We start from the raw sequence: 72089 nt of genomic DNA, 5'->3' as shown, positions 1-72089 counted from the left end.
CTTAAGGGTAGCATATGCACTTGATATATCATGTTTCTGTTCCCTTTCATCAACATTTATATTATGAGCCTTAGTCATGCCCCGATCTATGTTTTGGATGCTCTCACATATGACATCCAAACAAGTAGCCATGCTTGGCCTCTTCCTCTTTTGCTTCCTTGCCATTGGTGTAGAAGGATTTGGTCTTAGAAATGTAGTAGAATTGTTTGATTGAAGGATCTCTTCATCAAAATTAGTAGTATTGAAGCCCCCATCCATAGGCATATTAAAGGCCCCGCCATCATCAAGATAAACAACCTCTTCAAATAGTTGCCCACCTTCTTTGGTCTTCATAGTTGTTGCTGCTAGATTTCCTTCAGCTATGTCGTTCCCAAAAATGATTGCTAACTCATTGAAGTAGAAGAACGACTGTCTCTTGTACACTAGCATTTTTGAAGCAACTTCTCTACATGATGGAAAAATTAAGGAATTAGATTTCTTTCATTACAATTGATTGAGAGATAATTTACTAACATTAAAATATTGTGTAGAAAACACTACCTTCAGCAACTCGTCCCATACACTATCCTTGACATCGACATATTGAGTCATCTCATTCCAAGCAAAACCACTTATGTTTCATAGCTCTTTCATAATTCTAAAACCTTGTTTCCACGTCTTTAACTTTTTTTTAAAGTTTTCGTTTCCAAGATTCATATGCATATCTTCATTGAATGTCTTTTGTATTGTTATCCAAGCTTCTTTTTTAAAGCCCCCATCACCTTTTTTTTCTAACCAAATATGCTCAAACAACAAATCAAGAAATTTCTGTTCCATCTCTCTTGCCCACACCACTTTAGAATTTTTAGCGGAAGTAACAACTGTGGTCACATGTGCATCCTCATCCATTCTTGTTAAAATATTGGTGAATGACATTTTAAGCTATCAATGGGTAGCTGTAGAACTTCCAAAAATCAATCAGCACCTAACATAACTCTTTTACCAAAAATCACATCAAATATAATGGTTGACATAACAAAATAATTATATAATACTACTCTATGATATTTCAATAGTATAAAAGGGTATCTAGTAAAAATACAACCACCATGCTATGCTTGCAAGTTAGCTTAAACATAGCAAATTTACTATACAAGCTAATTACAACAACACCTCCAATAACAAAGAACAATAAGGAGACTTCCAATATAGTAGTTACACATTTCTCATTACAATTTTACATTTTCTATGGAATTACATTCATGTGGTCTTAAACAAAATAAAAATTGTATCCAACTTTAACATTGTCATCCCCAAACTAATGAGCTAGATGTAAATACCATGGAAACAAAGGCAACAACTATTTCAACAATGAGAATTAAGTATTAGACAAATTACAAAGCTAAGAAATCTAGAAAAAATAACTCTGGAGCCATAGATCAGAAGACAGAGGGGTCATAACAGACGAGTTTCAAGATTCCAATGTACATGTCATAACAAACTAGTTTATAATAGATTAGTTTCAAGATTCCAGTAAACATGTTATAACAGACTAGTTTCAAGATTCCAATAGCATTGAATGATACAAAACAATCATGAATAGGTTATGATCCATGACCAATATACTAAAAAGTGCAAATAAATGTAAATGTTTTGCAATACAACTAAGTTTGAGAGTTGTAGTCTTCCCACATCCTTGGGGCTATTTCATCTTGAAATTTCCTCCAGCCATCTCTATCTCATTGATTCATTCTATAAGTCTCAAGAATTGGCACATTTATCGAAGAACGATCATCGTCCTCTTCAATATCCACTTTAGATGGAAGACCATCCTCCATGGTAATGAAGTTGTGTAGTATGCCGCATGCCAAAACAATCTTTGTTTGGGTAAATATACTATAGGATGTCACATGCTTCAATATAGGAAAATGTTGCTTAAATATACCAAATGTTCACTCTATCACATTCCTAAGAGAGGAATGTTGATAGTTAAATAACTCTTGGGGAGTGTTGATCAGGTTTTCTCTACAAAAATCTTTTAGGTGGTAGCATGTACACCAATAAGGGGCAATAAATCCTGGTACATTTGGATACCCCACATCAACTAAATAGAATTTTCCTACACAAATGGAAATAAAGATATAGTCAAAATACAACATAAATTTTTTGAATTAATATAATGACAATATAATCATATCAAATATGAATTAAAATACTAGAAGGAACCACAAGTGGATCTGCTCTAGACAGAGCTAAAGCAAGCACCCGACTATATGTTGTAGACTCTTCCCAACCAGCAAGAATGTATTGAAACTTATAGTCAAATGAACAAAAACCCAAGACATTTTGTGACAAATCGCCTTTTCTATCACAATATTTTTCTTGAATGTCCACATTGATAGTAACTAGCATATGGGTTCCATCAATTGCACCAATACAATCCTATAACAAGCAACATTAATTTCTAATATAAATTAATACTCATAACTCTCTAGCAATGAAATACATGCCACTAGGATATTTACCTTGAAATACGGATCAAAACAATCCTTCCCAACTATTTCTAGAGTTGTAGTTGCAACAGGTGGTAAAAGATAATCTCTATGAAGCCGTGAGATAACCTTTAGGACCTTTTGGAAGTGTCAACTCACTATCTCTCCTATGTGACCAATGTTATGGCCAATCTTTAGATTCCTTAGATTGGGCCCAAGGGTGTGGAGGAACATCACTATTTGTTCTTCCAATGTTATATTTGTCATATCTTGTATGCTCCCTTTTTGCCTTAGAATATTGGCCAACCAAAAGAAGGCTACTCTACTCATTCATATTTGGTCATGGCAGTCTATATTATTGGAATGGATGATACACTTATAAAAAGGACATGGATCTCTTCTTCACTTACGCCTATGTCTTCTAGCCTATTATGAAGATGCTATTATGTATATTGCTAATTTGGTGAGCAAAACAATAAGTATTCACATGATCTTGATCTTCCTAACTATGGCTTCATGAACCTCAATATCACGAATAGGATCCATCAAATAACCTACAACCACATAATGGAGTTACTATTGGGGTCTTTTTTTACAATTTCCATGAATAGAATTTGATACTAACGAGTGATTACTAAAAACATGGAAACGAGTCATATTTACTGCCATTAAATATTACAAAAAATAATTGCAGCAAACTCACAAAGATGACACATAAAAAATAAACAATATTTTATAGAAGGAAATGACAATGTACCACTATAGCTTTATTTAGCTTTATTTCTATAATGTACTGCTGTATAGGAACTATGTTATTAGTCATGTTGGACTAGTAGAGAAACTATTAATGTATGTCTTGCACTATTTACTTTATTTTATTTTAACTTTAGGAAAGCGTGTTAGAAACTAATGATGTATAACTGGGGAATCAAAGGAGATTCTATTGTAGTTTGTTGGTGTGAGAAGTAGCTCCCTTTCTATAATGTACCACTATAAAAACATCTTTGTGTTGCATTTTCATGTAATCTCTTCCAATAATAGTCTTGGATTTTACTCTTACAAGCTCATTATATTATCAAAAATTTAAGCCATAATAATTCGCCTTCTCATCAACTATAAGAGTTATATATGTAATACCCCTCTTGGAGATCCTTGGAACAAGGATGCAACACAAGCAAAGATAATTTTTTTAAAAATAAGTATGAATGCACATGAGAACATCATACATGGGTGACATAGATCATAATGGAAGACTTAAGCACAATCCTGACAACCAAAAAATCTCCAGACGCCACTACCTGAACTAACACAAACACAAAAGGAAATGGAAATAAAAAATAAAAATAGCACAAAGAATCTAAGAACTAACTAAGCAAGGAAAATTAAGTCAACTCAATGGGTACTAGAATCACATAAAATTGATCCCCAAAAACCAGAGGACACATAGGTTCCTATAGAGGACACATAGGTTCCTATTTTTTGCACGAGGATGTGCAATACACCATGCAAGAACATGCCTTCTATGTGAGAATGTGCAATACACCATGCGAGAAGGTACTTGGCCAACCAACCAAATTGGTGTTGGGTTTCACTTGAGAAGATGCCAAAGGCCACATGAAGAAACCCAATAAGCCACACGAGATCTTGCATTCTTGTGTGAGAAAGTGCAATTTTGTGTGAGATCCCAAGACAACATGCCATAAAACAAAAAGGTAAAATGCTAAGGATGAAAATTCCTCTACAACGGGGAGTATTAGATCCACATTTTTTAGGCATAAACACTCAAGTACACTATTGACAGATAGAAGAAACATCTAACCATCTAACAACAGTGGAGGGAAACTACAAAAGGAAACATCGTAGTGTACTAAAGCAACATTGAAATTAATATCACAATGAGCAGTACAACCAAACAAAGTATGCAGTTCCTCCCAACCTTAATAGCATCATAAGACCATCATGGGCCCTAGCCATCCCTCGCACGTAACATCCCAAACTACCGATCAGATCGTTGGTACTATCATATAAGGACGTCACTACTAAAACATGCTACAACATAAGCATAAGGAAATCTAACATGCTAGAAGTAAAGCATAAGATAATCCTACAAATATGGATAAAATAATTTATAATATGCTAATCATCATAATAAGGAAATATGTTATCATCTAAATATGATATACAAGCATCCCAATGAAAGCATAAATCACAAGAAAACATACTCTAAGACCCAAAGTACTAAGTGCAAACATCCAACAATGGTCACACTAGGACAAAAAATTGTCTCAGTACACTAGTCCCTAGTAGTGGTATAGGTAGCTACACCTCCCAACCACGTGGAACCTGCAAGCCCACTCCTGCTATGCTAATGGAGATAATGATCCAACCAAAAACACACACAAAGAAAATGTCCATGGCTAACACACATGTCAGACAATATGATGACTGAAACCAAGACATAGAAAATGCATAAACTACAGGTCCTACTCAGACACTCAATGGGCTTACTAAGTATGGGATGAAATCATTGAGAGTCACTTGGCATCAACAAGCCCAAGCTCAGATTGTGTGTCCTCAAAATTAAATAGCTGCTCTCACATTGTGTCCTTGAACTTAATCGGGTGCTCATACATTTTATTATCTTAAGTTTTATTACCACCCAATGTTTTCTTTAATTATCACTTAAATAAAACTTCCTCTTCCAACTGGGAAACAGACATTAGGCTATGAGATAGAAGCCCCTCCATATGCTACCCTACCCTACCCATGCTCAAACAATGATGAGTGCCTATAGGCATGCAAATTGCCAACCCAACCCTAATGATCATAACTTCTAGAAGTACCATGGAAGATTAGGACTCACAAGTCACCCGATAGATGTATGTGCACATACTCATGTGTGGCACACCACCATCACGATGATCATATCACAAGGACTGGATGAGAACACAATACAAAAAATATCACTCAACCGAAAGTAGTCTCGAGAGGATGGATGAAGCACACATCCCAATGCAACATAAAAATGTAATAAAGGTTTGACCAACATCCAAATGGATGATCCAGGTCCACAACCAAACTCATGCCAAGAAAACCCAAGAAAATAGGGCGGTACACAAAATGAGGTAAAAGCCCCCAAAATTGAAAAACTTCAAAATTAAAACCCATTTGGTCCTTGGGTACAAAAACCCTAAAAATCTGATAATATTTGGGTTCAGACACCATATGCAAAAATGGCCAGCATAATTTCTCGAAACTCCAATCCCGTATCCCAAAAATAGGGAAAATAGAAAAATGGACGAGAACACTAGTTCTCAAAAAGCTAACAACAAAAGGGGCAGAAACCAAAAATAGCCTAGTCAAATAAATAACCTACTAAATCTGCTAGAAATCATGACAAAGCAAGGTCTACCCAAGTTGAATCTAATGAGACCGATCTCACAAGAATCCCACACTCACAGCTCCTAGAATGAACAAAAATCCAATCCTTTAGGAAGAGGATTTCAAAAAAGCTCTCCAATTTCCAAATTACAAAATTGAAAAGTGAAAATACAATTCCCTTTTTCGATACTTATTCACTTATCAAGTGAATACTCGATTAGGGCAATTAGCCAATTAGACTAGCTAGAATTTGAAATGACCCAAAAAAAAATAGGTTATTCCTCATAATAGGAATTCACCTAAGGCAAAGCTACCAAAAATTAAATTTGATAAGATTTAAAGCCCAAAAACTAAAAATCACAGAAAACCATTTAACACTTTCACGACAATGTGAATCTCTAAATGCACATACATGCTCACTAGTCTAATCACATAATGCAGATGAGTTTGGATTTAATAATCACCAAAAGGTTTAATTTAAATAATGAAATAAGGATATGTTGACCATACAGGGATGACATTGGTGTTAGTGTAGTTTGTTTATTTTTCCTATTTTGCTAGGTTTTTCCTACACTTTTAATAATCTCGCTTAGGTTAATAAAGCATGTCTTATTAGGTGAATGGTTGTGAGGTGTCACCTTCCTACATGTGAGCATCCATTAGCTATCTTGGGAAGATAATTTGCTATCTTTAGTCTGACAGATGGTTGCTCCTCATTGGTTGGTGTTACCACCTCCTCCCTCTTCCTAGCCTATATAAGCATGCTACCTGGCTTGTATTTGTATCTCTTGTTTTTGCATCCTCTTAATGCTATTTTGCTTCTAGCATTTGCATTACTCTCTTGGAGACTAACTCTATGATGCTATTTTGATTTTGTATCATTTTTATTCATAGTTTAGATATTTACTCTTTGCACTAGTTTTCTGGGTTATTAATCTTATCAGATTCTAACATGGTATCAGAGCTTTTCTATGTGCAAGAGTAGATTTTAGTTTCCTTATTTGAGAGATTCGGGGGGGGGGGAGGCTAATAAACTTTATTGTAGTTTTCTGAAAAATGAAGTATGCTCTTCTCTTGCATCTTTGGATGATCCTGAGAATCAGAAAAGTTTTGACAAAAATGATTTTTCTCTGGGGTTTCAATCTCAAATCTGACAACCAACTTGTATATTTGGAATTTTCAATCAGTTTTGCAGGTTCCAGCATGCCATTGATGACTTAGAAAGCTGATCCAGCATTTGCATGTCATATTCTGGTTGCTTGGGTCATTTTTTGATTTTTGGAGCCATTTTTTACTGTTAAAGGCATCTGATTTACACTATAGCAACATCTTATGTACATCAGTAAGAAAAACGCTTTTTGAGTTTTGTTCGCAGCCTCGAAAAACCATCTGGGTATCTTTTAGATTTTGCATGCAAGCTGTATATTTTGCAGAATCGAGCATGAAAAGCTACAGCCATACCCCTCTCCATTGGTAATCGTAGATTTGAACACAGTTTTAAAATGTCTCGTTCTTGCTCATACGGACTTTGATTTTGATGATTCTTGTTATGAACTTGGCTATTTTTTTGTGCTCTATCCACTAGTGGAGTTTTTTTTTGATTTTTATGCATTAATTCTTCAGAAATTGCAGATTCTCGACCGTGACTGTGCACAGTTCTCGTTTTGAAAACTTTGGAGGATCATAACTTTCTCATACGACCTCGTATTAAGGCGATTCTTTTTTTGAAAGTGCATGATTTTTTGAGTAGATCGCAGTGGTGCTATTTTTTTCCTTGATTATTGTGCCCAAGTTTTACTTTTAGCATATGCTCTTCGTGAGGAGGCCCTATCAATTTTTCTTTCGTAACTTGAGCATACGAACGTATTGTTTTGATCTGAAAAATGCGTCGGAAAGCTGGTTCTGAGATGAAGATGATGGTATATGTTTTTTTGATTTTTGCTACAGTCTGGTTGCCTATTTTGGTAGTCAAAGCTAGATGTTCTATTTTGCCTTCCGAGAGCCATATCTCACTTATTCAGACTCTTTTTTGGGCTTGCCAGATATCATTAGAAAGCTGGTTCTATGAGTTATTCAGTTGCAAAGGTCTTTTATCTAGATTCTGCTCTAGGTTATTTCTCCTTCGAGTTTTGCACTTTCGCACTCTAGTGGATTACTTGGATTCTACAGGTCCTGGAATCTCTTCTTCTGTTCTTTTGGCTCACTCTTCTTTTTGACTTCTGGGCATTGTATGCTTCTATTCTATTACATTCCTTTTTTTGTAAACGCACTGAGATAAAGTGCCTACTTTTGCATATCTGAGATCTTGTACACCTTGTGTTTGTTTGTACTCGCACTCTGTTATAAAGTTCCATGGGGGGTCATGATTTTTTGTCATTTTGTGCTCATACACCTTTGTCAAGTGAATTTTTCTTCCACGACATTAGCCCATGCAGTGTGTTGGTGACACCGCCCTTTATCCTATGCTTGTACTTCTATTGCACTTTTGGTGTTCTTGATTCTTCTTCTTGCATATGTTTTTGGCATTGCATTTCAGTGTTCCTGTCACCCCTCTCCTTGTTCAGCATTATGGGGGGGTTCACATGTTGGCTCTATTGCTTCTTTGGTTCGATTGAGTGATCTATTTATTCATTTTTTGTTCTTATGTACTAGGCGGATGCAATGGCTAGGCACCTATGCATTTCGGTGAGATGGTTCATCTATTATATAGACACTCATTCATTCCTACCTTTGGAGGTCACCTCTTTGATTGATTAGCTCTTCAGACTTTGTCTTCTCTACCTGGTCATGCACTATTTCAATGGGGGTTCCAACAGTTTCTTTTGACAGTGTTTGCAGCTTCATGCTTCGGAGATGCTTCATGCTCTTTTTTGTTCCTCTCTTTGGGACATTTCCTAGATTAGAGGCTTAGTTTCCTTCATCTAGTTCTTTTTCTTGTATTGGGTACCTGATCAGGCCATGTTGCCAGGACCCATTTCCCTACTTTCATAGCTTTGCTAGGTTAACATCCACCTAAGCTTCGCTTATGGTGGGGTGTTAGTGTAGTTTTTTATTTTTCCTATTTTGCTACATTTTTCCTACACTTTTAATAATCTCACTTAAGTTAATAAAGCATGTCTTATTAGGTGAATGGTTGTGAGGTGTCACCTTCCTACATGTGAGCATCCATTAGCTATCTTGGGAAGATAATTTGCTATCTTTAGTCTGATAGATGGTTGCTCCTCATTGGTTGGTGTTGCCACCTCCTTCCTCTTCCTAGCCTATATAAGCATGCTACTTGGCTTGTATTTGTATCTCTTGTTTTTGCATCCTCTTAATGCTATTTTGCTTCTAGCATTTGCATTACTCTCTTGGGGACTAACTCTATGATGCTATTTTGATTTTGTATCATTTGCACTCATAGTTTAGATATTTACTCTTTGCACTAGTTTTCTGGGTTATTAATCTTATCAGATTCTAACAATTGGTAAAATATGAATAGTTGAATCACTATCTCCATAGGCCACTACCAAGGATATAAATCCTGCACACTAAAACACATGATCAAGTGTAATTGCATATAATATCATAGTTGAAGCAATTAATGCATTAAATACCTAATTAATCCATGTACATCACTCATGTTCGCATAAAGTATAAAGAAAAAGAATGAAGTAAATAACCATAGCATAAAATCCATTTAATAACATAATCAAAAAATATGTCCAATAAACCATATAACTAGATATCATCATAGATGGGTAAGTGCACCGATTTGTGGTGCCAAAAAGGTTACACCCTTTTTTTTAAAAATATTTTTCAATAGCACGTACACACTTTTAAAAAAGAAAAATGTTATACATGGGCTACATACCCGCAACCCATTAATTTTAACTCTCTTTTTTAACCTCTCCTCAAAGTAGTGCATACACAAATTGGAGAAAATCAAACTTTTCACCACTCGTCTTGCCAATATGCCTCCTTGCTAGCAAAATTTGAGATCACGAGCATGCCATATGTGATCTAAATTTCATTTTGCATTGTTTGATATGTTTTTAATATTTTTTTGTATGTTTTTAATATTGTTTTATAGGGTTTTTACAATTTTTCTTTAGATTTGTTTACTTATTTAGATTTCAATTGATTTTTTATTAGAAAATGTCAATAATCAACCAGAAAATCCCCAAGAAGCTCAAAACCCTCAAGAAAATAAAAACCAAAACCCTCCCCACGAAGAACAACAAATTTCATAGCCTAAACCAATTGCAAGACCTTCGCCTGGCACACAAGAAAATATAATAAATGAAATAGAATGAGGCAAAATTGAATTAGAAGGATTCATTGATCAGTTGAAAGAATCTGGACAAACCAATCCAATGAGGGCTCAATTGGCATTGTCCCTCAAATTTATTAAGATCGAGATAGCTTCAATTAGTGGTCAGTTAGATGTTTGGAAAGTTAAGAGGGATGAACGAAAAAGATTTTATGAAAATAAATTGTCATATCAAGATGTTAAAAAAAAAGAAATACCAAAAGGTACAATATGTGCATTATTTAGAAAACCTAGTGAGAAAAATACTATTAGAGAGGGTACTAAATGGTTCCCCATCCATTGGTGCATACAAAATGCTATTAGAAATAATTTTTGGGATAGATTGTGGATGGTTTTTGATGCTTGCAACAATCATGAGGTCCCCATGTATTTTTTAAAGAAATTGTATTGTGAGTTTTTCCTTGGGGAGATCTCCAATTATTTTGATATATTAGACTCCCAAGGTAGAGGTGGGGGGTCATCATTTGAGAGGCCGGGAGCACATCATGACCCTAATGTAGTTAGGGCACTTGTGGTCAAGCCACAGGGTGAGCATATGACTATTCCTTCAGTTGTGAAGGAACATGTAGAGGCTAGCGCTCTAGGGACCATTAATGCTTTGATGCAGACCCTCATCCATTGCATGAGTCCATTACTTGAGTGCGAGCCTTCTGTGTAGCATGGTCACATGTGCACATCATGCAGATCCTTATGCACATTTGGCACTCATGCTGAAGATGGTGCAGATGATGGGCTCATCACTGATCAGTTCCTGAATGACACATTTGGCATTGACACACAGGTAAATTACAATTGTAATTTACTAATTTGATTACATTTCATATGTATAGTGAATGATTAATTAATTAGCATCTATTGACATTGTTCAAAATTAAGGGTCACAGTGTTGGCAGGCCTAGTAGTGATCCCCTGGCCCCATTTTTCGTCCTATCCATGAGTCCAGAGGTATGTATCAATTTAATCATTTAAATTAATAGATATATTTATTAAGTAATCATATTAAGGATTGAAAAAAAAAATTATGCATGTGCATCAGTTCTCTACAAGACTGTTGACATTTACTACAGACTCAGAGCATAGACGTCATACGAGCTACATAGAGGTACATTTGTTTCATGTTAATTTAATTCATTTGATTATATTTGTTTCATATTTCATGTTACATGTAATGTGTATTGTATGACATGTGACTCATGACATCAAACACTCCTCCTCATCTCCAGTAGTCCATCAATTGTGGAGTGGCCATAGCTATGGCTAGCTCACAACCATTGACTGAGGTATGAAATAATTTTCTTGGTTTTAGTTGTTGTTTATAATATTTAGTATCAAAATTTATAATTTTATTTATAAGTGATTATATTGATTGAATTATTTTAGGGTCTTGTTATAGCTGATCATCCATGAGCCTTTGAGGTGGACTTGCAAAGTGACTATTTGATGGCGGTAAGAAAATAACAACGAGCAGAGAATCTGATACAATAGGCATTGAATCTCTTGCACTGCCATACTATTATATGGTAGATATTTGGGTGGGAATAATCATCTAATAATAGGGAGCAGACCGCCATAGAATAATCTATTTGGGGGGAATTTATAGGATAGGCAAATCATTGAAGCCAACAAAGGGCAGGTAGGGAACCAGCAGGTTGAGGTGATTGATCCATTCAAGGTAGAGAATTTCTAGTACTGTGAGAAGATCCCTGAATGGGAAGATAGCTTGTTAATCCATGACCTAACATTTTCACGAGGGGAGAGGCCGGGCACATGAGGTAGTTATTTCTTGCTCAGACAGATCCCTCCCTCCCAACCATAGAATGAAAGAGATCCACTTCAGCTAGGTGATCGACCCCTAGTATTATATAGGTCGAGATGGTAGGTATAGGTGAAAAGGAGCATGGCCTATAGAATCAATAGGGCCTCTGATGTTAGAGCTCTTGGTTGTTAGCCCCCCTGGCCTTAACTTGTCAAATTCTTTCCCCACCAACCGAGCGATGGACGATACCCTGATACCTATTAAGGCCTTGATCACTACACTAATTAATTTTGTGTGTACATATATTTGGTTTCAATGTATAATAATTATTGATTCATATTTACTTTTTTTGTATCAGCTTGAGTTAGAGAAGAGCCTCAACAAGAGGATGAGCAAGCATGTCAGGAGGACCCCATCATCACCACCCTCTCCCTCCACACGATGACAAAAGACCTCAAGAGATTTGTTTCCTTCCCATGATGGGAAGGAGAAGAAATAGTTGATAGGCTTGTATATATATAGGCATCAGTGGACATATTAGATATACATTTGATGTATATATGACATTTTATATTTGGTGTATGAAATTTATTTGATGCATGACCTTATTCGACTTATGACATTATTGGTTAATATATGATATGTTTGTTTATGTACAACATTATTGGTTATCATAATATATTATGTGTTTGTTAATGTACATGACATTATTGGTTATCATTTTATATTATAGGTTTGTTCATGTATGACATTAAATTCAATACCTAATCAGTTCAAAACTTTGATAGAATATTGATTAACAATAAACTCTATCACTGTTTAAGCATAAGTTTATCATTTCCAATATGTCATCATCATATGATTTATGATCTTGTTCATGTTTAAAGTTTTCCTTCTCTATCATTTTTTTATCAAGTTTAATTCAATACCTAATCAGTTTGAATTTTTGATACAATATTGATCAGCAATAAACTTTATTAGTGTTAAAATAGCTATTTTATCCCCTTGCTTATGTTTGAACTTGGTGTGGGGCCTTGTGTTATGTCCTAGCTTAGGGGAGTGGGGTAGTAAGGTTTCATGGTTGGGTGGAAAGTCTTTTATCCATCGAGTATTTTTCCAGAGTTTTTCAAGAGCCTTGGATGATCTTTCTTCACACATTCCAATTTTGCATCTTTTTTTGTGTGTGACTAGATGTTGTAACATCATATTTTGTATAATGACTATGATATAATACTTATGTATCCATTTTGTATAGAGATCATGTTGGAGGAGAAAATTTTTAGAAGTATATGAAAACATGATATATAATGATTACTTGCTCCTCGTAATATGTATATGTACACATGCTTAATTGCAATAAAGAAGAATGGGTATATCAAGATGATTATCCTTGGTATGCTTATGTGATTTTTATGCTATCTAATTGTAATAATGGATTCAATTATTCATAACTAAATCTTGTTCATTTATTTATGATGGTTTTTACTTATGGGAACTTATGTATGCATTTCTAGTAGTGATGTTTGGGAACCTATAAGAACTTGGTTGTTGAGTTAATATAGAATATTCATATATTTAATCAATGAGATATATCAAAATATTTAATGTTAGAAGAATTGAAAATGAAATGTATGTGCTTCAATTTTGTGTTAAAAATATAATTAAATTTATTCCACTTTTACCCTTATTAGTTATGTGATCTCTTAGGTTCCCTACCAGGGGGATATAAGGATGAATTACTCTCTAGATTTCTTAGATTACTGGATGGATTTCTTGTAATATTGTGGTTATTGAAATTGAGACTTGTGATGCCTTTGACTCTTTAGGTGTAGATAGGCCACAAAACTTACAAGAAAGTTAAATTTACTACTAGTCTATTACACACACACACACACACACACACATATGAAATAATCATACTTCAAGAGTCAAAACAAAATTTCAATTCAAAATATAAATTATTACATATAGCCAAAAATTTATCATTTGCAATTTATGTCATTGTCATATTGATTTATGATCTTCATGTTCATGTTTAAAGTTTGCCTTCAATGTTATGCATCTAAAAATTTATCATAAATTATTACTACAAACATATAACAAATCTGAAACTGAAAACACTACATTACATTAATTCCAAGGTTTAGTTATAATGTAGAGCCAGAATAGGATTCTCAAGGATTCATTAATTCCATATGTTAGATTTGCCATCATAGAATACCAATTGTAATGGGCACTCACATGTAATTGTTTAGAGGCAATGTCATTGTGGCAAAGGATTATGCAAGGGAACAAGCCTCATGGTTTAGGTGTTTTGAGTCTTAGAAAAACATTTGGGAATGGTTAGAATTGAATTAGGAAGAAGGTTTGTCAAAATGACAAAAAATGCAAAAAATTGCAAAAGTTGACAACTTTTACAAAAAAATCACTCCCAATGGCTAAAACTACCATGGGGTGGTTCTACCCATTTGTAATGGCCTATAAAGGCTCTAGACACCTGAGGGGAGAGATAACATGAAGAAACATATGCACTTTCTCTTTGGAATCAATAAAATCTACTGTTTTAGGATGAGTTTTACTATTTTTTTGTATAGTATGACCTTACATGATTGGGAAGTGAATTTTTTTGTATTGGATAGCTAGACATACTAATTTGTGAAGCATTGGAATTGGTTTCTAGTTTCTAGCAATCAAGGAACTCAAGATCTTGAATTTTCTTGACCACTACCTAGGGAAACCGTCAAAATCAGGGTTTGGCCAAAGAAGTGACCCTAACTTGAGATCCCACCATTGGAATTTGTGCCAAATGGGTATGGAGAAAGTTAAGGTGATGTACTTTCATACTTCAAAAGTGCTAAAGTAGGAGGTTGCAGTAGATATTTTTAGGAGCAAGCCCTAGGTCTAATATCCCTCATGTATTAGACCAAATTTTATGCAAATTGATGAAGTAATGTGTTTAAAGGAAGTAGAGGACTTGGTGTGAAGGAAAAAATTATTTTTTTGGGTTAGAAGAACACTTTGAAGTTGGTGGTTTGATTCCATGAACCCATCTCTTGGCCATTTCCTTGTAGACCATGCCTAAAGTTACTAATTAGGCCTGAATGAATGGTTTGGGTTAAGTTATGCTAGAGTTGAGTGAAGCCTTAAGACTTTGGAGTCTCTTAATACTTGAAAAAGGGTGTCTAAAACTATACTTTTTTTGCCTAGTCCTTTGGAATTTTTTTGAGTTATTGCTAAAAAATTGAACTAAGAGGCTTAATTGCCTAATAGGTCAAATGCTGCATTATGTTTTGTGGGTTGTTAGCAATAGGTTAAATCAGTAATTTGCCTTGTTTTGGTCATTTTAAGATTTCCTCAAGCCATCATTGGTGTTAGAAAGGTTGGGAACACCATAAACCCACTTTGGCCAAGTTGGGGGGTAGTAGGTCATTGTTGAACCAAGTAGGAAGAAGTTGGATTCTTATCTTTTTTCGGAGAGTTGGGTTTGTAAATGTGTTGAAGAGTTTTAATATTAGAGTAGTATCCTTTTGTAATTGAATCATAACCCTTGCTTAACCCTTTGTGGAGTATGGAGGTTTGGGTGGTAGAAGGTTGTTTGATTTTTGCTTCCTCGTGCTTACTTTGCATCAGAACCGGTCTAGCACACAAGAAACAAAAGTAAAAATATCCCACATGCACACAAGAGAAGAAGTACATGTCTACAATGGTCAATATATCTACACTTCATAGTTCTTGTTTTTTCTATGAGAAGATTTGGTATTTGAATCTCTATTTTGCACCTCTTTTTTAATATCATTTTATTGCTTGACTGAATGGTCACCTCAAGAAGTTGGTTTTAATATGTTTTTGAATGATTAAATGAATGGTCACCCATTTTTTAATATCATTTTATCTCTATTTTTCACATTTTGAAGTTGGTTTAATAGGCTGATTACAAGAATAGGGCTGATTGTCCCGAGTAACACAATGATTTCTTTACAATTTTGATCTAATTTAATGGAAAGATCATCACTCCATGAATGATAAAAATATGATTCTCATGAAGTGATTGATCCTTGATATGTACAATATAATTTCTAACTTTTAATGTGCAGATGAAAGGTATTTGGTTGGTGATCACTAAGAAGAGTAGTGGAAGGGTTAATGGAAGTGGATAGTTGGGAGTAGCAGTGAGAGATCTTCTAGAAGATGGCATATTTTTTATGGTTTTAGGAGTCTAGTAACATCAAATTAATGGTTTATCCACCCTCAATTTATACTAGAAAGGTGTGGAAGGTAGTTTATTTAGAGGCCCTAGTTTTGTGGCTTGTTTACGAGCAATTTGGGGCTTTTGTACTTGGAAGCATCCAAGGCCCAAATTGGTAACATATTTGGAGTTTTTTCATAATATTTGGAGACTTTATAGAGTCTTGAGATCAGGGAGTAAAAATAAGTTTTAGTTCCTTTGTAAAGTGGCATCTTTGGGTGTTTAAAGACAGGGCTATTGTGTAGAACGACCATATTGGCCCAAAAAAACCACCCTTAAGTTTTATATATATTAAGTATCTTTGAAAAGGGTATCCAAATCTGGTTTTTATTTTCCAAGTCCTTTAGAAAGTGTTGAAGTTAAGGGTTAAAAACCGTTGCTACTATTATGATTTGAGGTTAAGGCCTAGAAAGACTAGTTTTTTGGTTTGAAGTATTGGGCTTTGTTGAGGGCCCTAAAACCTATTGGTTAACCTTATATTTGATGTTTTAAGACCATTAAATCACCTTGGAACATGGCATAGGTCTTGGTTAGCCATCTTAGGTGTTGAAGGTTTTGTAGGTCATTTACTTGCATTGGAATATTGTGAAAACTTGTGTATTCCTTAAGTTCTTGATGTTTGGGCCTTATCCCACCATTACCCTCTGCATCAGTGGGGGTGGTGGGGACTTAGGAAATGAATGTGCAATAGAAAGGATTAAAAGTAGAGAATGTGGTGGTGATAAAGAAAGCGGCAAGATAGTCCTAAGGTGATCGAAGAACTTCCTTGAAAAAGGAGGAAGAGGGCATTCCTACTTTAGTTTGTATGGCATGAAGGGGCCTTGGGATGAGAGAGGCTATTGGGACTTGTGAGGGACATCCTTTTTGATTCAACCTTCGATACAAAAAGTCAATTTTTGGCTTCTTCTTCTTCCTTTCTTTAATAGTTGTTTAAAGTTCTTTGTATTCCATTGTGTTTATTGCTTTGTGAGGTGCTTCTTGTTATTGTTCTTTCTGCTACTCTTATTTCTTTACCTTAACCTCTAAAGATTCTCCCATCTCTAGATTAAGTTGCTTCTTCTTTTCCTTCAAATATCTTTCACTCCTCTCAACTAATTTGTTCATTTTATCCTTTGTAGTCTAGAGTGCTTCAGTATTCCAATCCATTTTGGGTATTGGATTTTTACAATTTTGTTTTGACCATAGGCAAGCCCAAGAACTTTTCCATCATCTCACTTCATATGACATTTTTTCAATCCATTCGATCTTCATTTGATGAACATTGAGGTGTGAATAACTTCATTAGACTTCATATTCATTTGTGCAATTAGCTCATATATCTTCCATCCTTAGTTTGTGCTTATAGAAATTCCCTAACAACCCTTCTATGCACAACTTGGGGTTAAATGAGTCCCTTGCTTCAAATGCATATAGCGTCACTTAAGCATTTGTAACATGAAGAGTAAAACAAACATGTTGGAAAATATTGTCATTGATATTGAAGGGCAGAGTTATGAGGCAAGTTAAATATAGTAATTTGCATAATTATCTTTGCATGGGCAAAACCATGCATGGAAGGAATTATAATAAAAGCATGTTGGCCACCCATTGGCTTTTGGAAACCCCTCTTAATGTACCCCACCCAACTCCCCCCCACACCCAAAAAAAGAAAATGAAGAAACCTTAATTTGAGTGCCTTAATGGGAAAATGTAAAAAGTGAATAAAAATGCACTTGGCTGACCTCATTAAGGTGGCATGATTGTTAAGTGAAAGGGTACCAATGACTACAATATTTTATATGCATCATTATTATAAGTGGTTGTGCCATCAATAAGAAAGAATCAGTCTAGCACACAAGAAACAATTTAGTAAAACTATCCCACATGCACACAAGAGAAGAAAAAAATGAGAAATCTCTATTTTGCACCTCTTTTTTAATATCATTTAATTTCTTAACTGAATGGTCACCTCAAAATTATAGTATGGAATAATTTTAGAAAATTTGACATGGACATATTTAATGTGCACAATCTAAGAAACCTCTTTAAATGTATTTTTCATTGACTATTTTTAGGCATTTAGACCTGCTTAAACAAAACTACTAAGTTCCACTCATAATATTTGGTTTCATCAAGTGTTGACATTATTGCAAACAACATCCCAAAAATGTCAAAATATCAAAAGTCTTTTTGTTCTCTCAACTTATACATCGGCTGATCAACATTATCCTTAGAGAGAACTATATCTGTAATTGCCCCAGTATCATCAGATCGAGATCTGTTTTCCTTCTTACTTTTTGATGACTGTGATCCTCTGCAATCCTAGGCATAAGATGATTAACACACAATGGTACTTGAACAAAAAGCACTAATAAACATTGAGGATGTGAATTGATAATACCATTTTGTAGATGATTTTGGTGTCTCATCCTTTATCACTGGTGCTTCAACTTTATTAGCCCTCTTCTTTAGTGACCTGCAAATGAAGAATTAGTATGGTAAAAAATCTAAGATAAGATTAATCCACTAAAATTAGAGAATGAAAAAAATTGAATTTGGCTTGTCATTAAGAATTATCCATTTGTACAAATCCTTGCTTTCTGAGTTTTATGATTTTTGCCCTTGCTTGATGAGCATTGGAAATTTTCCCATTGTATCCTTGCTTTCGCTAGTTTGAAGTTTCTAGTTACATGCACACAATCATGACTGTACCTCACAAAGCATTCACATTCTAACAATTTTCATGTTCTTTCATTACATTTTGATCCAAACAACAAATTCTAAACTTTCACTTATTCAAATGACTAATTTAAAAATGGGTCCTATTAAAGAATCTAATATAAATTCAAATAATATATCTAGATCCTTAACAAATCAAAACATAAAATCTATGATCTAAACTTATCTCATCACTTACACATAATAACATTACCCACCTTGCCATGTGGACAGTGTTGGGGGAGAGGTTGGAACATTGTATTTGGATTCTAGAATTGATCACTCTCTCTCTCTCTCTCTCTCTCTCTCTCTCTCTCTCTCTCTCTTTCTAGAATTGATCACTCTCTCTCTCTCTCTCTCTCTCTCTCTCTCTCTCTCTCTCTCTCTCTCTCTCTCTCTCTCTCCCTATTAAATCTAATGAGCCAACTGGATCTACTCTACATTTTAATGTATCAAGTATTGCCTTGTAGTCTGACTCACAAAATTTTCAAAGAATCTTATTATGTGGTTTTCCACCATATTTTATGAAGTGGACATTTCATGCAATAACAAGGTTTGAATAGTGAAGAATCTTCCTCTTTGTTTGCCAATCCCTGAATAACCACAAGTTAGGGTTCTTCATAGAATATTGTCTAAGCCATGTGTCGATTACAACCACCATATTGACATGGTACTCTAAACCTTCACCATCTATAATCAAGTGATCCAATTTTTGTTTGTCTTGGATCAAGCAAAAAAAATAATAATCTATCCCTTCTTCATTGTCTTCAGGTGCAATAACAAAAAAAAATGGCCTACAATGACAAATGTACAAAATGCAGTCATTAATTCAAAAAATACTTAGGTAAAAATTATAAAGTTACATATTGAAATTAAAAGGATATAAAAATATATTTATTACTAGGTTGCACTAGATCTGACAAGTGGTCAAAGTCAATAGATGAATCCTTCTCTACCATTTCTAGTACTTGTGGGGGATGATAGGTATTAATTGGGTCCAAAACCCATATATCCCTTTTTTCCACCCATTCAGTTGACTCACAGTCATCCCAATTTTTCTCTACACATGATGGATAATAGCATGCCATTTTTCATGTGAGGATACTCCATGAACTTGCATCAGAGCTTCTAAAAGAGTGCAACTCACTAGATCCTATTAGTGTGCAACGATCCTGATATGGTGCAATGTTAGTATTACTTATCAACTAAAAAAATCTATGAACCATAAACTCACCTTCCTTACTTGGACCCATCATGCTCTCCCTTTCCATGAGTAGCCTCTGTGAGATTCCACATATATTGAATTCTACAAACCTATGCATCTTTCTTAACCAATAGAACATCTGTGCATTCTTGAATTAAGGTGCGCAATTGTATGGCCAAATAACATGCTGATGATATGTTATGCCCTTGTTATCCAAATCTCCATAAAATAGTTGAAAACAACCATGTACAAACTCTGTAGACTTTAATCAATCATTGCTGATATAAAAATGGTACTCCCTCAAAATCTTCCTATCATCCTCTGTACTTGTAGGTGAATACATGAATGTTATGTGAACAAATATGAAAACCTATTGAGAAGTATAATACTTTGCTCACACCTCATTTTATGGTTGTAGTATGTAGTTCTCTGCAAAATCTATAACTTGAACAATGGTATCAAGTGGAAATGTATCCTTGCACAATTTGAATTGCAAATCTAGCCATCGAGCTCTATGGATATGCCTTGCATAATTGTAAATAATATTTTCATGAAAAATCTTCACGAACTCATACATTGGAATCTTTTCAATGACTAAATCATATCTTTTTCCCTATTTCCCATCTTTTAGAGCATATGTCACTATCTTAAATTCTTCATAATCTACTATTTCATTTCTAATTGCATGTGTACTATCCATATGTTGACAAGTTGATAAAAGTTGCAAAGAACCACAAAATAAGCATGTACCATCCAAGCATGATGTCTTGTAAAATTGTTAGCCATCCCCTATTTCACATAAAATGTTGGATATGAATTCCCTTGAAGATCTTGGTGGCTCATTCATGTCACAATCCTACAAAACAAACTAAGAATGCAATGTAACATCCCGCTCAGGAACCCAAGAGAATTAAACCTAAGATGTTACAATGTTTATTGAACTATTTTTTTTTTTTTAAGTTTAAACAACATCAAGATAACATTAATGCGAAAGAAATAAGAACATACACAAAAAATACACATTTGCAATTACAGATATAGTTTCAATTCCTCAAAGGTTCCTTTATGTTGAGTCACATTTAATAATCTTAAATTAATTAGTTTAAGTTTCAAGTACAATGTCTCAAGATCATAAAAAAATAACAGATACATAGTCGCATAAGCAAATGCATAAGTATAAACAATACAATGAAAGTACATCCAATCAATAACATCCACTGCACATGTCACAGGGTATGTGAAAATAGATATTGTACAACAGAATACATGATAACATATATACTTCATCTGAAAAGAAGTCTCTGAGATAAGAAGTAAGAATGATAAAGGTACATCTTCTACAATGAACATCCAACAGCTGGCAATGTGAAGGGGAACCCAAATGGTAAGAAGGCACTACCTCCCGGCTGCGTGGTTACCTAGTCAGGCTTCCACTCCCATCGTGCAGGGAAGATAATGAACGATTAACAAACGGCTATCAAACATAAAACACTCCTAGGCATGGAATACCTACTAGCCAAAACTATCTCAAAGGTAACACATACTACTCAAGAAGATAAAATAATCCAAAGAAAGAACACTCAATCCAATACCGACACCACATAACCAAACATCATACACAAACCAAGTATAAACCAAATACCAAGATCATAAGATAAAGTCAATGAAAGATAATCACCTCAAGTCAAAAGCCACATGTCAAGAGTACATCATCCATGAATCATCAATCCTCCTTAATGAAAGTAATAACCACAATAAACATATCCAATAATAAATACACCACCGGAGGTACACAAAAACTACAGAGATCTACAGAGGAGACTCAGGCTACATACTAGGGAGTGTCATCACATGGCTTCTTGAGTTACCCTGGACTGATCTCTTAAGAGACTCCGGACCCTCAAGCGTTGAGTTACCCTGGACTGGTTACTATGAACCCCAGACCCTCAACATCACACATATGGAAAACTAGAAAGCCCTATCAAGAAGACGAGGCACTCATCTCATTCCCATCCTTAGTCTATACAAGCACTAAAGGCATGGGTAGATCAAATATCTCTAACTTATCTTTTTAGTGTGTTTTCCCCCCATAAATTTTAATTACTAGATTATCACTTATTACATAACTTGCATTAGGTTACCCTGGTACTGACCACTTTGGGTCCCAGACCCCTATGCAAGCCACTCCCAAGTCACGTACCTAGACAACCTCTAAGCACATAAAAACATAGTTGTGTCCCATACCACAACACCCATAAAGATCAAACTCGGTTCCTTAATAGGCAACCTGATAACAAGATGGTTCTCCCATCCAAGTACACATAATTTCTCCACAAGATAAACCTCATAAATATAATCTCCAATATAAATCACAAAACACATCATGACATCCAGCCACATAAAGGGTATTAAAGAAATCTGACAAAGCCTCTGGTGTACATCCTAGACTGGTCAAACTAGGTCAACTCCAAAATTCACAAGATAAATCCCCTTTCTTTTAAAATAACAATTACTAGTTCAGAAATTAATTAAATAATTACTAATAAAATTTATTAATTAATTAATATTTAACAAAACTATTTAGTAAAAATTATTAATAATTAATTAAAATAAACTATTTAAATTTCATTAACTATTAATTAAATTAACAATTATTAAAAAAAAACATTATTAACAATTTAAATTTAATACATATAATTTAATATAAATATTATTTATTATAATAAAACAAAATTAATAATAAAATCTAATAATAAACATTAAAAGAAACAATCTAATTTTAATGCGAATTGTTTTTAAAACAATCGCATGCCTTTTAAAAGGCTGCTGCCGGCAGCAGGCCTGCTGATGCAGGGTCTGCGGCAGCTCGCCTGCGTAGTACCTATGTCAGCAGGGACTACTGGTGGCTGTACGCCAGGGGGGAAGTTGGGGGAGGTCATGGCCCCCACTTCCCAATTTCATTTTATATATATTTTTTATTTTTAATAAATTTTTTAATTTATTTATTAATTTTAACAAAAAAACTTTTTCTCAATAATTTTATTTTAATAAATTTTATAAACATATAAAATTTATAAAACAAACTTTCTTTAATATATATACATACATACATACATACATACATACATACATACATACATACATATATATATAATTTTTTTTATTTATTTTTTTTTTATTTTTTTAAAAATTATTTTCAATGTTAATCTGATAGAGAAAATTCAAACAACTAATCGAATTTTCATTTCTTTTCTTTTTTAAAATATCATCAGCAAATAGAGTCTGGTAGAGAAGACACAACAAATCATTCGAATTTCTAATTTTAAATATTCTTTTCCTTCAAACCCTACATGATTTAATTAATTTCCTCAATGATTCTTCTGTATAAACAATGAGAAACTAATTTAAACCAATTAGATCTTGAAAATAATCGAAATGATAAATAGAATTTTAGGAGACTAATTATCAATCAGTCAGATCGGGAAAATAATCAAGATGACAAACGTAATTTCAATCACCCAATAATCATGAAGCAGACAGATATTTTCAATTGAAATTGCATTCACAGGATTTCAAAACCCTACCTCGTACTAATGCTAAACTTTGACAATAAGATGAAAATTCCTACACAAAATCCTTCAAGCCACGAGAAATTCCTTTCTTTCGCAAACCCTCTGAGTTGCTCTCCAAAACCTGTGTGTGTTCCCAAACTTGTCTCCCCAAAAATCTCCCTTGAAAAATGAACCCTCAAATTGATAAGGAGTTTTCTTCCTACAATCGGGGCACTAATTGTGCGTTTACCCAAGAGGTCTCTTGATCCATCTTGTTAACTCTAAAATCAACCTTTATTTATCTTATCTTTCATATTTTCATGCATGTTAAATGGATTATTAAATCCCTTTATTTAATTTCCACTCAACTTCTATTTTAATCAATTTATAACTTATAAATCTCATGCGCACTTAATGCGATTAAATATGTTTATTAATTTCACATGTTTAATCTTTTTAATTAATTTCTTTTATTTTCAACTCATGCATAATTCATGCGAACTATAATCTTTATGATAATTAAATATCTTTTCACTTTTAATTTCATTTTTAGAAACTTAATTGATAAAAATATTTATTAACTTAAATAACAATAATATTTAGCATTTATTTAAAAATGCACTCTTAATATATTATTATTAAATTAAATAAATATAATCACGTTCTAAATTTAAACTTTAACTTTTATCTCCAATATTTAATTCTCTCTCATTTAATTAATTCATTCATGCACAATTAATTTCCTTTTTAAATTAAAATATTCTTTTATTATTCCTTCACGCACTTTAAGTGAATTATTAAATTACTTTATTTAACTTTCCACTTTACTTTACTTTAAATTAATTTAATAACCTTTTAAAATCTCATGCACACTTTCTTAGAATATCTTTATTAAGTTCACATGTTTTTTATCTTTTAAATTAATCTCTTATATTTAAAACTCATCCATGCGAACTTAAATCTTTTCCATAAATTAATATCTTTTCCTTTTGAATATATTTTGAACGTTTTAATTTGATAAATATTTATTAACTTAAATAACAATAATATTTAGCATTTATTTAAAAATGAACTCTAAATATATATTATTATTAAATTAAATAAATATTATCATGTTCTAAATTTAATCTTAAAACTTTTATCTTCCAATTCAATTCTTTATATTTAATTAATTTCTCAATTAATTAAATATAATTAAATATTCATAATATCATAATAATTCTCTATTAAATTAAATTATTAATTTAATCTATTAATTAGACTTAATTAATAGAAAATACATCAAAGACTCACAAAACAACATACGCATAAAATACTCACGAGTTTAAAAAGGGTAGACAGTCTATTATGAGTCCTCCTTGCAAGACAAGTATTATAGGCTTATGGCTAGGATTGGACCTGATCATTATCTTCCCATTCTCACAATTTGAGTATTTGTAATAGGGCACGCTCATCCTGGCAATTCAGAGAAGTCGATGCCTGGTACCTGCATCCTGCATAAAAGACGAGCATGTACATGTATATAATATATCTAAACTAAACAGACAATGGCGGGGAGTGGTTCATCGTGTAGATCTCGACTAGCAGGTGACTACGACTCCCTCCCTTAACCACATCAAACAAGTCAGACAGAAAGATAAAATAACACGCGCACCATACACATCCAAGTATGGGGTAAGTATCGTAGAAATCACAAGTCTAATATCAAATGCGTACATACAATAATACATCTCTATCAATACAACCTAATCATCATTAAAGACATCACGCTAACATTGTTACAAAAGAAACCACATTTACTAACTAGGATCATCAAAATATCATTAACAACACATGAATGAAATCAACTAAGCAATTATAACTGATACATTTGTAATCAAAATCATGAAATAATATCATAATATTACAAATCTAGTATCTCTAAAACTAATCAATGCATAAAATCAACCTAAAAGAATTTGACAATGATAACAGAAATGCGAACTAGGGTCAGGCACTACATGCAAAAACACACATATATGCCTAAAAACATCAAAATGGTTAGAAAATTCAATATGTATCCTACAACAACAAGTTGTGCATGTGTGATTTATCTTCACATAAAAAGGTTTACCCATCTCAAAAAATCTTTGACTTATTTGAATTTGAGGATACCTACCAATAAATTTTGCAAAAAATTGTGTTTGAGTTGAGTCCAAAAAATGTTTCACATGTGGGTCATGATTTTGGCTACCAATCCTCCTTCTTACAACATCTCTTTGATTAGGGGAAACACGTGTGTTAGTTTTCCAAAACATTTTGATCAATGATTTCAAAGCTTCACTAATTTCTTTATCCTTTTGCAGTAGTCTACCACTAAATGTCCATAACTCACTTTTTGTTGGATCTTCCAAATTCTCATGCCTTAGCATGGCTCTTCTCAGAGTACCTCTACCAATTTTTTATATTTTCCTTGTCTTTCTCATGAGTCGAACTCTCTTCATTTGGATACTTACTATTTTCGATGTAAGTACTCGTCTTGTGATATTACTGTCTTTGGTGTGTGATTTAGAAGCCACTTTGTCATAAGAACTCATTAGATTCTTTACAATGTTTTTTTTTCATTTGAATTGTCCATCATTCTTAGCCCAAGAATCTTCATGATAGGCCTAAATTTCAAATTCCCCATCATTTCAACAAATAATTGGCATTGACCTATAATATTTAATTCTTCAAAAAATAATCTCCACATATGATTAACTTTTCTTTGACAAGTATGCTTGCTAATCTTATCAGAAATTTATTTCAAAATGTTAGTATCAATGTCAATCAAATATTTTGGTCTTCTAAAATAAATTCTAGAAGGTGTTATAATCTCTTCAATTCCCTCAACATTTTGAACATCAACATAAGGTTGAGTTTATTGTGTACCTTGAACTAAAAATGATGTGCCTTGGCAATAAGATCCAAAAGATGGAATATCACCTACTTGATGTGTTGATCTTGTGCCTTCAACATGACATGATGGAGTGTGTACATTGTTGGATCTACAAATAAGTGTTTCTTCAACATGAGAGGACAATATGACTCTAACATTCGAAGATGGTGTAGCTTCACAATTCAATTATCTTCTTGAGTGTAACACTCTCATTCGTTCTCTTTGTCTTTCCAATTCTTCCTCTTTGTTTCTTTGTACTGATGGCTCTTGATCCTCTTCAAAAGTCAATTCTTCATTATTTCTTTGCAATTTTTTTTGTTCACGTAGTAGTTTCATTTTATCTCTTTTAATTGCCAAATCTCTCTCCCTATCTTCATTTGTTTGAGTTTTTGGTTTCTTCCTTGGCATGATGATGATTTCTACATGTCAAATTATTCAAACATCTGAATTACTTACAATGTGTAAATTACAAATTATTCAAATACATATAAAAATTATAATTATTTGAATGAATACACAATATATATCAAAACATACAAATTTCAATAAATTCACTATATATTAAACATGTAAAATTATAATGAAATTTGTATCTATATATCAAAAAACAATATTTAAAATGGATTGCACTAACCTTTTCTATACAAGGAACATTCAAAAAGTCTTCAAATTGTGTATCCAATGATTGAATTTGGTGTTTGCTAGCTTCAAAAAGTCTTGAAATAGTGTTTGCTATGTTGAAACCCATGATTTCTATCTGAATAATACAAAGCACAATAGACCAAAAGCAGAAAATGGATGAAATGGGCCCCAAAGTTGCTTTTTGACCCTTTTTGGGTGATTTCACATAGTGCGTATGCACTATGTCAAAACACATCACTCTCTATCCTCCCTACTATTTATCCTCCCTACTCTCTCTCTCCTATCCCATCCCCTACTCTCTCTCAGTGTCTATCTCCTCTCTCATCCCTTACTCTCTCTCTTGCTCTCCCTCTCCCATTGCCTACTCTCTCTCGCTTTCCCTCTCCTACTCCCTCTCCCATTACCTACTCTCTCCCATCCCCTACTCTCTCTCTCTCTCTCTCTCTCTCTCTCTCTCTCTCTCTCTCTCTCTCTCTCTCTCTGTCCCTCCCTCCCTACTCTCTCTCACTCTCCCTCTCCCATCGCCTACTCTCTCTCACTTTCCCTCTCATACTCCCACTCCCATCGCCTTCTCTCTCTCATTCTCCCTCTCATACTCCCTCTCCCATTGCCTACTCTCTCCTATTTCCTACTCTCTCTCTCTCTCCCTACTCTCTCTCCCCCTCTCCCATCCCCTACTCTCTCTCTCTCACTCTTCCTCTCCCACCACCTACTCTCTCTCTCTCCCTCTCTCTCCCTCTCTCTCCCTCTCTCCTCTCCCATCCCCTACTCTTTAGATCTCTCATACACACTCCCATCCTCCCTCTCTCACTACCTACTATCTCTCTCTCTCTCTCTCTCTCCCCCATCCCCCTACTCTCTCTCACACTCTCTCCCATCCCCTACTCTCTCTTACACACACTCCCATTCCCCTCCTCCCTCTCCCTCTCCCACCACCTAGTCTCTCTCTCCCATCTGCTACTCTCTCTCTCTCTCTCTCGGGCTACTCTCTCTCTCCTCTCTCCCATCCCCTAAACTCTCTCTTCTACAGATACACACTCCCATCCCCCTTTCTCTCTCCCCTCTCCCATCCCCTACTCTCTAAATCTCTAACACACACTCCCATCCCCTCTCTCTCTCCCCCTCTCCCACTCCCTCTCCCACTACCTATTATCTCTCTCTCTCAAGTTCTCTCTCTCCCTCTCTACTCTCTCTCTCTCTCTCCCATCCCCAACTCTCTCTCACACTCTCTCCCATCCCCTACTCTCTCTCACACTCTCTCCCATATTTTCACTCTGTCTCTCCCATCCCATACTCTCTCTACCACCCCCTACTCTCTCTCTCACTCTCACACTCTCTCCATCCCTCTCTCTCTTTCAAACACACACACACACACACACACACACACACCCATCCCCCCTCTCTTCTCTCCCATACCCTACTCTCTAGATCTATCACACATAATCCGATCCCCCTCTCTCCCTCTCCCTCTCCCTACTCTCTCTCACACTCTCTCTCCCATCCCCTACTCTCTCTCACACTCTCTCTCCCATCCCCTACTCTCTCTCACACTCTCTCCCATCCCCTACTCTCACTCACTCTCTCCCATCCCATTCTCTCTCTCTGCCACCTCCTACTCTCTCTCACACTCTTTCCCATTCCCTACTCTCTCTTACACACACTCCCATCCACCCCTCTCTCTCCCTCTCCCACTCCCTCTCCCACCATCTACTCTCTCTGTCTCCCATTTGCTACTCTCTCTCTCCCCTCTCCCATCCCCTACTCTTTAGATCTCTCACACACACTCCCATCCCCCCTCCCTCTCCTCCTCTTCCACTCCCTCTCCCAGCACCTACTATCTCTCTCTCTCTCCCTCTCTACTCTCTCTCTCTCTCCCTCATCCCCAACTCTCTCCCATCCCCTACCCTCTCTCACACTCTCTCCCATCCTTTGACTCTGTCTCTCCCATCCCATACTCTCTCTCTCTCTCTCTGCCACCCCCTACTCTCTCTCACTCTCTCCCATCCCATACTCTCTTTGGTACCCCCTACTCTCTCTCTCACTCTCTCCCATCCTTTCACTCTATCTCTCCCATCTCGTACTCTCTCTCTCTGCCACTCCCTACTCTTTCTCATAGTCTCACACTCTCTCCCATCCCCTACTCTCTCTCATTCATAGATACACACACTTCCATCTCCCTCTCCCTACTCTCTCTCACACTCTCTCCCATCCCCTACTCTCTCTCACACTGTCTCGCATCCTTTACTCTCACTCTCTCTCTCTCCCACCACCTACTCTCTATCCTTCATCCCATACTCTCTCTCTCCCCTCTCCCATCCCCTACTCTCTCTCTTTCATAGACACACACACTCTTATCCCCCTACTCTCTAGATCTATCACACACACTCCCATCCCCCTTATCTCTCTCCCTCTCCCTCTCCCACTCCCTCTCCTACTGCCTACTATCTCTCTCTCTCTCTCTCTCTCAAGTTCTCTCTCTCCCTCTCTACTCTCTCTCTCCCATCCCCTACTCTCTCTCACACTCTTCCATCCCATATGAGCTCTCTTCCACCACCTACTCTCTCTCACACTCTCACACTCTCTCCCATCCCCTACTCTGTCTCTCTTACACACATTCCCATTACCCCCCCCCTCTCTCTCTCACTCCCACTCCCTCTCCCACTACCTACTCTCTCCCCCCATCCCCTACTCTCTCTCTCCCCTCTCCCATCCCCTACTCTCTCTCTTTCACATACACACACTCCCATCCCCCCCTCTCTCAAGGTACTCTCTCTCCCTCTCTACTTTCTCTCTCATCCCCTACTCTCACTCTCTCTCTTCCATCCCCTACTCTCTCACACACTCTCTCCCATCCCCTACTCTCTCTCTCTCTCTCTACCCCATCCTGTATAAGCTCTCTTTTCCACCCCCTACTCTCTCTCAAACTCTCACACTCTCTCCCATCCCCTACTCTATCTCTCTTACACATTCCCATTCTCCCCCTCTCTCTCTCACTCCCTCTCCCACCACCTACTCTCTCCCATCCCCTACTTTTTCTCTCTTACACACTTCCATTCCCCCTCTCTCTCCCTCCCACTCCCTCTTCCACCACCTACTATCTCTCTCTCTCTCTCTCACTCTCTCTCCCTCTCTACTCTTTCTCTACCATCCCCTATTCTCACTCTCTCTGCCACCCCTACCCTCTCTCACACTCTCACACTCTCCCATCCCCTACTCTCTCTCTTACACACACTCCCATCCCCCCTCTCTCTCCCTCTCCCACTCCCTCTCCCATTGCCTACTCTCTTTCTCTCCCATCCCCTACTCTCTCTCTCCCCTCTCCAATTCCCTACTCTCTCTCTTTCACACACACACACCAATAATCCCTCTCTCCTCTCCCTTCCCCTACTTTGTCTCTCACTCACTCTCCCTCTCCCACTACCTACTCTCTCTCTCTCTCTCTCTCTCTCTCTCTCTATCACTCACTGTCACTCTCTTTCTCACTCTTACTCTCACTCCCACTCTCACTCTCACTCTCTCCCACTCTACTCTCTCCTCTACTACCCCCTATTCTCTCTCACATTTTCACAATCCCTCCTATCCCCTACTCTCTCTCTCTCTCTCTCTCTCTCTCTCTCTCTCTCTCTTACACACATTTCCACCCCCCTTCTCTCTCCCTCTCCCACTCCCTCTACCATTGCCTACTCTATCTCGAGCTACTCTATCTCCCCATCCCCTACTCTCTCTCAAGCTACTCTATCTTCCCCCTCTCCCATTCCCTACTCTCTCTCTTTCACACACATGCACTCCCATCCTCCTCTCTCTCACTCTCCCTCTCCCACTCTATCTCCCACCACCTACTCTCTCTCTCTCTCTCTCTCTCTCTCTCTCTCTCTTTCTCTCTCTCTCTCCCATCCCCTACTCTAAATATCTCTCTCTCCCACCCTATACTCTCTCACACACTTCCTCTCTCTCCCATCCCCTACTTTCAATCTTTGTCCCCCATCCTGTACTCTCTCTTTGCCACCCCTACTCTCTCTCACACTTCCTCTCTCTCCCATCTCATACTCTCTCTGCCATCGCTACTCTTTCTCACTTCTTCTCTCCCATCCCGTACTCTCTTTCCCACCCCTACTCTTTCACTTCCTATCTCTCCCATCCCCTACTCTCTCCCCTCTCCCATCCCCTACATTCTCTCTATCTCTCTCTCTCTCACACACACACATAGCCATTCCCCTCCTTGGATCTCTCTTGCTCTTGCTTTACATCTCTTCTATGCACTATTTAGGTCTCAATAGTGTTTGCACACTATAGCCCACATGTGCTATTGAGACCAAAATTTAGATGCTTTAAATAGTGCATGTGTGCTATAGGGAGTACGCACTGTTGAAAGCTTTGCATTAAAACCAAGCCTAAGGCTTGGTTTTGCCTTAGAGATCCAAACCAAACGTTTGGAGTTTATAAACAAGTTTGAGACATGTTTTTTAGAAAACATACAAAAAATGATTGATTTATCTTGTGTGATTTCCTTCAAGATTCCTCATGGTTGGGCATTGATAAGATCAAGTTACATGACATTGTAGGTCTTTGTGTTAGCTATATAACCATATAATTTATTTTTAATTTGAACTATTTCAAGCCTTTCATCTATAATTTCTTTTGAATGTATGTTCATTTTTTGTCAAAAACCACCATGTACTAATTGGGCTATAGATTTTAGCTTGTTCATCAAATCTTGCAACAACTTAGTTTTTTAGAAACTAGACTCCATTCTACACACTTTGAATAAAAAAAAGTTTTAATTTAAGATTAGTTTTCAATGATTTCTAGGGGGAGGAGATAGATATTTCATGTTTTTGGGATGTGTCTACTTCAAAAATTCATTAAAAAAAATACACATTATAAAATTACCCAAAAAATCTAGGATAAACTAAATAGTGTTAAGTAATTTTTGAGCAGAGCAATTAAAGAATTTCAAAAAAAAAATTCAAATTTTTTGGGGGACCACACTTTTTACTGTATTATTTTTTTTTGGAATAAATAGTACCACTTTTTGTGGCCCCCTTTTTTGAGGACCTAAAACTAAACCTTTTTGAGAAAAAATTAGTAGTTTAGAAACTAGATTCAAAGGACTATGACTTTTGTTTTTGTCATATCTTAAAATTTTGAGTGTAACTATCTTCAAATTCTTGTTGCAGTTCAAAAATTTCTAATTTCAAGGAACTATCCCCCTTATACCCCCCTTTTGGCACCACAACTTGGTGCACTTACCCAGATCTACTATCATCTCAAAATAGCATCAACGTGAAAATATGATAAACTAAATAGCATAGTAGTACAACATCTATGGTATTGAATAAAAGTATAACATTCGACCCTTAGGTCCTCTCAAAGTACATAAAATAATAGTATCAAGTATCTCTCAAATCAAAATAGACAAGGTACAAACTAAAAACACAAGAGGCACTACATCCTCCCCTACTAACATAGGCTTACTCCTAGAAGCTGACAAAAAGATAGGGGTACAATCCTCTCAAACATGTGGCATCTTTCAAAGTTGTAGAGGTCTCATCGCTCAAGTCCCATTGGACCCTTACCTGCTTGATGTCTCGACCTCGCAAGGTTAGCCTCCATTGCTATAGGATATGAATGGGCTCCAAAGTAAGCTGCCCATCCACTACCTACAAAGCATCCCAATCAAGAACATGGGTCACATCTAGAAAATACTGCATCAACATAAAAACAAGAAAAACATCATGGATGCATGATAGGCTAGGTGGCAATGCTAGTCAATAAGCAATAGGACTAATCCTCTCAAGGATCTCAAAAGGTTTGACAAAACATGGTGCTAACTTAGAGCCTTTCCCATAACAGATGGGGCTCTTCCTTGGCCACACTCTCAAAAACACCTTGTCACCAATAGAAAAGTGATGATCCAACCTATGGGCATCTACATAATTCTTCTACCTATCCTGAGTAGTAAAAAAATGCTCTCTAATGCAAACAACATATTGCTCCATATCCTGGAGAATCCCTAGACCCAAAAGAACCTAATCTTCTAAATGATGCCAACTCAAAGGGGTACAACATGGTCGACCATACAGGGCTTCAAAAGGAGACATGCCAAGAGAACTATGATACCCATTGTTGTATGCAAACTCAACAAGGTACAAATAGTCTTCCCACTTCACCTGCCTATCTATAACATACATGCAAAGCATATCTTCTAGAACCTAATTTACTCTCTCATTTTGACCATTAGTCTTTGGGTGATAAGACAAACTAAAATTGAGTTGCGCACCCAAAGCATGCTGGAGAGATATCCACAATGTAGATGTAAACATTAGATCACTATTTGAAATGATCTGATGAGGGGTCCTATACAAATAAACAATATTCCTCAAGAAAACATGCGCTATAGAAGAAGTTGCATAGGATGTTCACATGGGTGAAAAATGTGCTACCTTGGACAACCTATCCATTTTCACCATAATACAATCATGTCTCTGCGATGACATAGGAAACCTTGTGATAAAATCAATAGATATCATATCCCACTTCCACTTTAGAATGGTATGAGGCTACAAAAGACCCGTCGGATGCTGGTGTTCTAACTTCACTCTCTGGCACTCAAGACATCTAGCAAAAAAATCAGCAACATTGCATCTCATCCTTGCCTAGAAGTACAATTTTTTGAGATCAGCATGCAACTTCTTGACTCTAGGATGTGCAGAATATGGTGCATAATGCACTTTCGACAAAACCAAGGTACGAAGATCACTTGACATGAGTAAATAGATATGACCCAAGTGTCATATTAGTCCATTGGACTCAAGCATATAACCTAAAAATCTCCCCTCAAGGGTACATCTAGACTTGATCTTCACTCTTACCTCTTAATACCAAGATATAGCCTCACAAATCCACTCCCAATGACATCACTGATACCTCGTGTTGCCTCCTACTCAAGGAATCTACAACAATATTCTCCTTCCCTTTAACGTAATGAACATCAAAGTCATACTCAAACAAGAACTCCATCCAATGACCCTGTCATGCATTTAGGTTTAGCTGAGTAAAGATATACTGCAAGCTTTTATGATCGCTATGCAACTCAAACCTGTGTCCCAAAAGAAAATGCCTCCAATGAACAAGGGCATGCACCATGGCTACAAGTTCAAAATCATGAGTGGGGTAGTTAAGCTCATGGTCCTTGAGTTTCCTAGAATCATACTCAATCACTCGACCATCCCAAATCAACATCACACCCATGCTTTCCAAAAAAGCATTTGTGGAAACTATGAAATCACCTATAGGATTAGGCATTGCCAGAATTGGTGTACTGGTCAAACACTCCTTAAGAAAATTAAATGTTGCCTCACACTAGTCTGACCAAACATACTTCTTCCATTCCATTGAAGAGAAGTGATGGGATGAGCTACTTGTGACAAATCCTTTATGAAGTGACGATAGTAACCCACCAATCCCATGAAACTACAAACTTTTGAGATATTAGTGGGTATCGACCAATCCATGACAGCATGAATCTTCTCTAGATCCACTGCAATTCCATCACCTATGATGATATGTCCCAAATACTTCACCTTTGACTAGAAGAACCCACATTGACTCAAGTTTCCATACAATTGATGGTCTCTCAAGCATTGTAATACTTGACATAAATGAACTTCATGCTCTTGCACAGTCTTCAAGTACATCAATATGTCATCTAAAAATACAATGATGCACTGATCAAGGTAAGTGTAAAATATGCTTATCATCAAACTCATAAACACCAATGGCACATTGGTTAACCCAAAGGATACAATTGTGAACTCATAATGCCCATATTTCATATGAAAAGTTGTTCAATGAATATCAACCTCTTGGATATGAAGTTGATGGTATCCCACCTTTAGATCAATCTTTGAGAAAACTCATGCTCCCTTCATCTGATTTAACAAGTCATCTATCCTCGACAAAGGATAACAGTTCTTCACCATCACCTTATTCAATTGTCGATAGTCAATTCACAAATGCAAAGAACTATCCTTCTTCATAGTGCACCCCTCGGGGATACACTAGGATGAATATGGCCCTTGGCCAACAATTCCTCCAATTGAAATTTGAGCTCACTCAACTCCTAAGTAGTGATGTGGTGAGGAGCTTGTGAAATCAGCTCCACTCTTGGTACAAGATCAATCCAAAAATCAATGTCACACTATGGTGGCATACTTGGAATCTCATTAGGAAACACATCAGCATACTCACAAAGGAGTGAGTGATCATCAAGTTTCATCATATGACTCTTGGCTTCCTTGAGATTAGTAAGAGACATAAGAAACAACTGATAACCCTTCTGCACACTCTGCTTCAACTAATTACCTAAGATCATTCAAAGTGAGACTAGTCTTGGGACTCTCAAAAGTTCCACCTGCCCACCTATGTCATCAAAACACTGTACCGTCATGTGATGACAAATGATATTCTCTTGATGGGAGGTTAACCAATCCATGGTCAACACAATGTCATATGATCCTAGAGGTAGAATGCATAGATTCACTGTGGTGGTGAAGGTTCCTAAACTCAAACTACAATAATTGATCGAAGAAACTATAACCACTTTGGAACCCATGGCTAACTCAACCTACCACTTATTGACCTAATACACTGCCACTAGCCCACATCCCTAAACAAGAGATGGTGAAATGAAAGAATATGAAGCACCAACATCAAACAAAACTTAAGCTAAAATACCATGCAACGTACCTATAGCCTTGACTACTGTACCTTGATGCTTAGCTTGATGGTTGTCAACCACCACAAAGACTCGATGGTTCCTTCTAGCATCTCCCACTATAGGCTCTAATTTGGCTTCACCCTTACCAGGTCCTATGGATGGTTTGATCAAACACTCAAAAGAGTTATGGCCAGGTTGACCACAAGAAAAATAGTTTCCTCTGAAGCTAGAACCTATTCCACTACCACCATGGGTAGTACTAGGCTGGGATAACTTTAGGGAACCCCCCCCTCCCAAAATTTATAAAATTATGGAAAATCACATGTCATTTGGGTGAATTTTATTTTAATAGTGTTGGCAAATTATGCGTCAATCGATGGATATTTGGTGGTGAATTTTTTAATAGTTTAGACAATTTTTATAAAATAATGGCGATTATAATTTTTGTTTTTAATAAAATTATTAATATTGATGGAGAATTATGTTTTGAAATATGGATGTTGGTTAACGAATATTTTAATAATCGATACTTTTTTATAAAAAAATGGTGAAATTATTTTCCAAATAATTGAATTAATTTATTTGTTATGGAAAATGGTTTTTAGAAAGTTATAGTTGGTATGGCTATTTTCAAAAGATGGGAAATAAGTAGCCTAACCTAACATACCAACTTACATAAATTATTGGCAAGTGGCAAGTGATGGTTTAAAGACGTGGTTGTTTACCATACATTATGGAAGCATAATCTTTGCCACTACCACTATAATTATGTTAAATGTATTATTTGAGAATTCAAACTGTCTAATGACTCAAGATCAATGGCTGAGGTTTAATTTTGGCCAACATTTCTTGAAGGAAAAAGAATTATCGAGGTAGTCATCAGAATGTTGACATGTATCAAGGTAAGTTGTCTGCAGGGTATAATGTACTTGGAAAGAATTAAATGCCATGTCAGTGATAGTGACATTCTCTTGCTAGTACACAACCACTAACCACACACCACTTCCCAAATTGTACAAATTTTTTTTGACAATTTTTTATCAATAGTTACCAATACCATTGCAGTTTAGTTTATCTATAACTATATAATAAGTTGAAAGATATCTTATTATTATTACCAATACAAAATAAATAAAGCTTGGATGATTGAAATGATAAACATTAATTACATGTAGGTTATAGACAAAAATTAAAAATTAAAAATGAACAAAGCTCGGGTTATTTAAATGATAAATATTAATTACATATAGAATATTAATTACATGATTCAAACTACCGTCCGATGATAATATATCAATGGTTGAAGGTTTTTTTCAGGATCAAATGTTTGGAATGAAGCCTCAACCTTGTTCAAGTGTTTGGAATGGTGACACGTTTCTGTCCAGCGTGTATCACTTAAGTTGCAGGAGATAGTATATTGATGTCTTGTCACTTTTTGTTACAATTTACAATTGGCCTTTTCTATTAGCTAAGCAGCTTCACACACATTAAACGACATGCGATAGTCCACTAGCACTAGTACTATTAGTCTTAATTACAATTGGCCTTTTCCATCAGTTAAGTGGCTTCACACGCATTACAAGACAATGGATGGTGTTAGTGTTCAATTACAATTGGCCTTTTCAGCACATACTTGCAATTATGTTCAAGATTTGAGAATATTTGCTAATTTAATGTAATTGAATTGGCAGTCGGACGGACAAATATTTAAGAAATATTTCTCAACGACTTAGCTTATTTAGAAAAAAAAAAAAAATCCCTAGCACCTTGCCCACCAAGTTTATTTATAGGTGATTGAGCTACTTCTTTCATCATTGTTCATCTCATTTTTGGTCGTTGATAGGTTTGGTTTGTTTGGTGTTAGTTTGTTAGAACTTAGAGTTTGAACTTTGCAGTAAAGATGGACAACCCTATTCACCTGAGATGCACTTTGGAAGAGTAGAAGGCCTTTCTAGGTTGCGTTCGTGAGGAAAACCTCTTGTCAATTTGCAATGAGGTTGTTCCATGCTCTAGTGTGAAGTTTGGTATTGCTGCTGTCAAAACGGTTATGGGGCGTGAGTTTTTGGAGAATGAGAATCAGTATCATGTCAATAGTGACATTATGTCACAATTTCTAGCCTCCCTGCTTGACCTCAGAGAAGCAAGAGCTGAAATTGTGTTGCTCCTGAGGAAGATTTTTAAAGTAGAATATTTGGGCGATGACATTGAAATTGTTGCTCATGCAGTTTTAGTAGGGATCCCTTGGGCAGGTGAAGTCCACAAGCTTCTGGAACTTGGCCAGAATGTGGTCCTGCAACCATTTTTACTAGGCTTGACTGCTGGGCAGTTGAAGCACCATAGGAAATGAGCAATAATTGGGTTAAATTTTCTTTGAAAATGGTTTTTCCTAGATGAAGTGGAAGATGGCAACCACTGGCTACAAGAATTTGCAACCATGGTCGATTCTGGTGGTTTCTATGATGAATAGTATAGTAGTACTAGAGTCTAGGGGTTTCCCCTGATTTTGTAAATTTGTAAATTTCAAAAAATATAAATGAAATTTTTGGAGTTTCAGTTCCATATAAAATTGTATTTCATTGTTTTAACTTCTTATGCTTACTTATGCAACATTGCAATATTTTGTATTTTTGAATTTTCTATTGAATTGTTTATAAAAGCCTATGTGAATATAAAATATTATTTATAATGATAACCACTAATACATATTCCCTAGAAACAAGGTTGTAGAGCAATGTAGTTCCTGCCTCAAACTTTACCTAATAGCAAAATATGTTATTACTTATTATTAAAAAATTATGTGAAACTTGATTGGTTAAAGTTGTTTATTTTAAACATTGGTTAAATAAGTTCGTTGCCTATAGTTTGTATGGCAGGCACTAATAACTAATGTCCAAATAATAAAGTTAAACTACCAAGATTAATTATGTAAATAATTGCATTTCTACCTTCATTACAATTGTTAGGTAAAGTTTTATTATTTTCTATATTTTGTTGCTTGCGCAGAAGATCCATTTTCCACTTCTTTTGATTTTAAATAAAGTTTTGCCAAAAAAAAAAAAAAACAACTACAAGAGCTCTATTGGAGCATGAGTCCCTGCCTATTGTGAAAAGAAAGTAGAAATATTATAGCTAAAGATAAATAATATTAGTTAGAGATATAATTTCTGAATATATAATATTAATATTTTAATAGAAATTTTAGATATATATCTGTGTCTTATGAAATATATTTAATTTTAGTTATATAGAAAATTTAATTTAATTTTTATAAATTAACAAATATATTAAATTGTAATTTTGATTTGAGGGTTTGAGGTAGACTCATTGACCCATGTGAATTATATGATTAGCACTTATATATTAAATCTTGAGATGATTAATAATATTAATATTAATGTATAGATAATGTCTTAAAAATCTATTAATATTAGTTTTGATTGTACTAGCTAGTTGTTTTCCCAAATATTTAGTTAAAATTAAATAGTAATATTATCTTAAATTACTCTGTATATGCAATTATGCACCTTAGTAGTCTCACGGGGTCACCACACTGTTCGTGAATCACCATTGCCATTGGATGTTTATAGATCAATGACCAGAGTTGAGTTTCGGGCTGAAAGGAAAAAGAAACCCTCTCATTTCAAATGCATCCTAGAATCATGACACATGTCACTAAACTCCTTGGTCGACCAACAAATAAAAATTTCGTTTCAATTTGGTGATGACGTGACACTGACACATTTGACTCGTGATGTGAGTCATCCTTATACCTGCCTAGCTTAGTTAATGGGAGTGGGACCCACGACCCACGGGGCCACCACACCATTCACTAGTGCCATTGGATGTTTATAGATCAATGAATGAAGTTGAGTTTCAGGCTGAAAGGAAAAAGAAACCCTATCATTTCAAATGTGTCCCAAAATCATGACACGTGTCACTAAACTCCTCGATCAACCAAAAAATAACAATGTCGTTTCAATTTGGTGATGACGTGACATTGACACGTCTGACTTATGATGTGAGTCATTCTAATACCTGACTAGCTTAGTTAATGGGAGTGGGACCCATGACCCATGAGGCCACCACACCATTCACCGATGCCATTGGATGTTTATAAATCAACAACCAAAGTTAAGTTTTAGGCTGAAAGGAAAAAGAAACCCTATCATTTCAAACGCGTGTTGGAATCATGACACGTGTCACTGCTCAGTTAACACATTGACATAATCACATTCCACTTGCAGTTAACAGTGATGTTATGAATGACATTAATACATTATGATGGGTTAGTTAACACTTAACACATGTCTAGTAACTAGTAGTCCATGATTCCACTCAAATTTAAACTGAAAGTGTACTATGTGACAAGTGTGACGACTATAGACTATAGAGTACAGATTGTACAATTTTGGCGCATTAAGTTTCTTTAATTTTGCAGTTATACATTGTCTGTAGATTTAGAAATTAGAAAGGGGTTAAAATTTACAAAGTTACAATGCAACAAAGTTACAGATTCTTAATTTCTAGGTTGAGGATTGTGGTTCGAGGAAAGCAACAAACTACAGTCTCTCAGCTCTCTGCAAAAATTGAAACTAAGGGCAATGTGAACATGAACAGGTAAGTGTAACTACTAAAAACCTAAAAATTTACATCCCACATTTTAAATTTTTCAAGCCTCTTGATTTACAACTTTACTATTTATATTATATAAAAAAAATTTAGTCTGTAAGGTTTTAATTTTGAATCACCCCTGTAGGCTTGTAGCTGTGTTTAAATATTTAGCACGATGGGCAAAACAAATACCAAGAATAACATGGGCAAAATAACATAATTCCAAAATATGATTAAAACACCAAGCTTCAGTGATTTATTCCATGATATACATGATCCTGTTATTCATGGAAATAAGGGTATAATGGAGATAAGATTTGCACTTGAAAACAAGTGGAACGATCCAAATAAGGCTTCAAAATTTTGTTCATTTAACCCTAGTGTAAATGCAACTGCAAATAAAATTGCACCGTGGGTAGCTGGGTCGGCACACATGGCATTACCTCAAGTATTCCCTTGCCTAGAAATTGTTATGCTCTGCACCAAAAATTATTATGAAAATAGAAAAGCAATTGTGAATAAAATTACTCAGGAGGAAATTTTGTCCATAACTAAGAGTGAATTTTCTAGTCTGTTGAACCTAGGGTTTCAACAACAATAGTCAAATGTACATATTGACTTGGGAAAGCTAGTAGATGATTATGAAAAATTAGATGCAAAATAGAGAGATTCTTATATCAGAGGAATAACAAGCGGTTGTAGGCTGAGCCCAAATCACATGCCTCATGATTTTGAATTTTTTGTGCCATGGGCACAGGACAGTATTTTCTTGCTAGGATTTTGTTTGGGATTGGATAGTAACAAACAAGTGGATGCCAACATTCTTGAAATGCTTTATCATGTTCATTTAAAAAAAGAACCAGTAAGATATCATTTTATTGAGCACATTGCTCATTGCATGCAAGATCAATTACTAATGATTCAAAGAGGTTCAAACAAGACATATAGATTCACAACCTACTTGTGCTATCTTCTCCTAGCAAAGCATCATGCTTTATTTGAGGCAAACAAGGTTTGTAGTCAAACTCAAGGTCAAAATCCAATATATGAGTGGACACCTCAGATAAGGATGATTGATAATAGAAGGAACTACAACAATTTTGTAGACTTCTTTTTGGCACCAATGTACCATAAAATTACAAGCACTCCGTTGCCTAGATTGCCTGTTACTTGTAAAAATTGCATTCAACTCAGAAGTGAACTACAATTGGCTGACTGGTACTTAATGGAAGAGTACAATGTGTTAAGGTTTTACAGTTCATGGGTAGAACCCTACAAACATCCAATGCATATAACAAAGAGGGTATTTGCATTGGAATATGTACAAAAAATGGAGAGCACAGATGTACTCTTTGATGGTCAGCAAAAGAAAATGATATATCCCTCCTTGTCATTCTCCCTTGGAGGGTTCGTATTTGAGAGAAGAGGATTCAAAGTGGTAGAAGCCTTTTTTTCAATTTTTTGATTTGATGTTGATAGTCACTGACAGTATGATCCATTGATGATAATTGGAGCAAGGCTTAAGGGCATTGGGAGTTCTGCAAGAAAATATCAACATGAAAGTATGCCTTTGATTGAAAATTTTAAAAACATGGACTCCTGGGAGGAGGTCAAAAAATAGATGGAGAAATATGCTACTGAAAATAATATGTAAATACAAGAATTGTCATCACAAATAATGGCATTGCACAAACAGAAAGGAAAAGTGCAGGGCATGACATCATCCAATTTCTACAAGAAAGCTGATAAACCATCTACAAAACCTATTCCAAAAGAGCTAATGAATGAATGTATAGATGCTGGGTGGAGTCAAATTTTTTTTCCTCAATTTTGGGAAATGAGGAAGAATCTCGATGAGCCAAAGACCTCTATAGATCGTGATGAGGTTGAAGAGGATACAATGTTTGACGAATTGTGGAATAAGGAGCATCCACCTGAAGCACATCATAGTGATACTGATGATGATTACAATGCCTGGGATTCTTTGAATTCCTCATCTAGTGCACAAATTTAGAGAGGAGTTGATGCATCCACCAAACTACTATATAGCAAAGGGGCAAAAATTGTAGAAAAAATGGGCTACCAAGGTTCTGGTGGTTAGGGTCCTAGTGGAGAAGGGGTTTGGTTACCACCTCAACCACTAGCTGTAGCACCAAAACATGGTCAGAAACCAGGCCTTGGTCATGGAGATCAATCATCAACTTGGTCAATTCCATCCACATTGGATTCATCTTGGTTAATTAAATTTGTTCCTGCTTCATTTACAATTCCACTTCCAAGCACTCAGATTCAATCTGAATCAACTGTCACTCCCATAGCTGTAGATATCCTGGTAAAACTAATAGTGGTCCAAAAAGGACATTGTATATAGATGCAAAAAAAATTGCTCCTAAAGATCAAGAAAGTGTAAAGAAGCAAAAGGTTATGACAAGTATTAGTAGTACTACTAGTACAACAATGCCAATGGTGACTGTGAGTCCAATAATTGCCCATCCTTTAGGAAAAAACCATCAGAACAGTCCACAAACCCCACTAATGGGTCTAGGTGTTGGTTATCCTCATGGTATTGGTGGAATCTTGTACATCAGAGAAAGTGCTACTACTATTTCACCATTCAAACATTCAATTGTCTCACAAAATCCTGATTTTCGTTATAATGAATTTGTAACTAACTATGAAAAATCAAAAAACAAGAATAGACAAAATAGTAAGACAATGAAGATGGAAGCAATTGCTGTAGCTTGTGATGCAGAACTTGCAACCAACATGTTATTTTCCACATATGACCCAGATAAAGATATGATGGAATTCATGGTTGTTATGCCCCCAACTAGAGATAACAATCCACCAAAGAGTCAGTTAGATCCATCAGAATTTCAAGTTAGCACCCTCCAAATGGATTTATCCAAAATTAAAATTGTGGACAAGATAAATGTGTCCAAAATGACCAACCAAGTGGTCTATAGTTTAGTGATGAAGTTGGAGAGAGAGAAAGGAAAGCTTCAGGGCACAATAGATAAGTTAAAGGTAGACCTGGCAAATGTAAAGGCAAGTGAGAAAGCAATAGTAAACAGGTGCAAAGAATTAGAGAAAAGGATTAAAAATTCATCATTTGTCTCTAAAGAAGAAATTGAATAGCAAGAACAAATGGATGCAGAACTGAAAGCTCTGAGGGAAAATTTGGAAAAAATGGAAAAAAAACTTCAGGATGAAAAAGACTCTTCAACAAAGTTATATAGAAACTTGGAGAATGCTGCAAATGTAAACAATAAGTTAAATAAAGAATTGAAAAATGAGACGGTAAAAACAAAAAAGTGGGAAGAGAAAGAAAAAGGGTGGGAAAATAAAGCAGAGAAAATAAGAAAACATAGTGAACACCAGTACTCAAAAATGAAAGAAGACCTAAAGAAGGCCAATGATTCTATTAAAAAATATGAAAATGGCTTGAATGACCATGTAAATGATACAGTAAAGAAAATAAAAAATTACTTGTGGGGGCAAATAAAGACATCTACTAATAGGTTGTGTGATTGGTTTGAATTCTACGAAGCTCTTACAAATGTTTTTGGGAAGCTGAAAGAGCAACTTGAGGAGAACAAAAGTTTTGGTTAGAGACAGAAAACTGCAAAGTGGATTATGGAAGAAATCAATAGCATTGCTGACAGGCATTTGGCAAGCAAGGGAATTCAAGACCGCATTGGTTCAATAATAAAGGAAACCTCTGTATTTCATAAATGTCAAAAACTAATAGAAGAAGAAGAAGTTCTTGCTTTATTTGGGCCAAAGCTCGCTAAGATGAACAATAAAACAACAAATTGATATCTCTTGGTTAACTGAGTCCTGGACCTGATTTCTGAACAACAGGTTTCGTTGGAAGAGAAGTTTACAAACAAAAGTTGGAGGACCAAATAACCTCTAATTTAGGCAACCTTCCTCAGGGTATAACTGATGAAGGCATTGCAAAGTGCATCAAAACATTCAAAAATTTGCATGGACTACTAGAAGGAACATTGCTTGAAAATCACTCTTCCAAGTATGGAATGCTGACGAGAATGCAGGTCATTTACCATAACATCAATTTTTTTTCCCTTCCAACCGAAGAAGAATGGAGCATACTAGAGAAACTTATAGTCTATATGTGAAAGTACTTTTAGTTTCAATCATCTCTATATCTCTACTATATATGAATATCTTTCATATTATCCTACATACTACAGTCTAGACTCTAGAATTGAGTTTAAAGTAACATGTTTGAACTTTGTTTTTTGAACAAGATCAATGTTGCAGTCTTGCAGATGCTATTGCCTATGCTAAAATTGCTAATTTACTAAACTGACCTATCAAATGCAGAAATGTACAACTAAAAGTATAGAGATGTTGTAGACTTGTAGATATCTTACTGATTTAGATTTTGAGACTTCACATTAGGCAAATTGACCTAAAGCTGTTGTTGCTCCCTTGTTTCTATAAAAGGGAATTCAGGGTCATTGGCTTACAAGAATTGTACCATATTAGCTGAATATTGCAAATGAAAACCATTAATAATTATTAATTGTGGAATTGAATCTATGATTCTATCTAATTTTCATGTTTTCCAATTCAATGTATGTTGAATAAATGAATAAAATTGAAAACAAAATTTCATTCAGGAATTTCAAATTCAAATATGAATGATCATTGATGACATGATATAAACTACACTCTACAGTAATAATACTCTTTGTTCTCAAATTTTAATGATGAAACATAATACATTCTAATTTCTTGCTTTTCTAAAATGAGCATTGAATGATAGTATATCATATAGTAGTTAATAAGTTCAAAAAATACCTATTGGTTGTCATTGCTAATTTAGCAAAAATTTCCTAAATTTTCCAATTCATCTCTATGTTATCATCATCGTCTAATTCTGGTAGTTCAGTTGCTTCATTGTTCTCTTCATTTTCGTTTGTGTCTTCTTCAACTTCAAGTTCACTCTGACCTTTGCTTCTATGACTCCCAATCCCATGGCCAGTGCCACTGCCAACTGTACTTGTCCCACTTGGAGTCACTGTAGGAGATTGGTTAATGGTGTTTCCTAGTCCTACCCCTCTTCTTTTGCATCTTTTCTTCCAGATTTCCATTGCTTTTTGAAAAGGAAAAGTATTGACATTATACCTAGCATGATTCCAAATTCTTATCTAGTTTGTTTCTTAGCTTTGATTTTAGGAAGCCCAAAGCATTGAAAACTCTCTCATCCTCCACTAAACCCAATATCATGGTTTGACATAGATCAGCAAGCTTGAAGTACTCTAAAATTTCTTCACGCAACAATGTGCTTTATCTTAGTTCTATCCAAAGATTTGTTGTCAAGCCCTCTTCATGTGGGTTACACATTAATTGATATTGATGCTTCATGGTCCTTGCAAAGGTGCCTAATTACTATCTAAGAAGACCCTCATCTAATATTCTGTTGATAGTTACTCCATTGAATTCTATAGATTTGCAAAATTCCTTTATCAAAATCAATAGCATTCTATGATAATCTTCCTTATTGTTGAAGGACCAATATTGAGGAAACAAAATTGCCATGGCCTCAAGCAGTTGATCATATGGGAATCATGATATTATTTTAGAGGAAACTCTATAGGCTATGTCCCTTGTAGTAAATGCTATAGACTCAACGATCTTGGTAAACTCTTCCCTTGTAACTCTTGTAGCTCGCTTCTTTGGGGCACTGTAGTACATTGGTATATGAAATCCCCTTACACAAACACATAAATCTCCATTTTCAACGATCTTTAAATAATTATCAGGATCATCCAAATCTATTAGTTTCTACTAGTGATTAAATCTATCATCGAATAAATTGAGGTTAGTACGATAGAGACTATTGAGGGCTCGACATGACATTTTATGCAACTGAGCATATTCTACAATATACATGGCTCTTTGCTGGAATTTTTTCATAATTAGTCTCATTTCTTCTAGCATGGGAAGAAGAGATGCCAAAGTCAAAAGTGTCTCTATATTGCTTAACCTTTGAAGCAGGTCACCACATCTCTGATTTTCTACATTGTCCTAATTTTTGTACATCAGTCCAATCAAATATTGATATTTGGAAAATACTCGATGTGCTGGTCCATCCAAAGAGATCCATCTGGTATCAACATCTTTTAGAAGCTTGTTTCCATCGATAATTCCATTAGCAAAGTGCGGAAATTCCCTAAAACGCTTGGGACTTCGACAAAAATGTGCATACAACTCTCTTACTAAATCTTCAACCTTGTTTACTAAAGGAAACTTCTTCACAACTCTAAAAGAAAGATTCATCCTATGGGCCATACATTGAATGGCAACAACATATGGTGAACAAGAGGCCTGCATCTTTGTGCAAAGACCATTCCTTTGAGCTTGCATTACTAAAGCTCCATCCGCTCCAACACAGACCAACTTCTTCACTATTGTCAATTCAAACATAGGTCCATATTCAATTGAATTGCTCTTTACTAACTGAAATAAAGTATTTTCTATCACATTATCTCTCAATTTAGCAATAGATAGTAGATGTGGTTGGTGGACATTATTCTATATAGTATAAGCATGCATGCATACCCACGACATATTATCTATTGCTGTAACTTCGTCTAAGGACAATGCAATAAAGGTTGGCTCTTTTATTTTTCTTTGTACATCCTCTATTTCAACCTGTGCAATACAACTTGCCCATTCCCATCCACTATTTATCGACCAATGACTAGTAGGATAGTTAGGAACTTTCAGAAAGTGTAAAAAACCACTAATTTCTAGATAGTTTGTCATTGGACGCCCTCTACTCAAAATATAGAAAACATTACTTAATTGAACAACTTTTCCACGTTCTTCTACTTCACTTGCTTTTGTAAAAATAGCATTAATAGAACCTTGAACTTCACCAGGCTTCGTCTGAAATTTCTGAAACATATAATATTCTTCAGTATTCCTTTTATGTTGACATTGCTCCTTTTTTTTTTAATATCTTACCACTTTTATTTCCTTACCATCTACAGCTAAGGTTTTGTAAATCTTACCAACATGTTTCTCTGTGGTGTCTAATTTAAGCTGCAACCGCTTTTCCTTTTTATACTTCCAACTACAAATTGCACATCTGCATTCTACCAGTGGCTGACCTACAATTGGATTGTCCATGGGCTCAATGAATGGATACTTTGCTGCCCAATCAAATTTAAATCTCCTGGCCATCTCCCAGTGACGATCAATTTTTTCTTTCAATTTTCCTCTCCCTTTAGTGTTACTGTTAATTGTACCATCATCATCACCGAAGTCGATTGATTCATCCTGGTACTAGTTATTTACTAGATATTCTTCTTCAAGGTCATATTCATTAGAGATATCAGGTTCTGCAACTTTGTCACCAGATTTATTAGGCTCCCCAATTTGTTGAATGGACTCCTATGTAGGTTGATATTGTAGAGGCTCCTATGATGATGTACCTTCCTTACTTTGACCAATACTGTTGCATCTACCCCTGCCAAAATATAAAGATATATTTTTGCATTTTGTTGGCCTCTCTTGGACGTCTCCACCTTCATTAGTCCTACTCCTATTCCTATTTAAATTTGACTGTGAGATCTCCATCAAATTAAGGCTACAATAAAATACTATGGACTCGTAGTCCTAGTCATTCTGGTTCTCTACTGATCGTAATACTATGAAGAAGGCTCCTTCTTTTGGCATGTTTCAATAATGAAACTCATATGTCTTAAATAGACAACTATAAATAAATCATTTTCATTTTGACAAATAGGCCGATCATTACATATGATAAGAACTAACATTTGGCAAAGCCCACATAATTTCAAGTAATCGAGTGGGTGAATAGGGTAGGAATTTGGGACCCCATTGTGTGTGATGCATGGAAAATTGGGTCCTAGGACAAATAAAAATTTCACATAGGAAAATGGGAATTTGGCGAATGATGATTGTCGAAAGAGACACTCAATTAATTCTGTGGCGAATAAGAGTAAACATTAAAGAGAAACATGGGTGAAGAACCCGACTACCAAACTAAAATTACGTAATAATAGTGGCAAATGTTTTGACCACTATATGAGTATTTTATAAAATTTGGGCAAACCAGTCAACGAGTATACGATGTTTTTTATTGCCAATTTCTATAGCCTGATCGGGACATATTTGCCAACTAGCGACTAATCGCCACTAAAAAAATCCCTGGCACTAGGATAAGGTGCACTACCCCTACTAGAATCCTATTGATTGTGCTAAAGAGGGTGATCCTGCTAGTACTTCTAACCATGGCTATGGTTATCTCCCTTCTTACCTAAGAAACCAGAATTTTGTCCACCTTTAGGCCATTTTCCTTTACCCCTATTATGATAATGGACACCATTACTGCCTTGAGAAGGTGTTGATTGGGCCTGGCACTTTCTAGAGGACTAGGAATACTATGCATCCTACCCCGAAGGTTGTGCACTTTGGTTATGAGAACTAGATTTACCATTGTACCCCTAGCCACATTTCTCTCTATGATCTTTTCTTTCTCCACGACAGGAGCAAGTGTCCTCGATTGGTGAGCACAGACATCTCCAATGATGGAGTCTCTAAGGCCCCTAACAAAATGTTGGGTGATGAGTGCCTCATCATGCCTATAGCTAGAATATTTTTTAAGCCCAAGGAACTTCTTCTCATATTGATTAACTATCATAAGCCCTTATCTAAGCTCATGGAATTCATCAATGCGAGCTTCATGATACTCTCTCTAAACCTTTCCTTCAAGATCTCTTATGTGAGATCTAAGACATGGATACAAAGCCTTTCACTCTCTCGAACCCACCAAATGGAGCCATGTTCCCTAAGCTATGTGATCACACAACAAACCTTTACATGTTCCCATATTGTAGTAAGGAGAAACAACACCCCATATCTCAGCCTTGAGTCCTGTCCCTTGACCATCAAACAATAGTGGTTTTGACCTCAGAAGTTCTTGCATCATTTCAACTTATGTAAAATCATTGTCATCATCCTAATCATGGCCCCTCAATCGGTGCCTTCTTTTGCTAGGTGGTGTACGAGAATGCTCCTATTCACTCTCCTCTCTATGCTCTGATTGATGGGAATCTCCATGATGAGTTCCCTCTTCCTAATTATGATCCTGGTGGCATTCCTCTACACAAGAGCCCAACTAAGCAAGAATCTCCTAAAGTACTAGCATCAATGCCCTCATGACATTATAATTAGCATTATTACCCTATTCTTACTCTCCTTCTTGATGTCCCTCTTCATGGTGTTCTTCTCCATGGTTACTGCTATGGGTACCACCCCGACCACCAAGTCTATGTGTAGGAGGCATCACTATGGGAAGAAAAAGATATTGTTAGAATAATTGGATCACAAGCATAAGATTCAAAAGCATGAACCAACAAGATATCACATAATCAAACATAATATAACAATACACAATGGAAAACAAAACCATAGTGGAAGCATAACATAGAGATCCCAATGTTTCAACATGGGCTCTGATACCAAATGTAATTCCATGCGTGAAGATCCTTGGAACAAGGATGAAACACAAATAAAGATTTTTTTTTTTAAACAAGTATGAATGCACATGACAACATCATACATGGATCACATAGATCAGAATAGAAGACTTAACCACCATCCCGACAACCAATGAATCGCCAAATGCCACTACCCGAACTGACATGAACACAACAAGAAACATGAAAAAAAAAAAAAATAGCACAAAGAACCTAAGAACTACCCAAGCAAGGAAAATTTAGTCAACTCAATGGGTTCTAGAATCACCAAAAATTGATTTCTGAGAACTAGAGGAGACACCTCTCTCTTTTTGTGCAAGGATGTACATTAGATAGATTCTCGTACAAGGATGTACAATACACCATGCGAGAACATGCCTTTTGTGCAAGATGTGCAATAAACCACATGAGAAAGTACTTGGCCAACTGGCCAAATTGGTGTTGGGTTTCACACACGAAGATGCCAAAGGCCAAGTGGAGAAACCTAATAAGGCATGCGAGATCTTGTATTCTTTCATGAGAAAGTGCAATTTTGTGTGAGATCCCAAGACAACATGACAAAAAACAAAAAGGTAAAATGAAGGATGAAATTTCCTCCACATAGGGGGGTACCAGATCCATATTTCAAGGTGTAAACACTCGAGTGCACTATTGACAAATAGAAGTAGCATGTAACCATCTAACAAGTAGTGAAGGGAAGTACATAAAGAAACATCATAGTGTACTAAAGCAACATTGCAGTAGACAAAATTAACATCGCAATGAGCAATACAACCAAACTAAGTATGTAGTTACTCCCAACCATAATAGTATCATAAGACCATCATGGGCCCTAGTCATCCCCCACACATAACATTCCAAGGTACCAATCAGATTGTTGGTACTATCATATAAGGACGTCACTACTAAAACATGCTACAACATAAGCATAAGAAAATCTAACATGTTAGAAGTAAACCATAAGATAATCCTACAAATATGGATAACATCATCTATCATATGCTAATCAAAATAATAAGGAAATACATCAATAACTAACATCTTCTGAAAATGATATACATGCATCCCAATGAAAGCATAAATCACAAGATAACATACTTCATAACCTGAAGTACCAATTGAAAACATCCAACAATAGTCACACTACTACAAAAGATTGTAGAGATACACTAGTCTCTAGCAGTGGTATAGGTAGCTACACCTCCCAACCACGTAGAACCTGCAGGCCCACTCCCACCATGTTGATGGAGATAATGATCTAACCACAAACACACACAAAGAAAACATCCATGGCTAACACACATGCCAGACAATATGATAATTGAAACCAAGACATAGACAATGCATAAACTATAGGTCCTAGTTAGACACTCAGTGGGATTACTAAGTAGGAGCTGACATCATGGAGAGTTTCTTGGCATTGACAAGCCCGAGCTTGGAAAGTGTGTCCTCAAACTTAAATGGGTGCTCACACATTATCTACTCAAACTTAATCGGGTGCTCACACATTTTATTATCTTAAGTTTTATTACCACCCAATATTTTCTTTAGTTATCACTTAAATAAAACTTCTTCTTCCAACTAGGAAATGAACACCAAGCTGTGAGATGGAAGTCCCTCCATATGCTACCCTACCCTACCCATGCTTATCCAATGATGAGTGCCCATAGGAATGCAAATTCCCAATCCAACTCTAATGATCATAAGTTTTGAAAGTACCACAAAAGATCAGAACTCACAAGTCACCCGATAGATGTTTATGCATGTACTCATGTGTGGTGCACCACCATGACAATGATCATAACACAAGGACTGGATTTGAGCACAATTCAAAAATATCACTCAACTGAAAACATTCTCAGGAGGAAAGATGTGACATGCATCCCAATGCAACATAAAAGTGCAACAAAGGTCTGATTGACATCCAAATAGATGATCCAAGTCAACGACCAAACTCATGCCATGAAAACTTGAGAAAATAGGGCGGCATGCAAAATGAGGTAAAAACCCCCAAAACTAAAAAACTTCAAAATTAAAACTCATTTGGTCCTTGGGTACAAAAACCCCAAAAATGTAATAATATTTGGGTTTAGACACCATATGGAAAAATGACCACCATAATAGCTTGAAACCCCAAATCCCCATACCAAAAATAGGGAAAATGTTCATACCCAACCAATTGGGTAGAACCAACAAACAGAAATAGAGGGGAAAAATAGTTCTCAGCCTCTAGACAAACAACTACCAAAAACAAAAGCTAAAATGAAGAAAAATTAAGAAAATTGGAAAGCCCTACATAACAAAAAAAGGGGTAGAAACTGAAAACAACCTGATAAAATAAATAACCCATTGAATCTACTAGAAATCATGATAAAGCAAGGTCTCCTTGAATAAGATCCAAGGAGACTAATCTCATGAAAATTTCATGCTCACAACTCCCAAAATGAATAGAAATCCAATCTTTTAGGAAGAGGATTTTAGAAAAGCTCTCCAATTTCTAAATTACAAAATGTAAAAGTGAAAATACAATTCCCTTTTTCAATACTTATTCACTTTTTGAGAGAATAGTTGATTAGGGAAATTAGCCAGTTAGACTAGCTAGACTCTAAATTGACCCAAACAAAAATAGGTTATTCCTTGTAATAGTAATTCACCTAAGGAAAATTTGGCAGAAATTAAATTTGATAAGATTTAAAGCCTAAAACACAAAATCATAGAAAATCACTTAACACTTTCACGACAATGTGAAGCTCTAAATGCATAAACATGCTCACTGGTCTAATCATGTAATGCATATGAGTTCAGATTTAATAATCATCAAAAGGTTTAATTCAAATAATGAAATAAGGATACATCGACCATATAGGGATGACATTGGTAAAATATGAATAGCCAAATCACTAATTCCATAGGCCATTGCCAGGGATATAAATCTTGCACACTAAAACACATGATCAAGTGCAATTGCATATAATATCATAGCTAAAGTAATTAATGCATTAAATACCTAATTAATCCATGCACACCACTCATGTTCATATAAAGCATAAAGAACAAAAATGAAGTAAATAGCCATAACATAATCAAGAAATATATCCAATAAACCATATAACTAGATATCATCATAGATCTACTATCATCTCAAAATAGCATCAATGTACAAATATGATAAATTGAGCAGCATAGTAGTAAAGCATCTATGGTATTGAATCAAAGTATAACATATGACCCTCAGGTCTTCTCAAAGGACATAAAATAATAGTATCAAGTATCTCTCGAATCAAAATAGACAAGGTACAAATTGCAAACACGAGAAGCACTACAATAAATCATGCTTGACATTCTTAAAATTCTACTAATCCATTAGATACCTAGAAGATGTTGCTTTTTAATTCATTCATTAAGAATATCATTAGTAAAATTGTAGTTATATTATTTTGTTTCATAGTGACATGATATGTTTATTTTAATATTAATTACAATTTAACATATGAATATAAAACCCATTGTCCTAAAGTGTACAATCCTTTTTAATGGTCTTTTACTATCATTGCCTCATTCTCATTTATTTTATAACACTCCTTATATAATAGAATTGCAGTTTTCTAGTAAGAAAAATTGATACTTTTTAAAAAATAATTCAAGTACAGATGGAAAATTACTAGTTGCAATCAAAAGATGAATAAATTCAACTGGTTTTCAGACCACCTACTAAATGTTGTCCTGCTAAACAAAGTTTCTCTCCTCTTATTGTAGTGTTGACTGCAGATTGTACACATTTGGTAGCCTCAGTTTTATTTTGAGTCCAGGATTGTATTTCTCTAAATATGTATGTATTATCAGTGTGTATCATGTCCAAATATGGCATTAGCTAGTTTGTTCTTAAAATTCCTGTACTAGTTCATCTTGGAACAAAATTTAGGCATTGACATCATACAAGGTCATTGGGAATCAAATCCTCATTTCAATGAACCCAACATAATTATGGCTAAACATTGTGTCATATTATGTTTCTCATTACTAACTGGCTTTAGTATTAATTAGAAACTATACTTGTGTAATTAGTTATTACAATTACGAAGGGTGTAATTATCCATACAATTTAGAAGTGAAATGTAAGGAAGCTAAAAATTTGTTTGTGAATGAATAGTTTTTTTTGAATGCAAAGTTGTAAGCTCAACTAAGATTTAGAGACATAGTAGTAAGCTAAACCAACTTAAATCTGGTTGCAACTGTTGTCTCTTCTATTTATTTGTTGAGAATTTATCATCATGAGCTGTAGAAGTAATAGTAACTTTTCTTGATAGTCAATGTAGATAATTACAGATGGTTGATGACATTTGGCTAGTGCTTTAATCAATGTATCAGAAATGGCACATAAAGACGAATAATCTAAGACATTCAAAAGCTAAGAAATATAATTTATTTTTCTAATTAGATGAAATGATCTATACACAATTATAAAACACTAATACAATCAAGTAGCATGACAATATAACTATTGGAAGCAGCAATAGCAAACAAACAAAGCTTACTAGAAAAAGAACAATAGTAGCAAGAAATTCAAATACTTATGAGGGAAAGTATTTGGATTCATCAATTAAACCCTAAATAAAACACATATTCATAATATGATTGAGGTTATGGTATATAGGCTCTACAATCTTTTCTTTTAATACAAATTCATCGTATGATTGAGGTTATAGTATATAGGCTCTACATATTCATTATATGTTTGAGGTTAATTTTAACATTTGCCTTCCATTAATACAAATTTGAGATGAATACTTTTTAAAAAGTAGAAAAAGAAAATATTTAGGGATACCAGTAACAAATGACTTCTTAGCCCACATAAAGACTTGTCCTTATTGAATCTCAGTTATTTTATTACTACAAATTGAAGACTTATTTTTTTAGCAACGTTGTCACAAAAAAATTGTTTTAGCAATAGCCAATAACTTGAATTTCTTGATGGACCATGGTATAAATGTCCCTCTTGTGATAAAATAGTGTAGTAGAGTATTTGTTATATTAATTTACTTATAAATATGATATATAGCAATTTAAGTAAAAGATGGGTAGAATGGAATCATACCAACTATTGGGGAAGTGTGGACAAAATAAAGTTAGTTGGATTGTTGTCACTGGAGCTAGTTGAATAGGAGATAAGGGTCACAATGAGGAGGTTTCCTTAGCCATATGGGAGGCCTTAGCCATAGGATATGATTATAATTCATGCTTATATCCATTTATCCCCTTTTCTTGATTGGTACAACACAAGAAAAGATGAGACCATAGTTAGTGGAACATTACACTATCATGCCAGCCAAGGACGCTATGGTCACATAGATCGCCCATATGATGGTGGAGAGCAACTATAAAATTCATGTTTAAGGGACTTGAGAGATATGTGAAGGGAGTATTGGCTAAACAAAAAAATAATTATTAAATAAGTGAGAGAAGTTTGAAAAAAAACTAATAGTCCTCTCAATTTTATGTTGATTTTAAAGAATATTCTCTAATTCATTACCTGTCAAATCTTATTTCTATTACAATGAATTCTGCCAAGAGTCACGCATTTTTATTTTCTCTACAAAGGAATTATGTTCCTCTTTACTATAAATTAATATCCCCTAACAAATTCCATATAGAGGGCCCTTTGTATCTTTTCACTGATATTATAGAGAGCTTTTTCAAATAGAGGCACAATCTAGGATCTAAATAATAGAAATGAGGGAAACTGAAGAATAATAATAACACAACAATTAAAAGATGAAGGGTGTAGGGAAATGTCTCTAAGGATTAGCTAACAATAGAGACAAGGAGATTTACACTTTATACACCATTTCATCAAGCCTTGATTAATGGAAAGATATTTGAAAAAGTTACATTGGCACTAGCAGAAATAGTCTCCTTATAAACTATGAAATCTACAAAGTTGAAAACAAAACTTTCACCATAGTTTAAACTCTATAAAATTCTCACAAATTTATGCTATGATGCACAAAAAACTTACTAAGCCATCTCATAAGATTAAAATTAGTAAACTTTTTAAAGATTTCAACACGAAGCATATCAATCCCTAATCTAAAAATTATTTAAATATTCATCTAAATCCATGTGAGATAATTACAACATATATGATTAAAATTAGTGAACTACCTTAATATTTTAACAAAATCATATCAATCTTAATCTACAAAATTATTTTAAGAGAGCTATGATTGATAGTGACAGATATTGTGTGTTGGAAAGGGGGAAATCACCTAGACCTTCAAAATAGGACATGACAGAACCAAAATGGCAAAAGGGGGAAATCACTATGAGGCTTAATATTGAAAACATAATAGTGAGAAAGATAAGGTAAACAACCACGTCATAGCCTCATAAATTGCTGACCTCATATTCTGATGATACCTCACAAAGAATGAAACCTTTGAAAACTTGAGAACATGACTTCTTAAACCTTTGAAACCAATAGGCACGAGAGCTTTCAACCTTGTGGCACCTTCAACCCTGAAAACTCGGTCTAGTAGATCTCACCTTCAACTATAAACCCAAAAATAAGTGAAGCTTTCACTGATAAACCTCAAAACAAATAGAGCTTTCATGAAGAGCAGAATGAATAGGAGTTCAACGGTAAACCCCCAAAAAATCAATGCTTACCACTGAGCTGACGAGATTGTGAAATATGATTAAGTAAGATTGAGAATAGGAAGGGGCATTCCAATTAGAAGTATTTTTGGGATTAGAAAAAATCTCATTTAGGGCTATTATGGGAATTGGTAATCCTATTCTGCATTCTAATTCTGCCAACCAAACAAAGAATATAATTCATATTCTAATTTCCAATGTTAATTCCTATGGTATTCCAACAACCAAACGAGCCCTTAGTTCCATGCTCACCAATATTCGCCGCAAATAATATATAGATATCTAACCAACCATGTCACATTAAGCTCCCATCCCTTGTGGATTTAATGTATGTCAGATTGACAGTAGGTTTTGGGATTGAAAATTTGCACAAGACCTTATTTTCCCTTTAATGTGGCCTTCCCATACCAATATGCATATGCTTGTCTTTTTTCCTTGCACATATATCAAAATAAACAATTGTAAAAGGTGACTTCTTTTACCCAACAATATTTTCTTACAACCGCCTTTATACATATGTATCCTCTCCAAGCACATACTATATTGATTTTACTACTATATAGTTTGTGTTGTTGGTCAATTTAATATTTTTAACAACATTATAATTAATATTTAGATATTAATTGTATATCCAATATATCATTTAAATTATCTTTTACAATAATTTTTATTGTTGTCAATGTTTATTTTTAATTTATAAGTAATTTGTAATAAATTTATTATTCAAATTTCAATTTTTATTTAGTGATGTTAATTACTAATTAGATAGTAATAAATTATTTGATAAAAAATATTACTAAGTTAATATGTTGAAACTTTTTAATATTTTTGATTATCTGTCAAATATGTTTGGATATACTTTTCTAAAATAAATTTTACGAATAATAGCCAATGTTGTTACATATTAATTTTAAATATGACAAAATAAATGTCAATAATGTTGGTTTTACGATGAATCTAACGCCTAACATCTTTCAGTTTATTTAACTTTTTAGTCATCTAATAATCATGATGGAGTGAAAGAGAGAAAGATAAAGAATAAGAAGAAGATTAATTGGTGGCAAGTAAAAATACTTTTGACTAACTTTTAAAATGACTAAAAATACATCAAATGATAAATACAATGCCTAACATCTTTGAATTTATTTTATTTTTTATGAAATTGTCTATTGATGATGATAGATCATAGAGTGTGATGGGAAATGTTGATATAATAAAAATACTAAAAATATAATATTAAAAGAAAGGATTTTTTCTTAATATAATTTGAAATATTTTTTAAAAAATTATTATTAAATAAAAAATGAGTACAATCATTATTACATTTTAATAATTATTATGAAGGAAAATCAACCAAAATAAAATATATATTTGAAAAGCATATCATTTCATAGATATAATATTTTTAAATATTTATGTTAATTATAGTTTTTATCAAATATAAACATAATTTATCAATTATTTTTCTATTAAATTATAAAAATGTAATAACTAATTTGACCTCATTAAGAAATTTCAAATAAAAATATAATGTCACAAAATTTTAAATATATATATATATATATATATAATCATTAATTTATTTTTACTATCTACAAATATATTTATGTCCTAAGCTAAATATTTCAAAACAATATTCCTCAAATATTCAAACATCTCGAAGCTTTCCTCTAGGGAACCCTCAACTCCAACATTTACTAGTATGTCAGGTAAGGCATTGGCTTCGCTATATGTGTGTGCAACTCGAAACTCCTCAACTTCGATCAAGAGGAATCTTATGACTCAATGTGACACTTTATTATCCCATTGATCAAAATATGCAAATCCCCTTCAACATGTATTTGATTATAGCAAGGCTCAATCCCCCATCATAATTGCCTCGATCGTAGCATGACACTTTGCAATGTTATTGGAGCCATCTTTTAGTCTTATAGCTCCAAGGGCAATCACCTCCCCTTGAACATCCCTCTCTATATATGTAACACACTACCAAGGAACCCAAAATAAATTAACCTAATACAATGCTAAGTTTTCCAAACAATTTTTTTTTTAAAGATTAAAACAACAAGTGATAACATAGCGGAAGCAATAACTCACATACATAAAAAAACCCATAAATATATTACATCTCTTAAGGGTTCCATGATGTTGAATCACATGCATAAGTTTTATTAATACTAAATATGATACATAACAAAATCTACATCATAGAATAACCACAAGTGCGAATCCAATGAAATAATATACAATTAAATAATATGTCACATGGCATAACTAGAATGCATAATCATCCAATGTACAAATCACGGGGTGTGAAAATAATTTAAGAATATACAACATGAATAAATACAACATCTCATAAGATCACCAGATAATCAAGTACAATACATTAGAATATAACCATCAAAAACATAAACACAAGATTAGAATGAAAGGAACAACTGCACAAGTACATCTATCAACAACATCCATCTATTAGATCTCAATGGTATAAGAAACACTACCACCCAACCTCAAGAGACCTAAATGGCCCACTCCCACTATGTTGAAGAGATAATCTCAACTCTCATATGGATATCAATCCCAAAAGTCATAACCATCATCTAATTCAAGGAAATCTTGATAACAATCTATCTCAAAGGGTACCAAGACACAAGTAACATCTAAACCCATAGGCAACAAAGACACATAGTAAATCTATTATGTAAGTGGGAAATTGTCATCGCATGACACAACTCTAAGGTTACCCTAGCAGCCTCTCTACGCTCTACCCCCCTATTAACTCTTATTAATCCATTTTAAACCTTTTTAATGAAATATTATCACTTATTAAAACAACCTACAATGGGTTACCCAGGAAGCCTCTTTAGGGCTCCAGCCTCCATTGTACACCACGTCCCAACATAGAGATAACCTATCCTAAGCTCATAGCAGTAAATATCATAAGGTCATAATGACCACATCACTCATGTACAAGCAACTGGAAATCACAATATAATCATTGATCCATAACTCAAAGGTCAAATCACATAACCATGACATCTTATGCAACATCATAAAATAATAACTCGTAGGCCTTTGGTAAACATCCAAAATTGGTCAACATACTAAGTCAAACCTAACCTCAGTAAGATAAACCATACATTACATTATATGTTGTTTCATAATTCATTTGATTTTGAAAACATGAAGGTTTGACTACAATGAGTTCAAGTTTTCTTTTTTCAATGTGTCATTTTGATACAGTTTGGGTTTACAAGTATTTCCAAATTCCTTAGTATTAAAATTCATTTTCCTATAAAATGAACCATTTCTAAAATAATATCTTGAATGAAAAATTCTCTTAAGTACAATTGGAATTCATTTATTTAAAAATCAAACAAATAAATATATTAAAAAAATCATTTAATTAAATATTATTATTATAATGAAATAATAATTATTAATTATTAATCATAATAATTATTAAATTATTAATAAAATAATAAAATAATAAATGTATTAATAATAATTAAATTAATATAATTAAATAATAATAATCAAATAAAACATGTGATATTAACAATAGGAATCACTATTTGGCTAAGATGGGAGAGATGAACAGAGCAGAGCATGGAAGCAAATTTTTGAATACGGGCTTGAGCAAAAATCGTATAGAGAAGGGATAGGATGGGCAGACTGCGGGTCTGGATTAGGGAAACAAAGAAGAAAAGGAGGAAGCAATAGAAGATGGGGACCCACAGGTTTTGCAACCAAATTCGAGAGAAAAAGAGGGTAATGCTCCAAAATCAAGAGCATCTGGAGGAGCCCAAGGACCTTGGGAATGATGCACTAATTTGTTTGGAGTCAAACCATCAAACAAGTCCTCTTTTCCCAATATTGTAGATATTTTTTTTGCCTTAGAAGTGCCTTCAAAGCTTATTGACCATAATATTTTGAGTATGGCTACTACTCTTGCTGGCAAGTTCATAGGCCCTAGACCAAACGTAGATTTGGTTCATATCTTTGCTAGAAACAAGTGGGATCTGAAAGGGTGGTGGAAGTGACGGCTATGGCCAAAGGTTTTATGTGCTTTGAGTTTTCTTGCCTGGAGGATTACTCAAAGATTCTCTATGTGAGGAATTGGTTGATGGGGAAATCCACTCCCATTCTTCAAAAATGGACATCCAACCTTGACCTCAACAATGATTTTTTGACCCAGGCCCCAGTTTGGATAAGGTTGCTAGAATTTCCCCTAGAATATTGGCATGAAGATGTGTTTGATGGCATCACTAACTGTTTTGGGGAGCTGCTATCTATTGATCTAGTCATTAATGCCAAGAAAAAACTCACCTATGGTAGAATATGTGTAGGGTTGACTGAAGGTCAGGATATGCTTCAAGTGATTGAGTTCCAATTGAGATCGAGGAGATGAGTGCAATAGATAGATTATGAAAATGTGCCTTTTCCCTTCTTCCATTGTAAAAAGGCAAGACATAAGGCCAAATTGTGCCCTACTTTCTTAGAGAAGGAAAAAGCTCGCAAGGCTCATAGTAAACAAGGAAAAGGAAAAGAAACCCAAAATCAGCCAAAATATTTGAATCATGTTGGGGATTCTAGGAAGGTGTGAAAGGACAAATGTCCCAATGGAAAGAATTTTGAGGGGGAATCTCTAGTGGAGAAAGATAAATGTTGAGCCTTACTGATCACCAAAGCTTAGAGGGTGAGAAAGTTAATGTAGAGGTGGAGCAACAAATGGCCCAAATGGATAAAGGAAACAGTGGTAAGGGAGACTTTAAAAAAAAATCCTAATATCAATTCTCTTGAAGGTGGGGAGGGAGACAAAGGAGGTAGGGATATTCTTAAGGATGGAGAGATCTTAGTGGAGGAAATGTTCAAGGACTCCTGTTCCTAACTCCTAGGATCTTGGGGGAACATTGGAGGGTTAGGTTATTTCTCAATATCAGGAATCAAACCCAAGTAGATGCACTTGGGTGTCTCCTACAAAAATAAACAAGATTATTGAAATGGTTTCTACCTCTATTCCTAGTCAAATTTCTAGAATGGAGGTGCCCTTTTATAGTTGTAAAGATGAAAATGTAGGTCCTTGCATAACAGTATCAAATAAGAAAAAGAAATATAGCAGGGACCCATCACTTGCCTCTCCTACAACTATGAGTAGTAGAGTTAAAGCTAACACATGAAGTAAATCTAGCACTCTAGGTAGGAAGAACAAGAGTCAAATCAGAAAGAAAGAAACAAGGAGACATATAGTAGATGGAACCTAGAGAACCATCTAGGAAACATGTTCCCAAAATAAATTATGAAGGTCATATCTTGGAACATTCGTGGACTCAATGGAATATACAAATAGGAAATTGTTAGGAATATGATAAGGGGTCATAGGCTTGAAATATTTTTGATTCAAGAAACTAAAATGAAGAAGGAGAAAGTTGAAAGCATTATTTTCAATAAAGGAATGAAGATTGTTGCTACTGATTCTAAGGGGGCTTTAGGAGGTCAATTAGTGATATGGAAGGACAACTTAATAGCAGACATCATTTTTTATGAAGGTAACATTTTGCTTATTCAATTCAAAAATCTCAAGGATTAGGAAAGCTGGTATATTATGAATATCTATGCCCCTAACTCTAAAAATGATAGAAGGATATATTGGAATAAAACATATAATTTGATGACCAAGTTAGGTGACCCAAAGGGCATTATCATGGGGGATTTCAATACCCCCCTTTTAGCCATGGAAAAATTAGGTGGGCTCCCTCCAAACTTGGAAAGTAGACAACATTTGGCTAATTTGATCACTGATCTCACTCTTCTGGACATTGACTGAGGAGGTGGCAATTGTACCTGGTCTAAGAGGAGAGTTGGAATAGATTGTATTCAGGTTAGGCTAGATCTATCCCTAATCACTTTGGATTGGATGAACCATTTTCAATGAAAACTTTCTTCATTAGCGAGACTAGGCTTGAATCATACCCCTATTGCTCTAACCTTATAAACTATCAATAGGAAAAAGGCTTTCCCATTTTAACTTGAGAAGATGTGGTCTACTCACCCTGGTCTTTACGAAAAAATCAAGGTTTGGTGGAGTATTGATGTGGATGGCACAACTATGTATGGGGTGGCTAAAAAACTTAGAAACATTAAAATGGAGGTCAAAAAGTGGAACAAAATGGACTTTGAGAACATTTTTCAATCTAAAGAAAAGGATTTTGGAGGATCTAGCAAAGGTGCAAGAAGAGATACCAAATATGGGTTATGAAAAATGTAGGTTGAATGTAGAAAAGACTATTCTGGCTCACCTTCACAACATTATTGGAAAAGAGGAAATGTTTTGGAGGTAGAGGTCAATATTGGTATCGTTAAAGGAAGGGGATAAAAACTCTAGATTTTTTCACCTTTCTACTATGAAACAGAGAGCTACTAATAGAATTAGTGGTATTATAGAGGGTGCTGATACTATAGGGGAAGCTAATGAGATTGTAGAGGAATCAATTATGTATTTCTCTTCTATCCTATCCAAAGAGTTAAACTTGGGGGAGGAGAACCAAAAGGAAATTCTCAATACCATCCCCAGTGTGATAACTGCTACACGAAATAAGGAACTAGTGACTATTCTGGCTTTTGAGGAAATTAAAGAGGCAATTTTCACTATGCTAGCTAAAAAATCTCTTGGCCCAAATGGGTTTCCAACTTTTTTCTTCTAGATGTATTGGGAAGTCATCAAAGATGACCTTATTAAAGTGGTCCAAGAATTTTTTTTATCTAGGAATCTACTTAAAGAGATTAATGCTACCTTTCTAGTTTTAATTCCTAAGGTCTTAGGTGTAGATTCTTTTGATAATTTTATGCCTATTAGTCTCTGCAATTCTTCTTACAAGATATTTTTTAAGGTTTTAACTAATCAAATTATTAAATTAATGCCAAAGATTATTGCACCTTAGCAATCAAGATTTTTCCTTGGCAAAAACATCCTTGATTCCATCATTATGGTGCATGAGGTGATCCATTCCTTAGATGAAGGCAAAAAGGAAGGCTTTCTAATTAAACTTGATCTTTCAAAGGCTTATGATAGGGTGGACTGGATGTTCCTAGATAAAGTATTGGAAGCTTTTGGATTTAATATTAAAACTAAAAAGATTATTTCTCAAGTGATCTACACGCCCTCTTTTGTGGTGATGGTTAATGGGACCCCCTCTGATTTCCTTAAACCTTCTAGGGGTAATGTGAAGAGAATTCTCAACACCTATTCTAAAGCCACTGGTCAAATCATCAACTAGAGCAAGAGCACGATCTTCTTTATTAACACCCCTGCAGATAGACAAAGGAAAATTGTTGGGATTTTGGGTTGTTACATTGGATCTCTTCCTTCTACTTATTTGGGGCTTCCTCTAGGGACTAAACCTCCTGGCCTCTTTTGGAATAACCTCATTGATTGGTTTAATAGAAATTTTGTGGACTAGAAAAGCATCACCCTTAGTTAGGCAGGGAAAGTGCTTCTAATTTAATCTACCCTATAGAATTTGCCAACATATGCTTTAAGTCTTTTTTCTATTCCTACAAAAGTGGTTGATTCTTTGGAATCCATTCAGAGGAATTTCTTATGGCTTGGTGTTGAAGGAAATAAGAAGTACCTGCTGGTAGCTTGAGAGAATATTTGTAGACCCAAAAAACAAGGAGGGTTGGGGATTAGAAATCTAAAATAGTTCAATAGGGAACTTCAAGCTAAATAAATATGGAGGATTTTCAACTCCATAGGGGAATGGAGGGATATTTTTAAGGACTAGTAAGTAGCTAATATAACAATTCATTAGTAGGGACATTGACCCAAGGGGATCTAACATCTGGAATGGCATTCTAAGGACGAAGGGCTTAGCCATTGAGAAAGAAAAATAGAAATTGGGCAATGGTGAAGATATAAATTTCTAGCATGATGATTGGCTAAGACAAAGGGCATTATGGAACATCGAGTCATTTAACAAATGGGCAAATTTATGTCTAGAAAGATATGGTTATAAAGTGAGCAACTACAAGGATAACAATGAATGGGTGAATCTGATTGAGTTGTCCTAGGAGCTAAACTATTGATGAACATGATAAGGCATATTCCTTTGTCACCCAATAAGGATGCCATTATTTTTGGGGTGACAAAGGATGACAACTACAGTGTTGCCTTGGGATACAAAACTATGCCAAATAAGGAAACTACTTCTGTTTGGGCTAATGCCTGGTATCTGGGCCTTATTCCCAAAATCAACATTTTTTTTGGATAATTCCACAAAAGAATATCTTAATAGTGGATAACCTCACCTAGAGGGGGAATCTAATGCCTAATAGACACATTCTTTTTAAAAACCATAGTGAGAGCGTGGATCATATCATTATACATTGTTACTTCACCAGAGATGTATGGTCTTATTTCCTATCTTTCTTCAAGATGACATGGTGTTTTCCTAATAACATTTTAGATCTCTTTGAACAATGACACCTTGTGGCTTATGGGGACATGAATATGGGTTTTTGGGAATGTACTCTACCTCATGTCTATTGGAGAGTGTGGAAGGAGCATAACAATAGAATTTTTAGGGAGAAAGAAAGGAATGCTAAAGTTATCTTCTACAAAATATTTGACACCTTGTTAGAAAACTACACTACAAATAAAGGTCATAACCCTCTTCTAAGAATAAAAAAATTTGATAGAAATAAGACGGAGGATTGCAAATGGACTCTCCTACCCAAGGGTTGGTGGAAAGGTAACTTTGATTGGTCTTCCAAAGGCATCCCTGGCAAGGCTGGGGTGGGTGGAATCATTAGAAACACCCATGGAAAAGGTATAGCTGCTATCTCAACTCCTTTGGGTGTACAAACTAACAATTATGCGAAGGTGTCTATGGCTCATCAAATTCTCAAACTAGCTTAGGACATGGGAGTCAGAAATCTATGGCTTGAAGGAGACTCCAAGAATATTATTAATTGTCTTAATGAGAATAATGAGCCCACATGGACGATTGTGAATATTATTAAAGAGTGCATTCAGATCCTCAAGTCTTTTGATAATATATATGTGGTTGATGAGTATAGGGAAGCCAATCAAGTGGCTAACAAGTTGTCCAACTAGGCAGTCAAGAATCATGAATTGAAAACATGGAAGAATGAGCACAATATTCTGCCAAAAATCTATGAGTTGATAGAAAGGGAGAGGATCTCAAGTACATCAAACATCATTAAAGGTTATTTATGACAAGGTTACATGTTATGGGAATTGTACAAAAATATGATAGGTAAGTACAATAGCTGATGGGGACATGACCCAAGCATAGAATGGACACAACAGGAAAGGGAAATTTTATTAACTTTGTAAATAAGCTAATACATCTAGTATAGATAAAATAGATTTCATAACATGCCCTATGGTCTTACAATAGCATAAATCTGGAGAGAATTTCTCCTTCTAGTACCTCCTCTCAAACTCCACTCCGAACTACCTTTTACAATGCTAGAAATGTCCTTAAATAGACCCCAAAGGGTTAGGGACTAGGAATACATTCTAGAAGGTGCTAGTTGGCATCCACCGACCAAATAGAAGGCTCCAAAAGCTGCATTAGAAATCGATGCAAATCTAGAAGAATCCAAAAATGGTAACCAAACTTTCAGGAGGCATAACTTTTGAACCGTAGCTCCGATTGATGAACCATTTACATTTCTGAAAAGCTCTCGAAGCGCTCTATAGCCCTATGGAAAAGATTTGCTTGTTCCCCATTTTAAGCCCTTTTCAAGGTCATTTAATGCCCCGAACCTAACTTTGAAGCATTCTTAGGAGGTCTCCAAAACCCAAAAAACTGTGATAACTTTCAAACCGTGGGGCCTTTTAACCTAATTCTTTTTCTAGAATGCTCTAAATTACAATTACATTCATTTGGCCAATTTACACATCCTAGTTCACCAAAATGATGGCTCAATTACATACTCCTATTTTTTTGGCATTTATACATATCTCAAGGTGTTCAAATACTCTATCCTAGAACACTGATAGAGGAACTGTGAGAGTTGGAACCTTTATTTGACCCAAATGGATATCCAGAAATAAAAACACATGAAACAAAAACTAAGTCTAAGTACATTTTTTTTGGGTGACACAGGATTTCCCTTATACCTCTGGATGCTCCTGCATCAGACACCTAGGGTAGATTGAAAAGTGACCCGGTCACTTTATGAGTGGTAGAGGAAATCCCAAATGGGAAACCTCAGCTATTGAAATCCAAGTTGAGTCCTCTATTGACCGTCCTTTCCACTTGACCAAATACTCTTCATACTACCTATTTCCAATACTCCTACCCACACGATGATCTAGAATGTCTTCTATCTCCTCCTTCTTAGAAGCAGGAATTAGACATGGCTCTAACACCAGCTCCTCATCTGTACCATCATCATGATACTTTGTTAAGTCTACAATGTTGAAAATAGGAGAAATGAGAATACCATCTGGCAGCTCCACCTCATATGCATTTCTTGAGTCATGTTTCTTCAGAATTTTGTAGGGGCCAAATTTCCTCATTTTCAGCTTGTTGTAAGTACCAGCAAGAAATCTTTCTTTTCATAAGCGTACCATGACTAGATCCCCTACTTGGAATTCCTTATGTCATCTCCTTTGATCTGCCCTAGATTTATACTCTTTATTCATCTTGGTAATGTGTGCCTGAAACTCCTCATGTAGATGCTTAATATGTTCAGCAAATTCTTCAGCTTCAACACTTGTCCTCTCCCCTTGCTCTATCTTCCTCAATTTTGGTGTAGTCCTTGGGCTACTTCCATATACAATTTGGAATGGTAATTTTCTAGTACTCCTGTTTATAGAGTTATTGTAAGAAAACTCTACTTGTGGTAGAATCAAATCCCACCCCTTGGGCTTAGCCCCAACTAAACATCTTAGTAAATTGCCCAGACTTCTGTTTACCACTTCTGTTTGGCCGTCAGTTTGTGGGTGATGCATGGAACTGAATTTCAAGTCTGTTCTCAACTTTTTCCACAATGTTCTCCAGAAATACCCTACAAATTTAGTATCTCTGTCAGAAACTATACTCCTTGGAAGACCATGTAGTCTTACCACCTCTCTGAAAAACAAGTATGCAATATGGACAACATCATGAGTTTTGTGGCATGGAATGAAATGTGCCATTTTGGAGAACCTATCAACCACCACAAATACTAAGTCATTACCCCTTTGTGTCCTTGGGAATCCAAGAACAAAATCCATACTTATGTCCTCCCATGGCTTTGATGGAACAGGCAATGACTGATATAGTCTAGTATTGTGGCTAAATCCCTTGGCAACTTGACAAATCTGGCAACTCTATACAAACGTCTTCACATCCTATGAAATCTGAGGCCAAAAATAATGTTCTCTAAGAATGGCAATGGTCTTATCTCAAACAAAATATCCTGCCATCCCTCCACTGTGTTTCTCCTTAATTAGATTTTCCCTCATGGAACTCCTTGGAATGCATAGTTGATTGCCTTTGAATAACATACCATCTTGAATCAGATAGTCTAACCACTTAGTTCTGTCTATAGCAACAGGCTTTTTACAAGCTTTCCATGCTTCAGCAAAATCAGGATCATTAGGTTATAGATTCTTCAGTTCATCAAACCCAACTACTTCAACCTACATTACTGTTAGCAACAACTATCTCCTACTTAGTGCATCTGCAACCCTATTAGATTTTCCACTTCTATTCTTCAACACAAATTTATAGCTCTGCAAGAACTCTACCCACTTCATATGCCTCTGATTCAATTTACCTTGGCTATTTAGGTACTATAATTCCTGGTGATCAGTATACAAAACAAATTCCTTTGGCGATAAATAATGCCTCCATTTCTTTAAGGCCTGAACTATTGCATAGAACTCTTGATCATAAACAAAATACTTCTTCTTTGCATCATTCAATTTTTCACTAAAATATGCAATAGGCTTACCTTCTTGGCTTAATATAGCTCCAATAGTGCTGCCACTAGCATCACAATCCACTTGGAACACCTTAAAATCTGGAAGTGCCAACACAGGTTGTTCTGTTACCTTCTTCTTCAACAATTCAAAACTTCTTGCAGCTGCTGCAGTCCATTTGAACTCTTTTTTATCCCCTCTTATTGTGTCAGTTAGGGGTGCACATATGCCACTGAAATTCTTAATAAACTTCCTGTAAAAACTAACTAGACCATGAAATGATCTTACCTTGGAGTAGGCCATTCCAAGATGGCTTTTACCTTCTCTAGATCCATTTTGAGACCTTCAGGTGATATAACAAACCCCAAATAGACTAACTCCCTTTTTGCAAAGATACACTTCTTCAAATTAATTAATAGTTTCTCTTCCCTTAATCTTTCAAGGACACTACGAATATTCAATAAATGTTCTTCCAAAGTCTTGCTGAAAATTAAAATATCATCCAAATAGACAATAACAAATTTTCCCAAGAACTTCTTAAGTACCTTAGTCATAAGTCACATGAAGGTGCTTGGGGTGTTCGTCAATCCAAAAGGCATGACTAACCACTCGTAAAGACCCTTCTTGGTCTTGAAGGTTGTTTTCCACTCATCTCCTTCTTGAATCCGTATCCGGTGATAACCACTCTTGAGATCTATTGTTGTGAAGTACTGAGCTCCACTCAAGCAGTCCATAAGATCATCCATTCTTAGCAAAGGAAACTGATACTTGATGGTTATCCTATTTATAGCCTGAGAGTCTGTACACATCCTCCACTCTCCATCCTTCTTTGGTGCTAGTACTGCAAGTATTGCACATGGACTCAGGCTCTCCTGAATCAAACCCTTCCTCAATAGCTCCTGAACCTGTCTATTTATTTCCTCAGTTTTAGTAGGAGTCATCTTGTGAGTAGCCTTGTTAGGAAAACTTGCTCCTGGGATTAAATCTATCTGATGACTGATTTTCCTTACTGGTGGCAATCCTTCTGGAACATTATCAGAAATGATATCTCCAAACTCATCTAGTAAATCTGAAACTTCAAGTGGTATTTCACTACTACCTTCTTTATCTTTCCTAGGAATCAAAGCATAGCACATATGCTAATGTTTCATGCCATCTAAAAACTTTCTTCTATTAACAAGACAAATCCTAGCACTACTACATACCTTTTCACCTTCCTTTTTCATGGGCTTCAGTTTGTGGCAAACTCCATCCTTTGTTACAGAGTATGTGTTTGCATGACCATCATGTACTGCATGCCTATCAAACTGCCATGGTCTACCCAACAATAGATGGCAAACATCCATTGGAATAACATCATAGAGAACTTCATCATGGTAACTCCCAATTTTGAATTTCACTAAACATTGTTCACTTACCAAGACCTTATGATCATCCTTCACCCAAGAAATTTGATAGGGCTGGAGGTGTTTCTCCCTCTTGAGCTTTACCTTAGAGACAATCTCCTCTGATACAAGGTTATCAGTGCTACCACCATCAATGATCACATCACAACATTTTTCCTCACATTTGCACCTGGTATGGAATAAACTCCTCCTTTGTCCTGGTTCAATCTCGCCACTTAGTAAGACCCTTTCATTTACTAAAGTCTCTCCTCTTTCTGCATCTTCTAAATGTGATGATTGTGCATCCTCATCCACATGAGCAACCCTAGCTTGACCCTCAGCTCTCCTATCCGCCCTTCCTTGTCATTGAGGGCATTCAAAGGAACCATGACCTTCTTCATTGCAATGGAAACAGGTGCCATGAAAGCCTCCTCTTCCTTTTCCATGTCCTCTACCTCTTCCTCTCTAATTTTCAAAGTCTTGATCACGGGAGCGGTTGAAACCCTCGTTCCTCTGATTCCTGCTAGTACCCACATCTTCATTTTTCTTTTGGGTTTCATTTTGGCCTCCAGAGGACCTATCGCTTCCCCTTCCTCCTTGACCACGCCCTCTTTGTCTACCTTCAAACCTTTTATTCAGCTTCTCTTTGACTCATAGGGTAAATTGGTATGCCTCTTCAACGCTGGTCATTCTTTCCACACTTAATTCCTCTTGGATGCTAGGTCACAACTCACTGATATAACGAGCAACCTTCTCCTTATTTGCTTCTGCATGCCCTACTCTAATCTAGAGTCCGTAAAACTCCTCTTTATATTCTTGGACTGATCTTCCTACTTGCTTTAACCCATGCATCTTCTTAAACAAATCAAGCTCATAGTCCACAAGAATGAACTGCTTCTTCAATTTTTCCACCATGCGATCCCACCTTGTGATCTTCTCCTTTTCTCTTTTGTTTCTTTCCAATTGAACCTCTTGCCACCAAATTTTGGCATGGACTTTTAGTTTGGCCTTTGCAAACTTAACCCTATTTGGGTCCCTGATATCCTCATACTCAAAGTATTCTTCCAGTTCATTGATCCAGTCTATCAACTCATCTGGTTTCAAATTTCCTGAAAATACACCCACATCAATTGTAGGTCTTTTCCCAAACTTAGTAATGGCCCTAAAAAGCATTTCCTCTGCTTGATTCAGAACTTCACCATCAAATTCCCTTTTTTGGTCCAATTTCTTCTTCTTCATTATCATCCTCACTATCATCACCTACGGCAACATTTGTTCCTCTACGGAGCTCCTCCAGAAACGATAACCGAACTTCCAAGAGGCATAACTTTTGAATTGTAGCTCCAATTGATGAACCATTTACATTTTCAAAAAGCTCTCAGAGCACTCTATAGCCTTATGGAAAATCTTAGCTTTTCCCCCATTTTTTGCCCCTTTTAGTGGTCATTTAATGCCCCTAACCTGACTTTGAAGCATTCTTAGGAGGTCTCCAAAACTCGAAAAACTGTGATAACTTTCAAACCATCAGGCCTTTTGACCTGATTCTTTTTCTAGAATGCTCTAAATTACAATTACATTCATCTAGCTAATTTACACATCCTAGTTCACCAAAATTATGGCTCAATTACATACTCCTATTTTTTTGACATTTACACCTATCCCAAGTTGTTCAAATACTCTATCCTAGAACACTGGTAGTGGAACTGTGAGAGTTGAAACCTTTATTTGACCCAAATGGGTATCCAGAAATGAAAACACATGAAAAAAAAACTAAGTCTAAGTACATTTTTTTTGGGTGACACAGGATTGCCCTTATACCTCTGGATGCTCCTACATCAATAGCGAAAGCACAAAACACATTATTTTTTTACATCATTGCACTTAGATGCTCAATTTTGGTTATGAAGTACACAAAGTGAAAAGGTGTTTTGTGAAAACTAATCATATTAATAGGAAATTGCCTTTGAAGCACATCACTGCCAGAAACAAAGCTTATAGATAGAATGAAAACATGGTGGGGGAAAGACATAGGAGGGAACTTGAGGATGAAGCAGAGA

Source organism: Cupressus sempervirens, chromosome 7 (assembly GCF_028749045.1).
Source record: "Cupressus sempervirens isolate cs-2001-9-10 chromosome 7, ASM2874904v1, whole genome shotgun sequence".
In the NCBI taxonomy this organism is placed as follows: Eukaryota; Viridiplantae; Streptophyta; class Pinopsida; order Cupressales; family Cupressaceae; genus Cupressus; species Cupressus sempervirens.
This window is presented reverse-complemented; position numbering follows the sequence as displayed.